The 68718-nt window shown below is 57.4% G+C and overlaps 3 protein-coding genes across 3 annotated transcripts; 2 read left to right on the top strand and 1 right to left on the bottom strand.

Moving 5' to 3' along the window:
• The first annotated feature begins 2381 nt into the window (after positions 1–2381).
• Positions 2382–20982, top strand: EIF4H (eukaryotic translation initiation factor 4H). The gene is made up of 6 exons (XM_056108216.1): positions 2382–2541; positions 17575–17762; positions 18125–18189; positions 18275–18371; positions 20379–20516; positions 20599–20982. Exons 1-6 carry the CDS (start codon positions 2483–2485, stop codon positions 20736–20738), a joined length of 687 nt encoding a protein of 228 aa, XP_055964191.1. The 5' UTR covers positions 2382–2482; the 3' UTR covers positions 20739–20982.
• A 7921-nt stretch (positions 20983–28903) lies between these two features.
• On the top strand, positions 28904–34496 carry LAT2 (linker for activation of T cells family member 2). The gene is made up of 12 exons (XM_056108250.1): positions 28904–29007; positions 29174–29213; positions 31104–31147; positions 32242–32302; positions 32473–32510; positions 32610–32645; positions 32719–32749; positions 33045–33100; positions 33362–33421; positions 33529–33600; positions 33884–33971; positions 34354–34496. Exons 1-11 carry the CDS (start codon positions 28914–28916, stop codon positions 33955–33957), a joined length of 606 nt encoding a protein of 201 aa, XP_055964225.1. The 5' UTR covers positions 28904–28913; the 3' UTR covers positions 33958–33971; positions 34354–34496.
• Positions 34497–35881: 1385 nt separating this feature from the next.
• RFC2 (replication factor C subunit 2) lies at positions 35882–44505 on the bottom strand. The gene is made up of 11 exons (XM_056108219.1): positions 44343–44505; positions 41983–42052; positions 41105–41146; positions 40902–41008; positions 40622–40723; positions 40054–40154; positions 39006–39163; positions 38850–38915; positions 37981–38061; positions 37042–37155; positions 35882–36020 (listed from the first exon to the last, which is right to left on the bottom strand). The coding sequence occupies exons 1-11, from the start codon at positions 44447–44449 to the stop codon at positions 35910–35912; spliced, it is 1059 nt and encodes a 352-aa protein (XP_055964194.1). The 5' UTR covers positions 44450–44505; the 3' UTR covers positions 35882–35909.
• Positions 44506–68718: the final 24213 nt, after the last annotated feature.

Raw genomic sequence — 68718 nt, forward strand, 5'->3', positions numbered from 1 at the left:
CCATCTTTCTTTCCAGAGAGGAGAGGGCGAATGGGGCAACACCCTTTCCCCTCCGGCAGACTTGATGGCCTGGATCAATGCATAGTCCGTTCACTTTTCTGCTCCAAGCTGCTGGGTTCTGCATTAAGTCCTTGTGCTTCTGGGGTCGTGGCCATGCTGGAGAGCCGCTCGTGGGGGGCAACTGGTGACCTCGGTAGGGCGTGAAGGACGGACCAGAACGCCCCCCCTTCCCATGAGGTTTTAGTCGCCCCCACACCCCCGGCTCATACCTGCTGTCCACAAGGCTCCCATGTGGCCGCCATCTTTCTTTCCAGAGGGAGGAGGGCGGAAGGGAGCAACACCCTTTCCCCTCTGGGCAGAAATGATTGCCTGGATTAACGCATAGTCCTTTCACTTTTCTGCTCCAAGCTGCTGGGTTCTGCATTAGGTCGTTGTGCTTCTGGGGCTGTGGCCGTGCTGGAGAGCCGCTCGTGGGGGCAACCGGTGGCCTCGGTAGGGCGTGAAGGGCGGACCGAAACGCCCCCCTTCCCATGAGGTTTTAGTCGCCCCCACACTCCCGGCTCATACCTGCTGTCCACAAGGCTCCCATGTGGCCGCCATCTTTCTTTCCAGAGAGGAGAGGGCGAATGGGGCAACACCCTTTCCCCTCCGGCAGACTTGATGGCCTGGATCAATGCATAGTCCGTTCACTTTTCTGCTCCAAGCTGCTGGGTTCTGCATTAAGCCCTTGTGCTTCTGGGGCTGTGGCCGTGCTGGAGAGCCGCTCGTGGGGGGCAACTGGTGACCTCGGTAGGGCGTGAAGGACGGACCAGAACGCCCCCCTTCCCATGAGGTTTTAGTCGCCCCCACACTCCCGGCTCATACCTGCTGTCCACAAGGCTCCCATGTGGCCGCCATCTTTCTTTCCAGAGAGGAGAGGGCGAATGGGGCAACACCCTTTCCCCTCCGGCAGACTTGATGGCCTGGATCAATGCAGAGTCCGTTCACTTTTCTGCTCCAAGCTGCTGGGTTCTGCATTAAGTCCTTGTGCTTCTGGGGCCGTGGCTGTGCTGGAGAGCCGCTCGTGGGGGGCAACTGGTGACCTCGGTAGGGCGTGAAGGACGGACCAGAACGCCCCCCTTCCCATGAGGTTTTAGTCGCCCCCACACCCCCGGCTCATACCTGCTGTCCACAAGGCCCCCATGTGGCTGCCATCTTTCTTTCCAGAGGGAGGAGGGCGGAAGGGAGCAACACCCTTTCCCCTCTGGGCAGAAATGATTGCCTGGATTAACGCATAGTCCTTTCACTTTTCTGCTCCAAGCTGCTGGGTTCTGCATTAAGCCCTTGTGCTTCTGGGGCTGTGGCCATGCTGGAGAGCCGCTCGTGGGGGGCAACTGGTGACCTCGGTAGGGCGTGAAGGACGGACCAGAACGCCCCCCTTCCCATGATGGGGTTTACTCTTGGGTCTGCACGGGGATGGGTCTTGGAGGGCCTCGGTGGGCCACGTGGTGCCCCGCTCGCTCCCAGGACGGTTCCATCTAGTCCCCTCGAGCCCTGCACTGCGCCCTGGGGCGCCCGGCGTGCGCAATCTCATTCCAGACCCACGCGAAGAATTCGCGCCAGGGCGGGATGCTTCTCCCGCCTAACCTCCCAAGAGCGTGAAGAAACTCAAAAGCTTTTTTTTTTTTTTTCCAAAAATGTCTAAGGGGTTGGAGCGATAGCACAGCGGGGAGGGCGTTCACCTTGCACGTGGGCCACCGGGGTTTGATTCCCAGCATCCCATAGTCCCCCGAGCGCCGCCAGGAGTGATTCCTGAGTGCAGAGCCAGGAATAATAGCCCCTGTGCATCACACTGCCGGGTGTGACCCTAAAAAAGAAAAAAAAAGGGGGGGCTGGAGCGATAGCATGGGGGGAGTGGGGGGAGGACATTCGCCTTGCACGTGGCCGACCAGAGTTCGATTCCCAGCATCCCATAGGGTTCCCCGAGCACCGCCAGGAGTGATTCCTGAGTGCAGAGCCAAGAGTAGACTAGTCCCCGTGCATCGCATTGTCGGTAATTCCTGAGTGCATGAGCCAGAAGGAACCCCTGAGCATCGCCGGGTGGGACCCAAAAGCAAGCAAGAAAAAAAAAAAGTCTGAGGCTGCGGCAGGCTGAGCTGGAGCCGCCCCCGGCCCGACACCCACCCCGGTTCCCTCGCAGCCCCGGCCCCAAAGCCCCCAACCCGAGCGGGCCGGGCCGGGCCGGGGCGGGGCGGGCGGGCGGGGCGCGGCGGGGCCAGCACACAATGGGCGGCCGCGCGGCCCGCGCGCCCCGCGCCCGCACCACGTGGCCGCGCGCGCCGCCGCAGCTGCCCCGGCGGCCAGGCCGGGCGCGCGCACGCGCCGGCGTGCGTGCGTGCGGCTGCGATCAGGCGGCGCGGCGGGCAGCCCCGCGGCGGGCGGGGCGCTAGACCGCGGGGTCCTTCCTCGCTCGCCCTGCTTCCTCTCGGAGCGGACACGGCAAATGGCGGACTTCGATACCTACGACGACCGGGCCTACAGCAGCTTCGGCGGCGGCAGGGGGTGAGGCGGCGGGCGCGGGCCGGCGCGGGCGGGCGCGGGCGCGGGGGGCCGCCGAGGGCGGGGGAGGGACGCCGCCGCCCCCGCCGCCGCCGCCGCCCCCCGGCCCGAGCGCCGCGGCCTGGCCAGGGCGCGCCGGGCTGGGGGGGGTGGGGGGGCGGCGGTTACGGGCCCGCGCCCAGGCCGGACCCCGACCCTGGGCCCCGACCGCGGATCCCAGACCCGGACCCGGACCCGAGGCCCAGATCCGAGACCCCGACCCCAGACCCGAGGCCCAGACTCAGATCCCACACCCGGGACCCGGGACCCAGAGCCAGACCCGAAACCCGAGCCCGAACCCAGACTGCGATCCGGGACCCGGACCCGTGACCCAGACCCGAAACCCGAGGCCCCGACCTCAGACCCCAGACCCCAGACCCGAGGCCCAGACTCAGAATCTGAGACCCCGACCCCAGACCCCAAACCCCAGGCCCAGACCCCAGGCCCAGACTCGGAACCCCAGACCCAGACCCCAGACCCGAGGCCGCGGCTCGGCGGCGGGAGCCCGGGAATGGCCCGATCCACGCGGGAGGAGGGGCGCGGCGCGGCGCGGCGCGGCGCGGCGCGGCGCGGCGCGGCGGGGTGGGGTTGGGGGTGGGCGACCCGCCCCGGCCTTTTTCCCGGGTTTTCCCTCCTTTGTCGGGGCGCCGCGCCGCGCTGACAGGTGCGCCGTGCGCGCGCGCGCCCTCCCCGCGCTCGGCCACCTGGCTGTGACTCGGGGGTCCTCCCGGACCCTCGGGGCGCCGCCTTCCCGCCCGTCGTCGTCGTCGCCGTCCCGTCCCCTCCCGCCCCGCGTGGCCTTCCCCGAGCGCGATGACCTCGCCGGCGTCCCGGGGCTGGCGCCCGAGCCTCGCGGCTGTTTGTCAAGGGCACGCGTGGCCTTTTGTGTGCGCTTCCGGGGGAGGGTTGGGGGGCCCCGAGCGCGCACCCGCACAATGGCACCCCGGGGTGGGCGCCGCGGGGTGGGGCGGGGGGGGGGGAGTCTGGGCCCGGAAGCCCCAGGGATGGAGAAGGGGCCTTACCCGCCCCGTGGCTGGAACAAAGGCCCGCTGGGGTGCAGGCGGGACCCCCCATCCTCGCCGACTCCTGAACGCGGAAGTGGGGAGGGGTGGAGCCAACGGGTGGTTTAAAAATATATATATATATATATTTTATTTGCTAGTAAAAAAACAAAGGGATGGATGTGGGGCGCGATGCTCCTGCCTTTGGGGTAGGTTTTATGCCTCAATTTTGTGCTTGAATGGCGCACTGAAGTCTATAAATGCCGAGGGGAGGGTGGAGGGCGCCTTTTTTCTTTTTTTTTTTTAAACCCTTGGTGCCCGATGATGCTTGGGTGGGTGGAAGGGAGACCATGCGGTGTGCTGGGCTCTCCTTTCCCGACCTGAGGGGGGTTTTTTTGTTTGTTTGTTTGGGTATTTTTGGGTTCTGGGCCACACCCGGCAGTGCTCAGGGCTCATTCCTGGCTCTGCGCTCAGGGATCGGTCCTGGCGGGCACCGGGATCGGGAATCCCACCCGTGTCTATTGCTCCGGCCCCAGAACCTGGGGTGTGCTTCTCCCCCACTCCCCACCCCCTAATACTGTTTCTAACAAATTTTCCGGCCCTGCTGGTGGCTGGGCGCATTGAGACTTGGAGTGAATCACCAGTTCTTGGTGCCGTTCATTCCAAATGCCGTGGTTTGCCCAGACCGACTCCGAAAACAAGTTTGCAGGAAGACGCGCGCCCCTCCTGAGGCCCTGCTCTGTAGTTCAGTCTCTCCCACCCCCTGACCTTCTGGGAATTTCCTATTGAGAGCTTGCTGTAAAGAAAGGTACAGGGGAAGTTCCGGCCTCCAGTTCCTTCAAGGTAGTTGGGAAAATCCGGGGGGTGGGGTGGGATTTGTGTATTGGGGGAGCCCTGTCTGGTCTTGCCCTCAGGAGGCCCTCCTGGGCGACCAAGCTGGTCTCTCCTGAGACCTGCTGGGCTTGCCTGCGTTAGAGCAGATAACTTTGCCTGAATTACCTCACATTTTCCCAAGCGATCAGCCATTCACTGGTTACTAAATTCAGGTGGACTTGAATTACGATCACATTAGTAAATGCCTCTGAAGAGTCTGCCTATGGAAAGTCAATGGGTTGTTTTCTCTCTCTCTCTCTTAAATTTGTTTTTGTTTGTGGACCACACCCAGCCACATGGGATTCCCTGTGTTGGTCGGATGTTGGGGACTGTCCTGACACCTCCCCTCGGCTTCTCACCTCCTTTATTCACTGAACTGTGACGACTCAAAACCCTGGTGATTACAGGTGAAAGGAACAGCAAGTGACATTTTATAGTCAGCTGAAAACTTGGGGTATGGGGTTGTGGGTCAACCCGGTGATCCTCGGGGTTACTCCTGGCTCTGCCTTCAGGAATCACTCCTGGCAGTGCTCAGTAGAACCCATGGGTACCAGGGATTGAGCCCGGGTGTGCTGCGTGCAAGGCACCGTCCGGCTATGCTCTCTGGCCCCTGAGATCTTGGTTTTAATAATGAAACGGGATCCTCGTGCGTGTGATTTGTGATCACTGGTGAAGTTGCCTTGGAGTGGTGGCAGTGGGCTGGCTTTACCAACTGAGGACCAGTTCCCATTGTTGCCCCCCAAACTAGTCGGAACAGAATCCCCCAGCTCAGATTTTGAATGTGCTTGCCTGGCAGATTCCTCAGTTATCTTGGAGGCTCGGTTTCTCCGTTGCCATTGGCAATAAAATGAGGAGTGATACAGTTCTTAGATTTCCTTGGAGGGGGAGGGGGCATACCATGCAGTGCCGAGGCTGGGACCTGGGGTTCCTGCGTGCAAGGCCCGAGCGGGTCCTGATTACCTCTCCAGCTGGAGTGCTTCCCCCCCACCGGCGGGCCGCAGGTAGGTTAGAAGCAGGGATGTGGTTTCATAGTGCCTGGTAGAAACTGCATATTCAGATGTTCTGTATTCTACCCGAAAGCTTGGCATCTCTGCCAAATTCTTACACTTTCTTTAAACCTTAGACGGGGAAGGAGACAGAGAGGCAGTAATGCCATGGCCTGGGAAGGTCCTAACAGGCTGGTTCTGGAATCCTGTTTACTTCTGTGGCAGCCCATGCGCCTGACTTGCTACCGCGGATCTCAGCTTGCCCGAGTGCTCTGGGGGCTTTGAAATCCAGCATCACAGTGCTCAGACCGATTCTGCCATGGTTTGGAGCAAATCTCCTACCTTTTCTCACGTTGGAGACGGAACTGGCAGGGGAGAGAGCTCACGTCAGGACAAGGGGGCGCCCTAGAATCCAGCACCCAGCATTTGGACCACAGCGTGCAGGCCCCTGATTCCCTGCTTCCAGAACCTCTGTGTATGGCCCTGGGGGTGACTGTGGCTGTGCACGGACCCTTCATTGAGCCCACCAGCCTGGTAGTCGCCCCTAGGAACTGCTTGGAAGCCATCCTCCTCCCAGTTAAAAGACAGAAACCCCCTTTTTTTTTTATAGGGTTACTGCAAGTACTGAGGTGCTTGTATGTCTTAAAGTAGTTCCCTTAGGGCTAGTAGGAGAAGCTCTGCTGAGTAATCGGAAGTAAATTACTTGTGGTTTTATTTTTGTTTTAAAGCCAGGTAAGAGCAGTATGATAATTTATTTGTTTTTGGCGTTTTGGGTCTGCTGCTTGTAAGGCAAATGCCCTCTCCACTGTACTAGCACTCGGACCCCTAAAAAACTGAATTTTTGAAGTGTCATGTTTCTACATGAAGTAAACTTGTGTATTCTGGAAAGACCTTGGACCTGTACAAAGTCTTCGAGAGGCAGCATGCAGGAAGGAGGCTAGCAGGCCGGTGTCTCTTCAGACTCCAGCTTCCAGTGTCCACCCTGCTGGACCAAGGAAGCAGAGTTGGGCAGATGCCTGGGCCTGCCTCCTGGGCAGGGACGGATTTCATCATTTGTGTCCCTGGTTAGACCTGTGCCCTTGCGTCACTCAAGAGAAGGGCTGTGATTGTGTATGTTGGCAGTAGCTTACCTGCTGTCATGAATCTTGGTGCTCTCTTGGGGGAATGGGGACACCCCCGTGGTGCCCAGGATGGACCAGGGTCAGCCTGGTACAAGGCAGCACCTTCCCCCTTCCCTGTGTTGTGATTTCTGTTTGCTTTTGGTTTGAGGGCCACACCCCACGGTGCTTGGGGCTTACTCCTGGCTCTGCTTAGGGATCACTTCTGGCAGGGCTTGGATCCTTAGAGTGCCAGGGGCGAACTCAGCCTGACACCTGCAGGGCAAGGATTACTTCCCACCCTGTTTAATCTGTCTGTCTGTGTCTCTGTCTCTCTCTCTCTCTCTGTCTGTCTCCATTTTATTTTGTTTTGGGGGCAACACTTGGCAGAGCTCAGGGCTTACTCCTGGTTCTGCATTCAGGGGTCATTCCTGGTGGTGCTTTTGTGTCCGTATGGAATGCTGGGGATCAAACCTGGGCCGGCCATGTGCATAAGCACGCGCCTTCCTGCTGTTCTATCACACAGCCCCCTTTATGTATTTATTTATGTGTTTATTTATTTATTGGGATTTTTCCCCCCTTTTTGGGTCACACCTGGCCATGCACAAGGGTTACTCCTGGCTCTGCACTCAGGAATTACTCCTGGCAATGCTTGGGGGACCATATGGGATGCTGGGAATCGAACCCGGGTCAGCCGCGTGCAAGGCAAACACCCTACCTGCTATGCTGTCGTTCCAGGCCTGGGAAAAATTTTTTTAATTTAAGGTCTGGGGTCATTCTGGCGGTGTTCAGGGTTGGTGCTGAGTCCTTTGAGCTAGATGGCCCAGACCCATATTCTGTGTTTGAAATGACCCTTTTAATGGAAGGGTATATATTTTTTTAAACAATGTACCAGTACCTGGCCCTTTAGTCCCTTAGACAGCCTTCCTGTCCACACATATGATACAGTAGCGAGTCCTGTTTACTAATGTTACTCCCCAGGGGCTGGCACCAGGGATCTGGGCTTGGATCCCAGTGGGCCCAGACAGCGATGGGTCTCCTGGCCCAGCATTGGTCACGCAGCGCAGGGAGTGACCCCTGAGCTCCTTGACAGACCCCCACTTCCAGTTTGGGGGTAAGGGGGTCTCACTCCTGATGGTGCCAGAGGTTGAGCCCAGTTTTCCTGCCCACAGATCCTGCACACCAGCCCTTTGAATCTCCCTGGGTTCCTCACACCTGATTCCCCCAAAAAAGAATTTTAAATTTCTAAACGTTGGGGGCCACAGAGATAGCACAGTGGGTGAGGTGCTTGCCTTGCACATGGCTGACCCATTCGATGCCCACACCTCCAGTGGTCCCCCAAGCTCATTGATCCCTGAGCTCAGGGCTAGGAGTAAGTTCTGAGTACCCGGGCTGGAGCGATAGCACAGCGGGTAGGGCGTTCGCCTTACAAGCGGCCAACACGGCCGACCTGAGTTCGATTCCTCCGCCCCTCTCGGAGAGCCCGGCAAGCTACCGAGAGTATTCGATATGCCAGACACAGTAACAACAAAGTCTCCAATGGAGACGTTACTGGGCCCGCTCGAGCAAATCGACGATCAACGGGAGGGCCTTTATCTTTATCTTTATCTTTACCTCTGGGTTTGGCCCCCAAATCAGAAAAAAATTAAAATTGCTCATTTTTTTGCTTGTGAGCGTGAGGTGGGTTTCCCCCCCCTTCTTTGCTTTTTGGGTCACACCCAGCAATGATCAGGGGTTATTCCTGGCTTTGCACTCAGAAATGACTCTTGGTGATGCTGGGGGACCGTATGAGATGCCAGGGATCGAACCCAGGTCGGTTGTGAGCAAGGCAAGCGTCATAACCCCTAAACTATCACTCTGGCCCAGAGCCTGATTTTTTTTTTTTTAAACTTGGCAGCAAGTACTTTATTTCCCTTGAAGAGAGGCTCCCTTCACTTTCCAGAGGGCCTGCCTGGGCCCGTGAGATAGTGCAACAGGGGGGAGTACTTGCCTTGCACGTGACCACCCAAAGTTTGATCCCCAGCACCCCGAGAGTCCCAGCAGGAGTCACCCATGCATGCAGAGGCAGGAGTAAGCCCTGAGCACTACCGGGTATGACACAACCCACCCCCCACCCCAATTAAAAATGCCCGTGAACAGAAGCACCGGTTCAGCTTGTGACTGATTGTCACGGGAGCCTTTCCTGGTGACAGTCATTGGCTCTGCCCAAACAGGCTTGCTCCTGGCTCTGTGCTTAGGAATCACTCTCAGCAGGCTCTAGGGACCATATGGGGAGCTGGGGTCCAACCTGGACTGGCCGTGTACTCTAGACCTTGCAACAGGGACTGTGTTCTGGATTGGTGGGAGCTAGTGTTCTCTCCACACGGCATTTATTGCAGGGTTTATGGTTCAAGCCTTGTGCATTTGGGGGATCTGCCTGGTTTCTTGTGAAGGTAAGTTGCCTAGGCCGTGTCGGACTGGCTGCAGGCATTCATTGCCTGTGGGTCCCACCTCCAGCTCTGTTGGTTATCTCCTGCCAAAAGAAGAGATCCGGACCAGAGCCCCAATGAGCCAGGGCTGTTAATGGGTGAGGGGGGCTGCGGGGGGGGGCTGTCTAGAAGTGCTTCCTGGGCTGTCTGAAAACAGAATCATAATTTCCTCTGATCTGTGGTCTACCTAACACTTAACAATGAAGCTGGGACTAGGGAGATTAGTAAAGGTTCAGTGCCAGCCTTGCCCATGGCTGAGCCTGGTTTAACCCTGGGCACCTCGTATGACCTCATCTACAACCCCAAGCATTGCCAAGAGTAATCCCTGACCCTTGCCTCCACCTCTCAGGCTCTGGTGTTGTGTGTATGTTACAATAGATGTCATAAAAGCTGTCATTTTAGTCTTCTGAACACATGGCCCCATGGCACTGATGTCGGTGTGGTTCCAGTTCACTAATCACTGTTGTGTACTGATGTGCGCGCTCTCTCTCTGTCTCTCTCTCACTCTCTCTTACTCTCATGTGCGCGGGCACACACACTACCTGGGACAGGAAATGACTTGTGGAGCTCTGAGGCCGCTGGCCAGGGGTGTAGCTCAGTGACCAGGAACCATCCCCCCCACCCCCCTTCATTCCTTGGACACCACAGAGACAGTATGGCTGTGGCATTAGCCGGTGAGCTAGTGAGTTCGGAAGTACTCCTTGTGTGCACATGCTGCTGGCCCTTGTACCTACCAAATGATAGGTGCCTGCTCTTTTTCTCGCTAGTGTTTCTCGGGGCAGGGGGCACACCTGGCAGTGCTCGCTGGCTCCTGGCAGATCAGCCTGGGCACCTGCAGGGTGAAAGTTGAACCCATGTCCTCAGGCCTGGAGCCTAGATCTTTTTTTGGGGGGGTCACACCCAGTGACGATGCTCAGGGGTTACTCCTGGCTCATGCACTCAGGAATCACTCCTGGCGGTGCTCGGGGGACCATATGGGATGCTGGGAATCGAACCTGGGTCGACCATGTTAGCTGCGTGCAAGGCAAACGCCCTACCCGCTGTGCTATCACTCCAGTCCCAGGAGCCTAGATCTTAATGGTCGCCGCTGGTTGAGGTTATTGAGTGGAAGTGTGTGTGTGTGTGTGTGTGTGTGGCAAAAAATTTTTTTTCCGAAAGAAATTTAGTGGAGAGATTGGAAGGAATACATTTTCAAGAGACAACCTGGACTTCTCCAGGGTGGAAAAGCGCCTTCTCTTGTTGTGTGTGGTGCTGTGTTGGGATGATGGGGGTCACATCTCCTGGCCACAGACCCTACATGCCTTTTTTTCTTTTCTGGGGTGCCTGGGGGTTGCTCCTGGCGGTGCTCTGGGGACTGGGCTCCATCTCCAGTCAGGCGTGAGCAGGACCGGCGCCCTCCCCTCCCCGGTGGACTGTGGCTCCAGCCCCTCACCTTCCTTTGTGATTGCTGTGCTCGCTGGGCTGGCAGACCGCGGGGTTGCTAGGCTCACACTTGTGCACGTGGGGCCCCAGGGCCTGAAACTTGGGCTGTGGCTTTGCCACAGCTCAAGTCCTGGACCGAATAGCAGACTTTGATTGTGCAGTTATCAGTTACTTGTGGGCCCTCTCGTGTTCAGCCGTGTACACATGGCCGACCTTGGTTTGAATCCAGCATTGCATATGGTCCCCTGAGCACTGCTGGTGTGGCTCCAAGGGCCGGGTACATGCTTTCTTGTGGGAGGCCCGGTCCATCCCCAGCGCCTCCTGGTCCTGTGTCGTGTGTGTGTGTGTGTGTGTGTGTGTGTCCCCCGTCTGGCGCACTGGGTGTGACCCCCAAACAAACAGTGTTTTGTTGTCTGAAAATGCAAGCGCTGCCCACTCTGGGCTCTGGCTGGTGAAGGCTGAGCTGTTTCTTACAGTCACGGAACCTACGGTCGCGCGATGGCGCGGGCCTTTTTTACAGCAGAGCTTGTGTGGTGGGACAAGGACTGCGAGCACCGGGCCCCGCAGCCCCTCCGAGTGCACGCCAGCCAGCCCTGCTGCCTTCTCTGCCGCCGTTCTGCGCTGTCCTCAGCCACGCTGGCTGTTTGAGCACGTCCATGGGAGGGGAGCGTCTCCAGAAGCCACTCCCGCTTCCTGCCCACAGGAGCCGTTCTGCAGCCATAGAGCAAACAGGGCTGGAAATGGCAACACAGCGGGTGGTGCGCCTGCCGTGCGTGTGTCCGGCCCAGCTTTGATTCCAGGCATCGTGTAGCATTCTCAGGTGTGCCCCCCCCCCCCCCAAAAAAAAACACCCAGAAAACTAGGGGCACTCCCACACAGTGCTCAGGAAGTGGATTCCGATGGTGGATTCTCAGGTCCCCCCTCCCCCATTCAATAGAAGGTCGTTTGAACCTTTGCCTGTTGCCCTCCAGGGTTAAGGGGTGGCTCCCTAGACGCCCCTGGGTGGGCCGGCTGACGCTGTCCCACAGGCACTTACACAGGAGTGGGCCATTCTTGCGGTCATCTTCTTTGCTTTTGTGTTTGGGGCCACTCCTGGTGATGCTTAGGGACCACATGGGGTGCTAAGGATTGAACCCAGGTCAGCTGTGTGTAAGGCGAACGCCCTCCCAGCAGCCCTAAAACAGTGAACCTGTTGTAGGAAATGTGCGGCAGGCTCAGGCAGAGCTGCCTGGTGTTCGCCATCCTCGTGGAGCCCGCAGCCACCCACCCGCCTCCCCCACTGGTGGGTGCCAGTAAAACACCGTGTCTGCATGGGTGTTTGGGTGTCATGCTGGCAGTGCTCAGGGTGCTCCTAGAGGGCTTGCGTGACGCCTGGATCGCATCTGCATGGGTCAGCCGCGTGCCTCAAAGCAGGGACCTTGTTTGGTGCTTGAGGGGCTGGCTCCTGCAGAGCTTGCTGCAGCTCCTTTTATTGTGATGGGGGGGGCAGGGCGGGCAGGTCTCAGGCTCTTCCCTGCCCTTTGCTGGTAGTTTAGCCCTAGGCCTCCTGCTTGCAAAGAAAGTATTTAACCCATCCTGCTGGGCAGGGCGGGGCCCTGTCCCAGAGTGGCCCCTGGCGGTGCTGGCTGTGGAAGTGCTGGGACTTGAACCCCTCAACTGCCACAGCTTCTCCCTCGCACGCTTCTGCTGAGACAGGAGGCCTGGACCTTCCTGGCACCACAGCCCTCCTGCTAAGGGCCCCCTTGTCCACGGCTCCCTCCTGACTTTGACCCTGGGGACTGCTGTGACCCGAGCTGACCATCTTGTGTGTTTCCCACGGGTCTTGTTTGCTCCCTCCCCCTCAGCGGGGCTGACCCTGTGTCCTCGCCCTCCAGAGTTCACACGCAGCGTCAGGCAGATGGATACCAGTTCCTGGGGCAGGAGCCATAGTACCACGGGGAGGATGCTCGCCTTGATCCCCGCTCCCTTAGGGTCCTCAGAGCCAGGAGTCAGCCCCGAGCACCGCCTTGGCAGTGGGAGTCTGCTGTCCTCCTGTAGCTGACAGACCCGAGGCTTCCTCCCCTGGTGAGCACCAGCTACCGAAATAGCTGCAGGCAGGAAGGAGGGGCCGAGCTGTCCCTGCAAGGCTCTTCATGGCTCAGCTGTGATGGCTTGCACCCCGGAGGGGGAGAACTCTCCAGACCCTGCGCCCCGCCCTCAGGCTCCTGGAGTCCTAGGAGACTCCCAGTGACTAGGAGCCCAGGGAAGGTTGGAAATCAAGCCCTTGAATCCAGTGCATTGGCTCTTTTTGTTTGTTTTGAAAACATGGGCTGTGGCTGAAGTACTATAGCAGTTTAGCTGAGCCCAGGAAGAGGAAAAAAAGCCCTAGGTAAAATCCAAGTCTGAATCAAGTAATTAATTATGCATTAGTTATCAGTTCCTTGCTCATTTTTTTCCTCTCCTTGTTTTTGGGACCCAGGGCCTCCCTCATGCCGGGCAGGCCTGTGTGCTGAGGCCACAGGCTCCTGATTCTGTCCAGGGGGCGGTTCGGGGTGCATTCTGTTTGGTCACTTGAGGGTACATTTATAGGGGGTGCTATGCCCCCCCCGCCCCCGAAAAAAGCCTGTGGCGGGTCAGTTAAGTCTGGGGCCTCTGCTCCAATGTAATTTGTTACTAATAGGTAGCACAGGATATGTTTATGGAACAAGCAAGGAGCAGCTTTGGGGGAATTTAGCATTTTAAGGTGTTGTCCAGAAAGCAAGTAGGTCCCGCCTATTGCCCATCACACCTTCATTTGTTTCTCCTGCATGGGGGGGGGGGGGTGGGCTGTGTGTTAATACTGATTACTTAACTTAAATTTTACTCTTAAAGACATGGGCGGGGGAGGTAGTTGGGAGGCATGGGCACCTGACTTGGGAAGTTCCCTGCAGTCCTGGGGATGGAACTGGGTGCGTTCAGCTGCATGTCGGGCCAGCAGGGCGGCCCAAGCTCCTAGGAAGTGCCTTGGCCTCTTGGCGTTGCTTTGGGTGTTTCAAGAGTGTTTCAGATCTGCAGTTTCTGGGACTGGAGCAATAGCACAGTGGGTAGGGCGTTTGCCTTGCATGCAGCCAACCCAGGTTCGATTCCCAGATTCCCAGCATCTCATGGTCACCCGAGCACCACCAGGAGTAATTCCTGAGTGCATGAGCCAGGAGTGACCCCTATGCATTGCCAGGTGTGACCCAAAAAGAAATTTAAAAAAAGAGCTGCAGGTTCTGATGCACTAGAAATCGTTGTAACTGGAACAGCAGCACCACTTCTGGGGATGACTTCAATCCTGGGTTTTTCTTTTTTTTCTCTTTTTTTTTTGTATTAAATCACCTCTAGATAAATAATTACAAAGTTGCCCGTGTTTGGGTGTCAGTCCTATAGGGCTCCATGCGTCCTGGAGTCCTCCTGGGCTTCCTTTCCTGCCTCATCTCACTGGGTGGGTCGAATGCCGGCTCCGTGCTCCCCTCCGCCCCAGCTCCCCTGTGAGTGAGGAGGTGTGTGTGTGTGTCCGTCCGTCCATCCGTGTCTGTGTCCGTGTCCCTGCATCCTTGCATCCTTGCCACACTCGCTCCTTGGTGCCTGGTCCTGCTGGCCCGCCCTCGAGAAGGCCGCCCTGCCCGCCAGGCACTGCAGTCCCTTCGATCCTTTCCGGAAGCTGGGCCCAGCCTCCCCAGCTGAGTCATCATCCCAGGAGATGTGGCCTCAGGTTGGCGCCCTCTGCTCTCTGGTCCTGAGCAGGGAGGTGGCTCAGGTTAGGTCCATGGGGCTTTGCCACACGGTCTGGACCTGCCACCCTGACTCTCAGCGGGGCCCTGCTCGACCCCGACACTCCTGGTATCGTGGGGCCACGCCGTGCTGTGCCCTGGGACTGTTCCTGACCACTCAGAAGTCCCCCCCCCCAGTGTGCTGGGGGACACATGGCATAAGTAGTGCCAGGGGTTAAAATTGGGGGCCCCTGTCATGCAAGCACAAGCGTTTTTTTTTAATTTTTTTTTTTTTTTTACTGAATCGCCGTGAAATAGTTACAAGCTTTCATGTTTCAGCCATACAGTGATCCAACACCCATCCCTCCACCAGTGCACATTCCCCACCACCAATGCCCCCAGTATATCCCCCCTTTCCAAACCTCCCCCTGCGCCCACGGCAGACAGTTTCCCCCGTATTCTCTCTCTGAGGCGTTATGGTTTTCAGTATAGATACTGAGAGGCCATCACGTTTGGTCCTTTATCTACGTTCAGCACACATCTCCCATCCTGAACGATTCCTCCAACCGTCACTGTCTTAGTGGGCCCTTCTCTATTCCAGCTGCCTTCTCCCCCAGCTCATGAGACAGGCTTCGAACGATGGAGCAGTATTCCTGGCCCTTGGCAAGCACAAACCTCAGCGCTCTCTCTGCGCTCCCACCACCCTAAAATTTTAGTCATCAGATTGTTACAAGACGGCCATCACTTGATTTTCCCTCCCTGGCTGGGGGGGGGGTGGTCCCTCACCGGGCTGTAGGATTGCGGGCAGCTGGGGTCTCCCGCTGGGCCAGACAGCACTGAGAGGTCTTCCAGGTCCATGCTAGTGTCTGGCCGGGGGGTGGGGGGGCATGCAGGCTACTGGAAGGGTCTGCCTCAGTCAGGGGGGATGGGCAGCTTTCTCGGCTCCTTCAAGCAGTAGTAGTTAAAAGAGAGGTTGGGGGGCTGGAGCGATAGCACAGCAGGTAGGGCGTTTGCCTTGCACGCAGCCAACATGGCCAACACAGGTTCGATTCCCAGCACCCCATATGGTCCCCTGAGCACTGCCAGGAACAATTCCTGAGTACATGAGCCAGGAGTAACCCCTGAGCATCGCTGGGTGTGACCCAAAAAGCAAAAAAAAAAAAAGAGGTTGGTTGGTTGTGGTCTTTTGGGGTCACACCTGGCGATACTCAGGTTGCTCCTGGCTCTGCACTCAGGAATGACTCCTGGCGGGGCTCCTGAGACCATATGGGATGCCGAGGATCGAACCAGGGTCTCAAATCTGGGTCGGCCCTGTGCCAGGCTAAATGTCCCGCTGTCTTGTCACTCCAGCCCTTGGGGAGCATTTTTACTGTCAGTTTTAGGCCCACACTCATCCGTGCTCAGGGATGACATCCAGCCGTGTGACAACCTGTGTCACCCTGTGCTCAGCAAGTGCCTACTCGCCCGGCCCTTTATTAGAGGTTTTAAGCTTACTCAGGAGGAGGATCTGCTGGCGGCTGGTTTCTCGGGATGCCTCGCTCAGGAAGCAGTTCTCGAGACCAGTAGCCACGGGCCTGTAGTGTCCGTCAGCTGGCAGTAGGCCGTCAGCTGGCAGTAGTGCTGGGAAGGGGCCTGGCCTTGGGGCCCGTACACGCCTGCAGTGGGATCTCCCGAGGGCCCACCTGCCAGTTCCCAGGCTGCTTCTGACTTGGCACTCAGGTGGGTGCTGCCTCCCTGAACCCCCAGTTCCCGTTTCTAGGCGGGCCCTAGAAGCTGCAGTAACAGCCGCTGCGGGGGGTGGGGGTGGGAACGCAGCTCAGTGTACCTGGAGATCACCGGCAATCTGGGACCTTTCTCCTTCAGAGAATCCCTGGCGTGCTTGGGGCAGGGCAGGCAGCAAATGGGCCTGGGGGTGGCCCTCCACCCGCCTGGCTCCTGCTGTGAGCTTCGCTCCGGGGTCCTGGGCTTTCCTGCCCCCCCACCACCAGGAGAGTCACCCCCCACCCCCACGCTGCCCACCTGGGACGGTTGGATCCATACTGCGTTTCTGGATGAATTCTTCACAGAGTTCTGTTGGCTGTGCTGCTTCTGCCCGACACCGGCATGGCCTTCCGTGAGGGGTGCCCACAGCCCCCCAGTCCCAGAGACTGTCTGCGGCCTTAGAGCTGTGATCAGGGTGCTGAGGGCTGGAGCACTGCTCTGGGAACAGGAGCACCACAGGCCATGGCCCAAGATGAGTGAATGCCTCATGCCCTGGTCTGGGTGGCCCGGGACAGGCAGGTGCTCAGGGCTGAACAGTCGTTGCTGGGCCGAGGACTGAACTCGGACCCTGTAGATGTAAGGCATCCCCAGCCCCCAGAATGTCCCTGGTACAAGAGTAATGAGGAACCAGAGCGCTGTCACAATGGGAGGACACTCACGGCCGACCCAGGTTTGATCCCCAGCACCCCATAGGGTCCCCAGAGCCTGCCAGGAGTTAAGTCCTGAGCATGCTGGGGGCGGGGTGCTCTCCTACCCTCCAAAAAAGTAACTGAGCAGATCTTTGTGTGGGCCCATTCCAGTCTCTTTGAAAGGAGACCCTTTCCCCTGTGTCCTACAAGTTTATTTAGAAAAGGTCACCTCTCCAGTCAGTGCAGTCAGTGGCCAGAGGGTGAGTGTCACAGTGACCACGTGCTGCCCCTCTGTCTGGACCTGTCCTGCAGGTAGGTCCCCTCGGTGAGGCAGGGCTGTGCGTCCAGAGAGCAGGGTGGAGGGTCGTTCGTGTGTGCTTTCCTCCCTGCGGGGCTGGGGGCCATGTGGTACCGGGATGACCACAGTGCTGGCCGTGCAGGGCAGGCGCTGGGCCGTTCTTTCTTGCTCTGTTGCTGCTGAGAGGAAGTTCGGTGCAGCTGCCTGAAGGAACCTTTTTCCACCTTTGTGTTATTCATAGCCTGCAGTCCTGCAGTGGGGATGGTCTGGGATTGTCTGATGCTCTCGTTCCCCAGACACTGTCCTTGGTGGGTCTTGCCGCCTTGGATGAGCTCCTTGATCTGATTGCACGACTCCTGCCTTTATTCCCTGACATTCTTGTGGGGGCTTTCCTCAGGGGGGACCATCCAAACGAGGAGTCAGGATCCAAATGGGGTCACAGCCAGAGCTGCAAGTGCAGCCCCTCTGTGCCCTGTCGGGTCGTGGGCTCCCCTGTGCTCTTGCCATGACCTGGCCAGACCTGGGTGGGAGTTGGCAGGCCCCACCTCAGTGGACGGGCTGTGTGCGGGGCACGGTCCCCAACATTGCCCTGGGATCCTGTCCCCAGGGCCAGAGCTCCGGCCGCTTCTCATCCTGGGGTGCGATCTGGCATGAAGGGGCGCTTGCCCCAGGCTGGGAGGGCTGCTGGGGTTTGCATTCTGGAGCGGTGTGCGGCTGTGGTGGGTCCTGACCGGGTCCGTCTCCCGCAGGTCCCGCGGCAGTGCTGGCGGCCATGGCTCCCGCAGCCAGAAGGAGCTGCCCACGGAGCCCCCGTACACGGCCTACGTGGGGAACCTGCCCTTCAACACGGTCCAGGGCGACATCGACGCCATCTTCAAGGACCTCAGCATCCGCAGCGTGCGGCTCGTCAGAGACAAGGACACAGACAAATTTAAAGGTGCGTGTGGGGACCCGTGAGACCTGGTCACGCAGACCCCAGGAGCACATGGTCAGGGGGGCCCCCGGCGCGCCCCTTTTCATGTGCTCTGACAGCTCCAGTCTGTCCTGGAGTCTCACGGGTGCGGTGACCCAGGACAGGTGTCGATTGATAACTGTTGATTATTAAATGATCGAAACATGCATCCGGAAGCCTGAAAGCCCGGCCGCAGTGTCGGGCCGGGGCGTCCTCCTCAGCCGGATGTGCTCTTTCAGGCCTTCCTAGTCGGGCGCCTTGAATTCTGACCAGCCGGGACAGGAGGAGCCCCGCACCCCATCTCTTCCCCCCAAATGCCTGAGGAAACAGGACTGTTTCTCTTGCAGGATTCTGCTATGTAGAATTTGATGAGGTGGATTCCCTTAAGGAAGCCTTGACGTATGATGGTGCAGTAAGTATGAGCCTCTGGGTCCCCGGGCGTGCTGGTGGCGGCCATCCTCACTGCCCAGGCTCACACTGTCTCTCCTCGCTGTCAGCTGCTAGGTGACCGGTCCCTTCGTGTGGACATTGCAGAAGGCAGAAAACAAGATAAAGGTGGCTTTGGATTCAGGAAAGGTGGACCAGACGACAGAGGTGATTGGTTCTTCTAAAACCACTTAGATCCGCGGGTCCTTCGGGAGAACCGTTTTGTAGGTCTGGAAGGTTCCACCTGCATGGAGTGTCTGAGAACGCAGGTGGTGCTGTGAGCCGGGGTGGGGTGCGGGTGTTTGGGCTGGTGTGGCCGTGCGCTGACGCTCAGGAGTATCTGGTCCAACTCCCCACCCGGGAGCTCGTGTCTGCGGGACGCGGTGCCTCCATTGGACCCTCTGTATTGGGCGGGATTCCCGGGCGGGCACAGTTCCCATGTCAGAATCGCCTCATCATCACTTCCCTCTGCAGTGGCCTTTTGCTGCCCTGGAGCATTCTTTCTTGGGAGTGCTCACCTGGACGGGCCACCATTTTAGGTCCTCCACAAGGAAAGACCTGGTTGGCCTTGGAACCAGCTCCCTCGCTTAGTGCGGGTTAGAGGGCAGGAAGGACGTTTTCTCCCTGGTGGGGGTGGGGGTGCAGGTGTGGCTATGAGCCCCCCTTTCCTCCCTCCCCTTCTCGCCCACAGCCAGGCGGTCTGCAGCTCTGGGCTTGTTTCTTTTTCTTCTTTTTTTTTTTTTTCCCAATCACCCACATATTTAGTGGATGTCCATTGTAGCAGGTAGAAAATCAAAAGCAGCCTTCCTAGGAACCTCAGCTTCCCTCGCTCTTACTCTGCACTGTCTGGCTCTGGGGGGCTGGGCTGGTGTCCCCTCCCACCCAGGGGCCCGACTCAACTTTTCCCCGGCTCTGCCCACGCCGCCTGCCTTCAGGTCCAGGCCGGGCTAGCGTGCTAAGCTGAGGGCCGCGGCAGTGTCCGTGCTGGAACAGCTCGTTTCCAGAGCTGTTTCCGCCAAACAGGTAACTTGGATCTGTTGACAAATGTCAGTGTCTTAAAACCAGTCACAAATGAGCTTATTCATAAAAGAGTCTGGTCCAGGAGCTCTTTGCATGTTTTTCCTGTCCAGGAATTCTGTTTTCATGTTTTTCATGTTTTCATGTTTTCACCCAGCTGGGCCGGGTGGGAGCAGGCGACATCTCCCCTCCCAGCTGCAGGCTCTGGTGGCCGCTGCTTGGGGCTCTGGCCTTCCCGGCCCGCCGGTGCCCCTTGCCTCTGTGCCAGCTGGCGTGCTAGGCACCAGCCTGGGGCTTACCCTGTACCAAAAACACCAGGCAGAGAAGAGGCCACCGCCAGACCGGCCAGGGTCCGCTCCTTCCCTGAGGGATGGCGCGCTCGCGCTTCCTGCCGGACAGCCAGCTCCAGGGACCTGGTGTCCGTGCAGGGAGGGTCGGGCAGCCTGAGACCTGCTCAGCCCTCCCATGTTTTCTTCGCCCCGCGTGGTGGGGCCTCAGGCACACTGGACACGAGCTGTGCCACCAAGCAATCTGCCTGGCGGTCAAGGCTCGCCGACCGAGGCCATGAGCAGCCAGAGACTGGGCCCCCACCCTGTGGCCTCAGTGGCCCTGTGCAGGTGCCTCGTGTGGGAGCTGGGGGATGGCAGTGGTGGCCGAGCAGGCTCTGGGGGCGAGGTAGCGCCCAGGCGGAACACTGGGCAATGGCTGGTCCGGAGTCAGCTCGGAGTGCCAGGGGCCACGGGGCGCGCTGCTCTCAACACCCCCAGGGGCTGGCCAGGCCCCAGTGCTGTCCTCTCACCACCGCCCAGGGCTCGGGGGGGCCACTCCTGACCCTGCTTGCCAGGACCACTTGTCAGACCTCGGGAATCGAACCCGGGTCTGCTGCAGGCACAAGACAGGAGCCCTCCCCACTCCTAAGACATTCAGAAACTCCTCCTGCCCGCTGAGATTCCTGCAGGCCCTCGACTCTTCGGCCCTGTCCCTGGGGTTCTGGGAGTACTGGTCACCCAGCAGACACGCTTGGGGCTTGTGTCCGCTTGTGCCCAGTGCTGGGCAGACAAAAAACCATAAAGGCCCTCAAACAAAACCCTATGGCAGCACGGTGCGTGCGGCCTGAGCCGGTCCCGTCCAGTGAGTCACTGCCGCCTCTTCCTGCAGGCTTCCGGGATGACTTTCTGGGAGGCAGGGGAGGAAGCCGCCCAGGTGACCGACGAACAGGGCCCCCCATGGGCAGTCGCTTCCGAGACGGCCCCCCACTCCGGGGCTCCAACATGGACTTCAGGGAGCCCACAGAAGGTGAGGCTGGCCCTCGGGGCCGGGGGGCTGGGGTCCCGGGTGCGGGGCGGCCCTCCTGGACAGCTTGCGTTTCTGTCCCCAGAGGAGCGAGCGCAGAGACCACGACTCCAGCTTAAACCTCGGACAGTTGCGACGCCCCTCAACCAAGTAGCCAACCCCAACTCGGCCATCTTCGGGGGGGCCAGGCCCAGAGAGGAAGTCGTTCAGAAGGAGCAAGAATGAGCTTGTGGGCGGGAGGGAACGGGGTGCGGGGGCAATCGGAGCAAGACCACGGCCTGGCTGTCCCCGGAGCGGCGGCCCCGCGGCTGCCGGTCCTGCGCCCGACCTTTGCCCTCCCTTCTTACACCGGAAACACGGCTCGTGAGTGCATGTCAGCAGTGAGCAGGTGGTTCCGGCACATCCTCGGCCTCCTGCACCCCAGTACCGGCTGCTCCCTCTCCCCCTCTCTCCTTCTCTCCTCCTCCCCTCCCTTTCCCCTCCCCTCCCTCTCTTCCCTCCTCTCTCTCCGTCTCCTCTCCCTCTCTCCCTCTCTCCCTCCCTCTCTCTGCCCCTCGTCCTTCTGTCCCTCCCTGTCTCCTTTGGGCGCTCTGCGTCTCTGCGGGAGGAGTGGCCGTGGTGCGGCGTGCAGCGCCCCTCCCTGTGCTTTCCTCCTCTGCCCGCCGGAGCCCCCCGGAGCCCCCGGCCGCCCCTCTGTTCTCACCGCGCCTCCTCTGCCTGCACGCGGAGTTCTGCATTGCTGTGGCTTCCCAGAAGGCACCAGGGCCGGGGTCCCAGGCCGGGTCCCTTGGTCCCAGAACAAGGAGAAAGTGTCTGGGGGTCCCTGCAAATGTCTCCCTGCCCCCGTTTCTGTCGTCCTCTCTCCACTGCCCTCGCAGATGGATGGGCCGAGCAGAATCACCCCCCCCACCCCAGACAGGAGGGGGGGCGGGGTGGGGGACACGGCAGCACAGTGCTCAGGCCCTTCGGCTTCTGTGTGGCCACCGGGTGCCCTGGGCACCGCGTCCAGACCCGTCCTGCAGCGCCCCGGGCTGCCCAGTGCTGCGGGGGGCACGGCTGAGTGAGGGTGCAGACCCAGGGTCTCGTCACGCCTCGTCTGTCTGTCCCCGCATGGAGCACTGGCCCTGCGGTCAGGGGGTGGGGAGTCAGTGAGTCGGTGACTCCTGGCTATGTCCCCCCCTGCCAGGGGCTGCTTTTCTGAGCTGACACATGGGGTGAGCCAGGTCAGCGTTCTGGGGCCCCCCCGGAGAGTCGGGGCCCTAGCAGGAGCCCAGCCCGTGGGCGTGAGTGGGGCGGGTGCGCCGCGGCGTGCGTGGCCAGAGCTTTCTCCGGACTGGCCCCTCGGCCTCCCTCCCGCTGTCTCTGTCACAAGTCCCAGCAATGTGCAGAACTCTCCCTCCCTCCCACCTGTCATCTCTGCTTCTGAAATTAAGAACCATTTGTGTAACACCAATACTTAACTTAAGAAAGACGTGCATTGTGTGGTCGCGTCACCCGATGCTTTCAGATGACCTACTTACATCTCTAATGCGGAAAGATAAGAACAAACCAACTCATCACCACTCTGGGCAGCCCGGCTGACTTTTCCATGTAAGAATGGGATTCCAAACACTTAACACATTCAGCTATATGACAGAAAGAAATCTATGGATATGGTATTTTGTGAATGATCTTTTAAATAAAAGAAAACCTTACGTAATATTTAATGCTCGTCTGGGGTTCTTGGGCCACTGGGGACATCGGTGTTGGCTCTCCGGGGTCAGTGTCCTTCTTGAGAGGGGCACTGGGTGGGGGGCATTGTCGTGTGCTGAGACTCAAACCCCAGACCTGAATGCTCTTGGTGCACAACCGCGGCACCTAGAAACGGGTCGATTCTCCCCTTCCCCTCCGTGTCCAAAGTGTCCTTCCCCCTGGGGCTGGAGAGATAGCACAGCAGGTAGAGCGTTTGCCTTGCACGTGGCCGACCCGGGTTCGATTCCCAGCATCCCATATGGTCCACCGAGTACAGCCAGGAGTAACTCCTGAGTGCAGAGCCAGGAGTAACCCCTGAGCATCGCTGGGTGTGACCCAAAACAAAAAAGAAAGTGTCCTTCCCCCTATTGGTGGGGCAGGGACAGGTTGCCTTGTCGGCTTGCGTCCATCACCATCCTTACAGTGGGGGTCTGCACTGGTGGTCACAGTGCTGGCAGGTCCGGTATTGGCGAGGCCTTGAGAGGGTGGTGACTGGTCCTGTCCCAGGGAAGGGGGCCCGCTCCAAGGCTGTCTTCAGCTGCGGGGGAAGAGCTGCAGCTCTTGGGGCCGCGACCAGACTCTACAGCCTAGGCATGTCCAGTGACAGCCTTGTGACGCCTATGCCCTGGGCACAAGGAGCAGCTCTGCGTCCTAGTTGGCTCAGGCCCTTCACGAAGGTCCAGGAGTTGCAGGGAGTCAGGGTGTGGCACCCTTCCCTTTCATCGGAAAGAGCAGCCAGGAGTAGCGAGTGTATTCCTGGGGGACAAGTAACACCATGGATACGGCCCCGTGTGTGGCCCCGGCCCCCACCTGCTCACCCAGATGTTCCCAGCCCTTTAGAATAAAGGTCGAGGGGGCGAGCGACATACAGCAGGGAGCAGGTGGCCCAGCCCTGAGAGATGACTCTGGGGGCCGGGGGGTCTCAGTAGGCCGAGCACGAGCAGCACACGCCAGAGTCCAGGTTTGATTCCTGAGCGACCGGGTGTGGCCTTAGGAAGAGGCAGGTTGGTCGCATGTGAGGCAAATGCCCTACCCGCTGTGCTATTGCTCTAGCCCCAACCTGAGTTGACTTTAAAGAAACAAAATGCTATTTCAGGGCCAGAGCAACAATGCAGTGAGTAGGGCGTTTGCCTTGCACATGACCAACCTGGGTTCGAGCTCTGGCATCCCATATGGTCCCTTGAACACTGCCAGGAGTAATTCCTGAGCTCAGAGCTATGAGTGATCCCTGAACTCACACACACACACACACACACACACACACACTGAGTGATCCCTGAGCTCACACACACACACAGAGCCAGGAGTAATTCCTGAGCTCAGAGCCATGAGTGATCCCTGAGCTCACACGCACACACGCACACACACACACTGAGTGATCCCTGAGCTCACACACACACACACACACACACACACACACAGCCAGGAGTAATTCCTGAGCTCAGAGCCATGAGTGATCCCTGAGCTCACACACACACACGCACACACACACACACACTGAGTGATCCCTGAGCTCACACACACACACTGCCAGGAGTAATTCCTGAGCTCAGAGCCATGAGTGATCTCTGAGCTCACACACACACACACACACACACACACACACACACTGCCAGGAGTAATTCCTGAGCTCAGAGCCATGAGTGATCCCTGAGCTCACACACACACACACACACATACACACACACACCCCATGCACTATTTTAGGGGCTCGAGCAGGGAGGGTCCTTTCCTTTCATGTGCCTCACCCAGGTTTGATCCCCAGCACCTTATATGGTCCCCCAGTCTCCATCAGGAGTGATCCCTGAGTGCAGAGCCCTGAGCACTGCCAGGTGTGGCCCCCAAACAAAAACTAGACTGAGTCATCTCTTGATACAGCGTTGATCATTATTGCCTGCCAAGACTAAGGAAATGGTCTGTGTCAGTTGCACATGGTGATTCCAGAACTACGTTTCAGGGGCCCGGCAGACAAGTCCAAGCAGTGTACCACGGGCTGCGTGTACAAGGCCCCTAGTTTGGTCCCTGACTGCCCGCCAGCATCACCAGGCCAAGTCTCACCAGGAGTTTGCCAAGAGCCCCAGCCCCAGTAAATGAATTTTCTTTTTTTTTTTTTTCCTTTTTGGGTCACACCTGGCGGTGCACAGGAGTTACTCCTGGCTCTGCACTCAGGAGTTACTCCTGGCGGTGCTCAGGGGACCATATGGGATGCTGAGAATTGAACCCGGGTTGGCCGCGTGCAAGGCAAACGCCCTACCCGCTGTGCTATCTCTCCAGCTCCCTAAATGAGTTTAAAAACATAATTATAGGGGGCTGGAGCGATAGTACAGCGGGTAGGGCGTTTGCCTAGCACGTGGCCGACCCGGGTTCTCTTCCCAGCATCCCATATGGTTCCCTGAGCACCGCCAGGAGTAATCCCTGAGTGCATGAGCCAGGAGTAACCCCTGTGCATCGCCAGGTGTGACCCAAAAAGCAAAAAGTAAATAAAAGCATAATTGTAGCACTGGGTCTTTTTAAAACTACCTAGAAGGACAGAGCGATAGTACAGCAGGTCCAGCCCTGCGTGTGCCCCCGGCCCCATCTGGTCATCGGTCACCAGCGAGCTGGTTACCCAGGTGCCCCCACGCCCTTTGGAATAAGGCCAAGAAGGCGAGTGACAGCACAGCAAGGAGGGTGTTTGCTGTGCGCACGGCCAACTGGGGTTCAATCCCTGGTATCCTATACCGCCCCCCCAAATCCCACCAGGAGTGACCCCTCAGCACCACCAGGTATGGCCAAAGGAAAAAGAGACAGGCCCCAGAGGACAGAGACCCTGGGGTCCTGGGAGGACAGGGACCCAGATGCAGGGGTCAGAACCAGGGGGGATGGGGACCCGAGGACAGGGACACGAAGGACAGGGCCCCGGGGGCGGGGACACGGAGTGTGTGACAGATTTGAGGAGACTCCCGTGTCCTGAGTAACTCCCAGGTCGGCCTGCAGGTGGCGCCCGCAGGTCCCAGGTTAGCGGGAAGGCAGCGGTTTGTTCAAACATGATTTTTTTTTTTCCCAGTTTTTATTAGTGAGACATCATGAGGTACAGTTGCAGACTTACAAATTTTTGTGCTTGAGTTTCAATTATACGATGATCAAATACCCATCCCTCCACCAGTGCCCATTTTCCATCACCATGGATCCCAGTATCCCTCCCACTCCCCATCCCCCCATCCCATCCTGCCTCTGTGGCAGGACATTCCCTTTTGCTCTCTCTCTCTTATTGGGTGTTGTGGTTTGCAAAAGAGGCAATGGGTGACAATCACAAACATGATTTTTTGGTTTGTGTTTCTGTTATGGGGCCGCCCCGGCAGGGCTCAGGGGTGACTCCTGGCTCTGCTCTCAGGACTTCTTCCTGGCAGACCCGGGGAAATCGATGGGATGCCGGCGATCATCGGCACGTGCAAGGCAAGTGCTCCGGCCCCCAAAGGTGAATTCTGGGTCCCAGCGGGCGTGCATGGGGAACCCGGCCTCTTGCGTGCTTGGCTGCGGGTGAAACATACCCAGGAGCACTGGGACGTGTTCACCCGGACATGACAGTCTCGCCTCATAGCTGGTTTTCAGTCGCAACTGAACAGTTGATAAATCAACCTGGAGGCATCTAAGACGGGCCCCACTGGAGCTGCAGCGTCTGCGGCCGAAACTCGGGTTCGAGCAGGTCCTGGCTCTGGTCTCTGGGCAGAGTCGAGCTGCACTGGGCCTCTGCGGGATCACTGCATGCCCGCGTGAGGGGCAGAGCGTGGACCCCTGGCGCTGGGTGGGGTCTCCCTCCTGAGTCCCCCCAAACCAGCCCCGGGGAGGCCCGGGTGGGCCCTCAGGGGCCAGGGCAGGCAGGGAAGTCCGGGGTGGGGGGGCACGTGTGGCCCCGGACTTGTGTCTCATGGGGGGCCAGGGGGTGCGCAAGGGCCCTGTGGCGAGCTGGCGCGGTGTCAGGAGGGATGGGCATGCAGTCTGCTATCAGGCCATTCCCTCGCCCCATCTTCCGAGCCGGTGGGAGTGTCCAGCCATCCTGCTCCCAGACAGGTCCAGGACTCGTGTCCTGCGGGCTCACGACCCGGAGTCGCAGCCCGGCACCACCTGCCCCTGGGTCCTCACCGCGGGTTCCCCACGCACGCCCGCTGGGACCCAGAATTCACCTTTGGGGGCCGGAGCGCTTGCCTTGCACGTGGTCGACGATCGCCGGCATCCCATCGAGTCCCCTGGGTCTGCCAGGAGGAAGTCCTGAGTGCAGAGCCAGGAGTGACCCCTGAGCCCTGCCGGGGTGGCCCCATAACAGAAACACTAACAAAAAATTCATGTTTGAACAAAACGCTGCCTTCCCGCCAACCTGGGACCCGCGGGCGCCACCTGCAGGCCGACCTGGGAGTTACTCAGGACACGGGAGTCTCCTCAAATCTGTCACACACTCCGTGTCCCCGGCCCCCCCCCCCCCCCCCCTGGCCCTGTCCTTCGTGTCCCTGTCCTCGGGTTCCCATCCCCCCTGGTTCTGACCCCAGAATCTGGGTCCCTGTCCCCCCAGGTCCCCCGGGTCCCTGCCCCCTGGGCCCACTTTGTACGAGTCTTCCCTGGGGCAGCGCCAACAGTGAGACCCGCCCTGTGGCTCTGTCACTCGGTCCCGTCTCTGCACCCCTCTGTCCTCGCCTATGCTTCCCAGGCTCTCCACATCCCTCTCCCTGCGGGCCCAGCCTCCCCCGCCTCCGCTCGCCTGTCTCTGTCTCTCTCTCTCTGTCTCCGTCTGTGTGTGCCTCTCTGTGTCTCTCTGTATCTAAATCTCTCTGTCTCTCTGGCTCTGTCTGTCTCTGTCTCTTTCTGTCTCTGCCTGTCTCTGTGTCTCTGGTGTCTCTCTCTGACTCACTGTGTCTCCTCTGTCTCGTCTTTCTGTCTGTCTGTCTCTGTCTGCTTCTGTGTCTCTGTCTCTCTGTGTCTCTCTCTCTCTCACTGACTTTCTCTGTTTCTCTGTCTCTCTCCGTCTCTCTCTGTGTCTCAGTTTCTCTCTCTCAGTCTCTGTTTCTGTTCCCCCTGTCCCCGTCACTCTGACCATCTGGCCCGACCGGATGTGGGGTGCTCGGGGCGCCCGAGAGGCAGGAAGTGGCTGTGGGAGTCCAAGTCGAGCAGCCCCGCAGGTGTGAGGGTCAGAATGGGGCCGCAGTGAGGGGACCCCAGCTCTCAGGTAAGCTGCCCCAGACCCCATCCTGGCCCGCTGGAGGGTCCAATGCCCTGAACTCCCCGCCCTGGGCCTGGTACTGGCTGGGGGGGCCCCACCCCAATCCTGTGGCCTCCAGTTCTGTGAAGCCTCCAGGGGCCCGTTCTGGCCAGATACGAGAGGGCGTAACCCCACAGGCCCTCATCCCCCTGCACCCCTCCCTGGGGTGTCAGCTCCCCGCCTGCCTCTGCGGGAGCCCCTGGTGCTTGGGAAGCAGGAGGGGCTGCAGGGTGGGGACGAAGGCCTGTCCTCGCCCTGCATTCGGCTGTGGGCCCCGGGCCCCGGGATGGGGACTGAGTGTCCCCTGGGCCCCGCCGGGTGCCGCTCACTGCTTGCACAAACCCAGAACGGCCGCCGCCGGGACTGAGGCTTCCCCTTCCGCTATCAGGCTGAGCCTGAGGGGCCTGGACGAGAGGGGGGTTCTGCTGGACGGCGAGGTTGGAGGGGCAGCGGGGTAGTGCGGGTCCAGCCCCACGGGGCCAAAGTTTCTCCGGGTTCTAGAAGCACCTTTGGGAAACGGGCAGGAGCATGGCCAGAGGCACCAGGCCTGGCCATGCCACCTGAGGGCCCTCTGGGGACACCCTTTGTTCCTCGGAAGAGGGGCCACGTCACGGCCTGGGGCCCCTGGCCGGCTCCAGGCCCCAGGGGGCCCTTGAGCTTTGGGGACTCACAGACGCCCGCCAAGTCCTGGGCACTGGGTGCCTACCGTGGCCTTGCCATCCCTTCCTTGTCGTCCTTGCCATGGGGTTGTGGAGATTCAGGGGATCTGAGGATCTGAGCACTGGGTGAAGGGCTCTGACCCCGAGTCCCATCCCCCACCTCCTCACCTTCCCCAGTGCGGACAGAAGGAGCCCCCAGGGTGCCCATCAGCCCCTCAGAGGCTCTCGTTCCCTCCCCTCCATGATGGCTACCGTCTCGTGTGTCCCAGACGGTCCCGTCCAGTGGGATCTCCCTGGACTCTTCTCCTAGCATCACTCCCCCCCAGCTCTGCATAGGACACCCCGCTCCCTCAGGCACACCTCCTCCAAGAAGCCTTCCCTGACCTTCCTCCTGTACCCATGTCAGAAGGAATCTGGGACGCAAACTTTGGAGGACTGGAAATCCCACCCAGCTCCCCCAGGATGGAGCAGAGAACCCCAGAGACTGACTGAGGGGCGAGGGGGGGCATCCTGAGTCTCCAAGCTGAGGGAAGGGCACAATCTGGTCTCCAGGAAGTGAGGGCATGCGTCCGGCGGAGTCGGGGGCGTCCAGGAGCAGACCTGGGGCGTCTGCGGGGCCTCCAGCCTCAGTCACCTCAGCTGGGCTCGGATGGGGAAGTGATTCCAGAACCTTCCAACGCTCCCCAAAGTGACGACGGTGCTGGGGTGGGGGGGGCTGGGCCGGGGAGGAGCCTGACGGGTGCCCCATGTTGCAGCCTTGCAGGGTCGAGGCTGCCGGACATGGACGTGGCGGCCGAGCTGCTGGGTCTGGGAGCAGCGCTGCTGGTGTTGCTGGGGGCCGTGGCCAGCCTGTGCGTGGGCTGCTCCCGCAGGGGTAAGGCGCCGTCTTGGGCGGGTGGTGGGAGTGGGGGCGGCATGCAGGGTGAGGGCCCTCTCGCGGCTTCTGTGTGTCTGGGACTCAGCCCTTTTCTGCCTCCTGGGCTGCCGGGGTCCTGAGTCCTGCCCATGGGTGACGCCCGCTAATCCAGCCTGTTTCACAGGGGGAAAGAGGTCGGAGAAAATCCTGGAGCAGAGCAGCCTGTGAGTGTCGGGGACCCGGGGGCTCCTCATCTCCCAGGCTCGCATGGGCAGGGAGCATGGGGGGGGTCTGGCCGCGGGGGGGGCTCCTGGGAGCATCGCCAGAGTTTCCCATGGCCCCCAGGGCCTCCCGGCTGGGGCTTGGTATAAGGGCACACAGCGTCCAGCTCATAGCTGATGCTAGGGACCCCCCAGACAGTGCCCCCAGGGCTCTAGGGGTCCCCCTGGGGATCAGGGGGGCTTGACAGAGGCAATGGTGGGGTTTAAGGAAAGTTGGTGGGAGGGGCATTGGGCGAGCAGTGACCGGGTGGGGATGGGGTGGGCACTGTCCCCAGAAGGCAGCTGTGGTTGAAGGTTTCTCTCCCCAGGGCCTTGAGGGCTGGGCTCGGGCAGAGCTTGGCCAGGGGGCTGGGTTGGGCTGGCCGCAGTGTCCGGCAGACTGTGGCATCCAGAGCGGCCGGCCCGGGAAGCCTTGTGGTCTGGCCGTGGAGCATGACGGGACTTGTCTTCACACCCGTCACCCGGCTGCCCTAGGGCCCACGAGTGACTTTATAAATACCCACATGGGCCCAGAGAAAAGTTCCCCCCACCCCCCCACCCCCGCGCAGGGAGCAGGAGTGTCGCTGGGCAGTGCACACACACACCCCTTTCTCATTTCCTCCCACAACTGAAAACCCGCCCTGAGATTTGAACAAGAACACCCTGGGGGCAGCCAGACCTTTCCCGGGTTGTTGGGGCGCCCGCCCTGTGGCTGCCTGCCCCTCCCCCCCCCCCCATGCCAGGCAGACCTCGGGAATCCCACTCCCCGCCAGACCCTGCCCCTGCCCCCCTGCCCCACCTGCCCTGCCGGACTGAGAATCAGGCTCTGCCAGGGCCCCCCGCCCCCCGCTGCTGTGTGGGGGTCAGGTCAGTGGGGGTGGGGTGGGAGGGGGTTGGGCTCTCCCTCCTCCTCACTTGCGTCCTGGCCTGGCGGCCTGCAGGGTGAGACTCAGTGCACCCAAGGGCCCGTGCCAGCAGCACCTCCTCTGGGCAGCCCTGCCTTCAGAAGCCACTTCCTTCCTATAGCAGGTCACCTTTCAGGGGCACTGACAGGCCGGGCCAGGTACTCACTCTGGTCTGCGGGCGAGCCTGAGAGTTTGTCAGGGTTTTCTCATGTCCTCTCTCCTTCTTAGCGGTGGCTTATGGATGCCTCCTGTCCCAAACTGGCGGCTGGTGCACCAGCCCTCATCTCTACATTCCAGGCAATAAGAAGAGAGAAAGGAAATGGAAAGAAAGGGTGCAGCCTCAGTGGGCAGGGCTCCCTGGAGTAGTTGTCCCGGAAGTTCCAACAACTGAGGATTGTGTCACGGACCAGTTTATCTTAGGCACCGAGGCACCAGGGAGGCTGGGAGGTGGGGTCCTGACCGCAGGGACAACTGCAGGGGATCCCAGCCTCATCAGGGAAGGGGCCTGACTGGTGTGTTCAAGCGCCCCATGGGAGGTGCATGCTTGTGTGCGCGCTCTCTCCTTTCTCCCTCTCTCCCTCTCTCTGCACTCAGGAATCACTCCTGGCGGTGCTCAGGTGACCCTATGGGGTGCCAGGGACCAAAGCCATGCCAGCTGCGCATAGGGCAGGCGCCTCCCGACACTGCTTGGGTCCCGGCACGTGCCCTCCCAGGGCTGCAGGCACCTCTCTCTCTCTCTCTCTCTCTCTCTCTCTGTCTCTCTCTCTCTCTCTCTCTCTCTCTCTCTCTCCTGCTTAAGCCTCATCCCTGAGCGGCTGTCAACAGAGTCTCTCCCAGGCACCATGCAGAGGGCGTGTATGGGTGTATGGGGGGCCTCTCCTCACCCCGACCACCCCTCTGTGCTCCCACTTGCCCCCAGCATCCAGCATGCCCCTCTGCTCCCTTCCAGGCCCGAGGACCAGCAGAGCTTTGTGGTGTCTCAGACCTACTCCGGTGAGTCCCAAGCGGCCGGGACAGGACAGGACAGGGGACGACCCCGCAGACATAGAGCTGCTAGGGACTCCACCGGCTCCCATCATTCCCGGCGCTCCACACCCCTTTGGTTTATAGTATCAGAAAGAAGGCCAGGCCCGAGAGATGTCCAGGGAGTGAGACTCTTGCTTTGCACGTGGCTGGCCCTAGCCTAGTTTGATCCCCAGCTCTGCATGTGGGTCCCTGTGCCCTGCCGAGCGCGATCCCTGAGCAGAGCTGGGAATAGCCCCTGATGCTGTTAGGTGTAAACACACCCACACACACACACACACACACACACACACACACACACACACACACCCCGCATATAAATATTAATAGCATTAAGAGAGGACAAGAAAATATAGAAATAAAAACATTGGTACAGGAGCAATAGACAGTGGGGAGGGCGTTTGCCAACCGGCACTCAAACCCCAGCATTCCACAGGGGCCCCCGAACCCACCAGGATTCCCGAGTACAGGAGGGAGCCCTGAACCCAGTAAGGTTCACAAAGTCTGGTGGGAGGTGATGGGTGGGGTGCAGACGCTGACGGGGTGGGGGTTGCTTGGCTGGATCCTGGTGTTGGTGGATCCCAGCACTGTCAAGAGTCACCCCTGAGCACTGCCGATTGTGGCCCGAAAACAAAAGCCCAGAGAAAGACTGAGACCCTGAGACTCAGCCCCTGAAACTGAGACCCCGAGACTGAGACCCTGAGACTGAGACCCTGAGACTCAGCCCCCAAGACTGAGACCCCGAGACTGAGACCCCGAGACTGAGACCTCGAGACTGAGACCCCTGAGACTCAACCCCCGAAGACTGGGACCCGAGACTGAGACCCCGAGACTCAGCCCCCGAGACTGAGACCCTGAGACTGAGACCCCGAGACTGAGACCTCGAGACTGAGACCCCTGAGACTCAACCCCCGAGACTGGGACCCCAAGACTGAGACCCCGCGACTCAGTCCCCGAGACTGAGACCCCCGACACTGAGCCCCTGAGGTGAGGCGGGGCAGCGGTGGGCCCAGGGGAGGGTGGGGTATGTGTGGAGCCAGGAACAACCCCCGCCTCCTCTGCAGTGATCACGCAGGCCTGTCCAGGGGCCTCGATGGACTCGATCCCTGAGGTGAAGTCAGCCAGGTAGGGGGGTCCCGGTCCCTGGGAGGCCACTGGGGTCCCGCCTGGCTGAGGCCTGTGTTCCTTCTCCCCACACACCCCAAGCTCTGTGGCGCCTCTGGGTTGTCACGCTCAGGCCCCCCTCGAGCCCCTCCCTTGGATCCCTACCCCATCACCCCCCTGCCCACCCACAGGAAGGACAAGTTGCTGCTCTTCTCCCCTGCTGTGGAGGGTGAGTGGGGGCACCTCGGGGACCCAGCAGGAGGGCGGGCACTGGGTGGGGGCCCGTGCCCTGCCCTGTGGAGCCACGAGCCTGGCCTCCCTCTTGCAGAACCCGAGTGCTCCAGGTACCAGAACTCCAGCAAAGGTAGGTGGGCTCGGGGGCAGTGGTGTGGCGTGGAGGGGGCTGCCCCCAGCCTCACAAGCACCACCTCCTACAGGAAGCCGCCTGGGTTCAGACACCGCCTACATGTGAGTCACCCCTGGCTCCCCCCTCCCCCGAGGACACAGGCCGGGACTTTGGGGGAACGAGGCTGGCCCTATGTGGGGGGGGGCCTTTAAGGGGGGGGTCTTCTTGCTCCATGGACACTGGCAGCACTTGGCGCTCCCCTGCTTCAGAGGGGCGCACTGATGCCTGGAGCAGGCGAGGATTTGAGTCCCTCCACTGGGTCAGGCTGCCACCCGCGGTCCTAGAGCTTGGAGGGTGAGGAGGGACCTCGGGAGCAGTCCCTCCTCACTGCCCACCCCAATTGCCCCTTCTCTGCAGAGACCCCCTCCCCAAGCACTGTTACAACTGGGGACGCCACCGGGAGTCCCCAGGAGGTGAGGCAGCGTGGGGGGGGGGGCAGGGGAGGTGCCCTCGGGACTGACCCTCAGGGTTGGGGGCGGTGTGGGCCGGAGGCACCAGGACCCAGACCCCCCAGGCCCTGCAGAAGGCGGGCAGATGTGTCCCTCACACCCCCTGCCTGGTCCCGGCTCCTGTCCTGGTCTGGGGGGCCCCTGCTGGCTCCCGCTAGCCCTGGGGGACTCCTGGGGGGTGGCGGGGGCTGGGGACGCCCATGCCCAGGACTCTGTACCCCGCAGAGGATGACGATGCCGCCTCCTACGAGAACGTGCTCATCTGCAGGCAGGACCCCGATTCCGGTGAGGCCGCTGAAGCCCCCCCCTGCCCTGCGTCTGACCCAGGGGGACCCCCATCCCTTCCTCCCCTTGGGGTCTGCCAACCCCTCCCAGCGTGGCCATGTGTACAGGTGATGAGGCCTCCGAGGATTACCAGAACTCAGCGTCCATCCAGCGCTGGCGCCAGTCCAGGGGGCGCGTGGGTAGGTGGCAGGGGCAGCCCCGGGCATGGCCCCCCCAGGACATGTCTGTCCCAGCCCCGCCTAGCCTTGAGGTGGGGTGCCCGCCTGCCCGCCTGGCCTGGGCTTGGTTGGGGCTCTTGGCTTAGCAGCTCTCAGGGGAGAGCGGCAGGACCGTGGGTAGGGCCGGCCCAAGTCCAAACGGTCCCTGGATCTCGCCTGGGATGACTCCTGGGCAGGACTTGGGGATGGAGCCTGGGGGTTCGTACAGATGGCGCACCCCATCTCAAGGCATCTTTGCACACAGAGCCGGCCCAGAGGGAGGATGAGGATGAGGAGCCAGATTATGTGAACAGGGACATGATGTCTGCAGAGGCCTAAGGGGCTGTGAGCAGGTACGGGGCTGACACAGCGGCCCCCAGCCCAGGAACCCCCTAACAGCCACCAGGTTCCTGGGCCATCTGCGCTGGCCTGAATGGGCAGCCCAGGGGGGTGGGTTCACCGCCCCCCTTCCTCGACGGCCTCAGGAGGTGATGGGGCCCAGGGGTTTGGCAGGGGTAGTTTTAGGTCCCCATGGGAAGCTGTTGGGTGTCTGCTGGGGCACAGGGAGACCCAGTGGACAGGCCACAGGGGACAGACGGGGGGCTGTGGGAGCCTCGGGCCCTTCCAGTTGGGGACGCCCTGCCCAGAGGCCACCACGGGACCCTGAGGAGGGTCCCTGGGTGCCACGCCCACACCCCAGCCTTGCCTCTGGCCAACCACCTGATTCCGCTTCAGGGAGATGTGATGACTGCACCCTTTGGGTCCCCGCGGGAACCATCGTGGGCGCTGGGCTCTTTGGCTTCGGACCTGGCTCCAGTCACTCACGTCGGCGACGCAACAGCCGTGCTGGCCACGCGCTTTACAAGGGAGAGCGTGTTTCTCGTGGTCCACCTTCGGGGCTGCTTTCCCGCAGCGTTCCCTGTTCCTCAGTCAGCCCTTGGGGGCTCCTTGGGGGGTGCCCGGGGGCCACACCCTACCCGGCAGGCACACAACACCCCGTCGGCCGTGAGCGGGCCAGGTGGAGTGGAGGTGCTGCCCCCACAGCCCAGAGGGGCCTCTGGAGTCAGGCACAGCCAGGGACGAGAGTGCCGCTCCCAGGGGCCCGAGACACAGCCTGGCAGGCACTGGCTTTGCACGCGGTGCCCGCGGCCCCGGCTGGCACCGAGCAGGGTGCCCCGAGCAGAGCCAGGGCTAGGCACAGAGCATGATCGCATGCATCCAACCCTCCTGATAAAGAAAAGCCTTTTGGCTGAATTCATCAATAAATTCCATCGTCTCAGAGAAACCCCCGTGTCTGCTGTCCGTGTTCCAGAAAAAGGGGTGAAGGGATCTAGGTTAAGAGGTGTGTGCAGGGAGAGGGCTGGGCAGCTCAGTGGGAGGTGCAAGCCTTACCCCAGGCTGGGTCACTTAGGATGTTCCCTCAGAACCGAACACCTCACAACAGGAAATCAGTGCAAACCCACCACAGGCAGCAGGCTACAGGCAGGAGGGACCCCTGTGGGTGTGAAGACAGGGCTCCCCCCGACCCCTGAAGACCAGGCCTCACAGAGCTGGGGGAGAGGAAGTGGGCCTTTCGCGCAGAATTTTGTCGTTTCTGGGCCACACTTGGCAATGCTCAGAGGTTACTCCTGGCTCTGCACTCAGGAATTACTCCTGGTGGTGCTCAGGGGACCATATGGGATGCTGGGGATGGAACCCAGGTTGGCTGCAGGCAAGGCAAACGCCCTACCCGCTGGGCTATTGATCCCGCCCCAGTTTTGGGCAATTTTTGGTTTTGATTTAACACCTGGCGGTGCTCCTGGCTCTGCACTCGGGGATCACGCCTGCGGGGCTCGGGGGACCATATGGGTGGGTGGGGACTGAACCCGTCTGGCCGTGTGCAAGACGTGCGCCCTCCCCTGCTGTACCCCACGGTTCTATTTTTATGTACAGTGCTGTTTCCTGATTTAAGAAAATGAAGAAGTACCTTGTGAAGAGAAAACAGCATACAGAGGAATTTAGAATTCACTGGGGAATTTTTTCGAGAGCTGCAGGCGGGCACTGCCCTGCATGGGCACCCCCACCCCAGGCCCTGGCCCTGCCCACAGGATGCTCAGGGGACAATATGGGGCCTGGGTGATTGAGCCCAGGTCAGCCACCGTGCCCAAGGCCAGCACCCACCCCACTGTGCTGTTGTCCCAGCCCCTGGCCAGGGCTCAAGAAACCGCAGTGCTGCCGACACGCTGAGGGGACACAGGTTTATTTATTAGCTCACATGCCACAGCTGCCGGCCAGGCCGCCTGGAGCCCCGGCTAGCTGGCCACGGGGGCCATGGTTCTCTGGCACAGCCGGGCGAGCAGCCCCGCCATCTGCAGCAGCGAGTTGACGCCTTCTGTGATCTTCATGTGCGTGTACCCGATTTCCTAGGAGACAAGCCGGGGGCCCGATGAGCTCGTTGCAGGAGAGCTGACTCCCTAGGCGCAGTGCTCAGGGCCGACTCCCAGCTCAGCGCTCAAGGATCACTCTGGGTGGGGCTTGAGCCCTGGGCCAGCCGGGTACAGGGACGGTGCCCTCTATGCTGGAATCTCCTGCCCTGGAATCATGTTTCTATCTGAATTAACGCTGTGCTCAAAATCTGTGCAGGAAATCACAGTCCAGCAGGAGAATGGACGCTAGGCAATAAGGAGAGTACAGCGTGGTCAGTCCAGGCTTGACCCTTGAGCGCAGCCTGAGTGCTGCAGAGTGTGGCCCCAAAACAAACAACAGAATGTAATGAGTTATGGGTTGGCTTTTTTTTCTCCCTGCTTTTAAAGATGTTCAGGGGTTACTCTTGGCTCTGCATTCAGGAATTACCCCTGGCGGTGCTCGGGGGATCACATGGGATGCCAGGAATCGAACCTGGGTCTGCCATGTGCAAGCAAACACCCTACTTGCTATATTACTGCTTTGGCCTATAGTGTGCTTTTTTTTTTTTTTTTTTTTTACTTTTTTTAAAGCTGTTTTAACTATAGGTCCATTTCTTTCTTTCTTTTTTTTTTTTGGTGCCACACCCGGCGATGCACAGGGGTTACTCCTGACTCATGCACTCAGGAATTACTCCTGACGGTGCTCGGGGGATCATATGGGATTCTGGGAACCGAACCCGGGTCGGCCGCGTGCCAGGCAAACACCCCACCTGCTGTGCTATTGCTCCAGCTCTATAGTTCCATTTCATCCTTTAAAAGTATGTCATTTCTGGGGGCCAGAGCGATAGTAAGTGGTAAAGTGCTTGTCTTGGGCCCGCTTTCTGGGAGGGGCAGTTCCGGTGGTACCCGGGGTTGTGACCCACTGCCCAGCCCCCACCAGGCAGAGCCCTTCCACGCTGCTGGGGTGCTCTCCCGCCAGGGGGTTTCGGTCCGTAACGTCCCAGGGGGTCAGGCCCGTCTCCTGGACGCGCTCACCCACCTTGATGAACTCTAGTTTCAGGTACTCGGCCATCTGGAAGGTCTTGCACACGCGGAAGATGTTGCCGATGACATCCTCCGGGGAGTAGCCCAGGTGCCACAGGTGTGCCAGGATCTGGGGGGGCACCCGCGGGTGTGAGCAATGCTGGGACCGAGAGCGTCTCTCTGCCTCTTGCCGCCTCCTGCATCCCCACCTGCTCCCGCCGGGCCGGACACCAGGGGCTGGAGTCGGGGCCTCTGGCCATGACCTCCGACTGGGGGATGCTGACCCAGGAGCAGCTGTGCCCGTATCCGAGGCTTCTCTGGGTTATGCCTCTGGGTCTCTGCCTCAGTCTCCCCACTGTGCACGCCAGGCCCAGCCTGTAACCATGCCGGCTGGGAGATGGGGCAGGGACGGCTGCGTCCACCCTGAGGGTCTGATTCATGCCACCACCACCCAGGTGACATTTGTGAGACGATCCACCGTCTCCCCCCCACCCCACCCCCTGGCCGAATCTCCAAATCTGCTCTTGTGGGTCAGGCTGAAACACTGCTGGTCCCGGGATACCCGCCGCCAGATACCTCAGCAGAGGGGGCGTCTCCCGCAAGGAGACAGGCTGAAGGGAGGGTGGGGGTCACAGGCCTGGCCCGAGCCCGGTCACGAACTGTTATTAATGTATTACTGGGTTCTGAGACATACCTAACAGTGCTCAGCGCTTACTGCTGGCTCTGTGCTCAGGGGTCACTCCTGGTGGGGCTCAGGGACCATACGGGGTGCTGGGGACCCAGCCGGGTTGGCCACAGGCAAGGCAAGTACCCCCCCCCCCTCCGATGTTATCATTATTTGCTGCGGCTGCTGTACTGCTGCTCCCTGCCGGCCACCCACTCTCTGCCCCTGTGGCTGGCTGGGAGCTGGCAGGGCCCTGGGGGCTCCCCGCGAGGGCTTGTGGGTGGGGCCCACCTTGTAGGCCTCGTCGATGTCGGCGTTCACGCAGTGCTGCAGCATCTCCTTCACCAGCAGCGGGTGCGGCTCGTCACAGACCTGCCCCGGACCAGGGAGGCCGTGAGGGGCCAGGGTAGGCGGACCCTGGAGCCCCCTGACCCCACAACAGAGGGGTACGGGGCCAGTGTGATTTGCAAGGCACAGCGGGACCAGAGGGGAAGCAGCCGTGGCAGTGCAGGCCCACCCCCGCCCCACTGGCGGGAACTGCCCCCCCAGGAGGAGGAGGAGGAGAGCCCCTGCCCCGGCTTGTCACCTCCTGGAGACCAAGCCGCCCACCGGCCCGTGGCCCAAAGCCCATCATCCAGCCCCAGGCCAGGTCGATTGTGCCCCGGAGCACCTAGCCAGCCCTGGGCCCATCCCCTGACCCGCCCCCCCCCCCTCCCCCCGCCGTGGTCCCCAGAGTCCTCAGGGCTCTGCTCTGGGGGGGGGGGGGATGGGACGGTGGGCTTTCCCAGAAGTGACTGTCCCTAATGTCCCGGGAACATTCGGGCCAAGGGCGGGACCCCTTGAGCTGGGGAGGAAGACGGGGCTCTGCAGAGCCCCGTAGGGTCAGAGCAATGGACCCCCAAGCAGGGCCATGGACCCTCCACACCAGTGCCAAGACACCACAGCAACAGTGGGAAAGCTTCCTGCTCTGACGGGGAGGGGGGCGGGCCCGACTGGGCAGGCGCATCCACCCCGAGGCTCCCAGGGGCACGCCTAGAGCAGCCCCTGTGGGAGACACGGCAGACTTGGAGGCCCAGTGCGACCAGGGCAGTGACCGCGGCCAGCTGCCCCCCACGGGGACGACCCCCTCCGCCCCCCCGGGCCCCCATTCAGCCCCATACCTTGAACACGTTCTCGCTGTTAATGTAGCCGAAGCCCGAGAAGGTCGACTGCAGGTTGTTCAGAGCCTGTGGGGGAGCCGGGTGCGGGCTGAGCCCCCCTGCCCCCCCGCCCCGAGGCCCGCAGTCCCCACTGTGCCCAGGACCGGCCGGCCGCACCTGCCGCATGTCCCCCTGCGCTGTGAAGACGATGGCCTCCAGGCCGTCATCGGTGTGCGGCACCTGTTCCAGCTCGATGACGCGTAGCAGCCGGGCCAGGACCTGCGCGTCCGTCAGCTTGGAGTAGCGCAGCACGGCGCAGCGGGACTGGATGGGCTCTGGGGGGAGACGGGGTGTGGGGGGCCCAGCCAGCACACCAGGTCCACCCCCGGGACCGGAGGGGAACGGCAGGGACAGATGAGATGGGGACGCGGGAGCAGGGAGCGGGGCCTGCAGGCTGGGGACCCCTCTCCAACCACGCAGGCGAGTATTCCAACTAGCCATGACACTCCCCTTTGTCAGAGAACCAGCAAAGGTCTGCTGGGGGGGGGGGGGGAGGGGGGAATTTCCACGCGTCAGAAGAGGCGGCCAGGCCTTGGGGAGAGCACCAGCCTGGCCCGTGGCCGACCCAGGTGTGATCCCCGGCATCCCACAGGGACCCCTAAGCACCCCAGGAGTGACTCCTGACATAGAGCCAGGCGTAAGCCCTGAGCACTGCTGGGTGTGCCCCCCAGAGAGAGTGAGAGGGCGGGGGCGAGCGGGGATTCCCCAAGTCGGGCCGCCTCGGGCCCAGTACAGAGCACCCCAGGGGCAAGGTCCAGGAGTAGCCCCCAAACAGGAAAGAGAAGACAGACAAGGGTGGTGATGGGTCAGGGAAACGGCTTTAGACGCCAGGCACAGCCGCGGGCAGGCGGCCCAGGGTCAGCTCCCAGACTGCGGGGTCCCCACACGGTTGCGGGGGGCACACAGGCACCTGGGCTGTGATGGGGCAGGTTCCAGGCAGACCTGGGTCCTCTGAGCCCATTCTTCCACTTGCTGTGTGACCCTGGCCTACATCGTGACCTCTCTGAGCTACTGTTTTCTGTCTTGAGGCGGAGCTGATCTGATTTACTCAGAGAATTCCAGAAAGATAAAGGAAAATGCTCATCACATGCTCCTGGTCTACGGGAGTGGGCTGGAAGCCCCTGCCTGGCCGTGGGAAGGAGCCTCTGGGACGCTGAGCCCTCACCTATGATCTTATCCGAGGCGTTGCAGGCGAGTGCGAAGCGTGTGGTCTTGGAGTAGATCTCCATGGTCCTCCTCAGGGCCTGCTGGGCGCCGTCGGTCATGCTGGGGGGGGGGGGGGGGGGGGACATGAGAGGGGCGGGAGCCCAGGGTCGGGTCCTGAAGTTGGCCTCACTAGCCACCCCCCCACCCCCCCAGCACCGCTGGGCCCAGAATCCTGCAGCTGGGCCCGCCTCTCCTGCTGGTGCTTGGGGACCAGAGCCGTCACACAGAGCCCACAAGGAGAGGGGACGCCTGGCCACCCCGGGCGAACAGGGGAAAGGGTTGCTGAGTGTCCATGTGTGGTCAGGAGACCAGGACGGCCACCATGTGGGCGTCACAGCTGTATATGAGAGCGAGTGAGCAGGTGTGTCAGAACGTGCACGCACGTGCCTATGTGTGCATGTGTGTGTGTGTGTGTGTGCAGAAGGGCACTCGCCTATCTGCCCCATCCAGGAGAGTGGGCTGTGTGTGTCTGTACGTGTTTGTGTGTGTGTGTGTGTGTGTTTGTGTGTGCAGGGGTGCAGCCTCACCTGTCCGCCTCGTCCAGGATGATGATCTTGTGCCGCCCTTTGGGGAGAGTGACTTTCTGCTGAGCGAACATTTTGATTTTATTCCTCACCACATCAATGCCCCTAAAAAAGCAAAGTCCTCATCACCATCAAAGACAGACTCAGTCACTGTCCCCGGCTCCCAGGCCTGGCGGGGCGCAGGGGTCACTCCTGGGGGGACGTGGGGATGCTGTGGGGTGCCGGGAGTCCGACCCGCTGCTGTCCCATGGCTCTGGTCCCGGCGCCCAGGCCCGAGCCGCACCTGTCGTTGGACGCGTTGAGCTCCAGAACCGCGTCCTTCAGCGCAGGGCCCAGCAGGGCGCGCGCCAGGCACAGGATGCTGGTGGTCTTGCCGGTCCCCGGGGGGCCCTGGGAGAGAGAGAGCGGCAAGTGCTCTGAGTTCGTCCTCTGTCCACATCACCTCCCTGCCAGCCTCAAGCCCAGGGGCCACAACCCCGCACTTACCGCAATGATGATGTTGGGCACATTTCCTTCCCGTGCGAAGACCTGGGGGAGGGGGGATGGGATGGGCAAACTGGCTTCTCTGGCTTCCCCCCGGGTGGGGGTGGGGTCCGGGCCACACCCAGTGGTGCTAGGGGCTATTCCTCAGCTCTGTGCTCAGCAAAGACCCCCGGCCGTGTCCAGGGACTATATGTGGCAACAAGCGTCTTCACGGGGTCCTAGCTCTCTCTTTTGTTTTGGGGCCACACCTGGCAGTGCTTAGAGGTTACTCCTGGCTTTGGCTCAGGAATCACTCCTGGAGGTGCTTGGGGGACCACATGGGCTTCCAGGAACGGGACCTGGGTCAGTTGTGTGCAAGGCAAACGCCTGTCTTATCTCTGCATTTTGCTTTCCCCGGGCCCCCAGTCCAGCTGACTGCCCTTGGTCAGCCTGGGGGCCACCAGTGGAAAGGCTGACAGCCCACAGCGGCTGTACTTCCTGTACTTCCTGTCGTGCTCACGGCTGGGGCTCAGGCCACCAGCTATAAACAGCTTTGACCTTTCAGAGAACTGTGGAATGGATAAAGATCGGCAGACGTTCTGAAGAGCACAGAACATGTCAGTCGCCTCTCTGAGGGCTGGTTCCTCAGTCCTCCAGATTCATGGCTGGGCGTCCTCCAAAGCCACTGGGGACTTCACAGAAGATCATCTCTTGAGGGTCAGAGCAACAGTACAACAGGGACAGAGTTTAGACTTGCACATGGCTGACCTGAGCTCAATTCCCAGTGTCCTAGAAGGTTCCCTGAGAACCGCCAGGAGTAAGTTCTGGGTGCAGAGCCAGGAGTAAGGCCTTGAGCATCAGCTGGGGTGGCCCCCAAGCAAAAAGCCAACAAAATCACCCACCTCCAGCCTGCTGACCGTGTCTTCATTCCCAACAATTTCGTTCAACTTCATGGGCCTGTACTTTTCAACCCTATTGTGAGAAAATGCAGAACAATGTGTTAACACAAAGCGATTTTTTTGCTGTTGGTTTTTGAGCCCAGCAATGCTAAGCTTACCCAGTGATGCTCTGTGCTCAGGAATTACTCCTGGGAGCATTCAGGGGACCACAGGGGATGCCAGAAATTGAGCCCGGGTGGGCTGCGTTCAAGGCAAATGCCCTCCCCACTGTACTATCACAGAAGCACCAAATGTGGCTATTTTCACGGTACCCATTCTGACTGGGCTGTCAGATGCTGATGTTCCGTTCAAGAAAAGTTCAGCAACAATTCAGGGTCTGAAGTTTAAAGAGGTGCCCGAGTGCCATTTGGATAGTGAAGAGCATGTGAGACCCTGGGGGCAGGAGAGCTGAACCGTAGTGCTGAGGAGGAGGAGGAGGAGGAGGAGGAGGAGGAGGAGGAGGAGGAGGAGGAGGAGGAGGAGGAGGGGAGGGAGAGGAGGGGAGCAGTTGGTTCTGGAATTGTCAGGAGTTATTGATTCAAATTTTCTTTCAAAATATGAAAATAAATGCAAGATTCCGGTGAGTCTTCTATTCTATGGGCACAGATTTTTATTTATTTTTCTTTTTGGGTCGTACCCAGCGATGCTCAGGGGTTACTCCTGGCTCTGCACTCAGGAATTAGTCCTGGCGGTGCTTGGGGGACCATATGGGATGCTGGAAATTGAACCCGGGTCGGCTGCATGCAAGGCAAACCCCCTACCTGCTGTGCTATCTCTCCAGCCCCATGGGCACAAAATTTAATGTAAGAATGAATGTGGGCCGGAGTGATGGTACAGTGGGGAGGGCATTTGCCTTGCAGCGGCCGACCCAGATTCAATTCCCAGCATCCCATATGGTCCCCCAAGCACCGCCAGGACTAATTCCTGAGTGCAGAGCCAGGAGTAACCCCTGAGCATCGCTGGGTGCGACCCAAAAAGCAAAAAATAAAAAAAAAAAGAATGTGCACCTTTGGCACCTTGTAAGCTATTTGATCCAGAAACTCAGCAGTAAATCTTGAAAGAGTTCTACAAGTGGCAGAATTCAGAATTCTCCCAGATCCCCCACAAGGCTGAGTCATCTGGAGCAACCTGGAGGGTGATGGGTGAGCAAAATCGGGGGAGCCCCTCCTTTAAAGGACTCTTAGAGCTTTGCAGGGGGCTTTCTCCCCCTCTGAGAACAGAAGGGGTCAGCCAGCGACCACCTACCACCTGGGCTCCCCTGCACCCCGAGATGCCAGTGGGTCTCTGCTGGAAGCAGAGACGAGAGGCAGACAGGGCACATGTTCTAGGGCGAGGGGCTGCCTGCCCCTACGTGAGGAACGGGGAAGGCAGGTTCTCCCTCCAAAAGGTCCCCGGCTTGAACAGAATGAAACCTGGGCCGGGAAGGTGGGGTAGGGCGAGAATCTGCCTGGAGAACACCAGGGAGTGCCAGCGGCAGAAGCTGGAGCTGGACTCTGGAGGAAGTGCTCTCCTCCTCAGGAGCCCCAGCTCCCCCGCCCATCAAGCAACCACGGGGTGGGCGCAGGGTCCTAATCGGCTCACCAGGCAGGGCACTTCCACCGCCAAACACAATATATCATTGCACTTGCTTATTTCCCAAGCATCGAGTGTTGTGCAGGAAAAAGAGAAGGCAAGTCACCAAGAGAACCCTGGTTAGGTTTGCTTTTGGGGGTCACACCCAATGCTATTCCGGGGGGCTCCTGGTGCTGGGACTAAAGGTGGCCGCACGCAAAGCCTCTCTGAGCTGCTGCCAGCCCGGGTAAACGTCAACTTTGCAGTAGCTACACTTAAGAAAGGCCTAAAGGGGTGGGGGGCGCTGGTCTCGCACTGGCTGGCCGGGCTCCAAGCATCCCATGAGCACCGCCGGGATGCCTGAGCACGGGGCCAGGGGCAAGCACCGGGCACTGCCGGGTGTGGGCCAAAAAAAAAAAAACAAAAAACAAAACAAAAACAAACCACCAGGAAGGGCGGGAAGAGGCCGAGAGGGCGCCCAGGGGTGCCCAGTATATACTTGCGGGCAGGCCACCCGCCGGGACCCTCGGCATCCCGGGGTCGCCGGCGCCCCGCAGGAGTGACCCCTGAGCGCCGCAAACCAGCAGGGGGGCGGCAGGGGGGCGGCGGCGACAGTCCCGGGAGGGGCCAGCGCCACGCTCGGGCCCGCTCGGACGCCCCCAACCGGGTCTGTCCCCGGGGGGCTCCGCGCAGCCTCGGGCACGAGCTCCCGTCCCCCCCGCGCTCTCCCCGCACGCGGCCCGGGTCCCCCCAGGTCCAGCTCGGGCCCTCACCACGGCAGCTCGTAGTGGCCGGCGCCGCCCGAGGTGCTGCTGGGGGCCGGGCCGGGGTCCGGGGACCCGCGCGCGGGCGCGCCGCCGTCACCCTCGGGGGTCTCCATTCTCCGCCGCCGCTTCCCGCCGCGCGAGGCCCCGCCCCGTGACGTAACCGCGCGGGCCCCGCCCCCGCCGCGAGGGACGCCGGGAGCGGGCCGGAGCCCGGGCCCCGCCCCTTCTGCGCCTGCGCGCGGGACCCCGCCGGGCGGCGCGCCGGTTGCTAGGGGCAGCGGTTGCTAGGGGCGACGCGGCGTCCGGGCTGGGGGCGAGGGCGGGATGGGAGTGGACCCGACCGCTGAAGCCCTTCGCTGGGGCGGTGGGCTCCGGGCCGGGAGCTTTTCTCTCCCCGTTTTTGTTTTATTTTTAAATTTATTTATTTATATTTTTAAAATTTATTAAATTTTTTCAAAATTTTTTTAAATTAAAAAATATTTGCTCGAGCAAAATTTGAATTTTAATGTAGGAGTATTGCTAGTTTTTCAGCCACTGATTAGGCTGATTGTCCTCTCCCCGGTTTTGCGGGCAGCGCGGCCACCGCCGGTCGGCGATCAGTCACCCGGCGCTGCGCGGGAGGGTCGCGCCCGTTTTTGCAGGGGTGGAAACGGGGGAGCCCCTGTCCGCGGTGACTCATTCCAGCACACACGGGGACCAGGTTTCCGAGTGGTTTGGACGTTCTCTCGGGATGGCTTTATCGTCGTGGAACGAAGCCTGTCTCCCCGGGCCCTCATGTCATAAGAAATAAATTATGGATAATAATGATAAGCCTGAGAAAGGACCATCATTTGCCCTTACCTCACCCTTACCCTTGCCGTACCCCAGACCTGAGGTGGAGGCTCATTGCTCGGCTCACAGACAAAAGCAGCAGCTTTAGAAGGATTTTATCGCGTGTCCATTATCATTTAGGGCCCGGGGTGGAGTCAGGCTTCATTTCCACCGTGATGTCAGAGCGATTTGTATAAAATCTCTTCCCCCAAGCCCCACCCGGGGGGACCTGGTTTCCCCATCAGTACTTAGCCCTCATCCTAGCAGTGAACCTCTGGACCAATTATCTGTATTGCAAGAGGTGCCCCTGGCCCCTGAACCCTGGACCCTCCCCGCTAAAGGTCTCTTACTACACCTAACCACACTGCATTGTAAATTTGGAATAAAAATGGACTGACTTTGGGTCCCAGTGCGCTAGCACAAGAGACAGTTCTTACCTAATATGTGCCAACCCCATGTAAATATCCCATTCCCATAAGAATATGGCATTTTCTTGGGGGGCAGAGAGATTGTACATCATTTAGGGTGCTTGCCTTGTGTCGCATCCCATGCGGCTAAGTCTCCCAGGTGAAGGAAGAAGGGCAACGAGGTAAGGAGAGCTGACGAGCAATGCTCATGCAGCGTCTATTTTTTCCTTTTTTGGTCACACCCGGTGATGCTCAGGGCTTACTCCTGGCTCTGCACTCAGGAATTACCTCTGGCAGTGCTTGGGGGACCATATGGGATGCTGGGAATCAAACCTGGGTTGGCCACATGCAAGGCGAATGCCCTACCCGCTGTGCTATTGCTCCAGCCCCCTCATGCAGCTTCTTTATTGAACAAGCAACAGACTTTTATAGGTCTCTAGAAGGAAGCATATATTGGAAAAATATCCAGGAATGTTCAGGATACATAAGTTTAGAATGTACTGGGCTTCTAGACATCAATGATGTTTTTCTACAATTACATTGTTTCACGCCCATAGCACAGTAGGTAGGGCGTTTGCATTGCACGCGGCAGACCCGGGTTTTATTCCTCCGCCCCTCTGAGAGAGCCCAGCAAGCTACCGCGAGTATCCTGCCCTCATGGCAGAGCCTGGCAAGCTCCTCTTGGTGTATTGGATATGCCAAAAACAGTAACAACAAGTCTCACAATGAAGATGTTACTGGTGCTGGATCCAGCAAATCAACCAGGGAGGACAGTGCTACATTGTTCAATGATATTTTCCTTGGTTATAAATTAACACACCTTAGCAACATGTTCTGCCATAAGAATGGGGAAAGGGCCCGCCAGAAAAACAAGAAAGTCAACCCTTATATTGTATAACCCCAAGACAATGGTTTCTAATAAACCAGCCTTTAGACAAGACGTCCCCAGGACAAGAACTTTCTTAATATTAACCAGCACAGGCTCCCAACAACCGTGAACACATTAACCCAGATTTGATCCCATATGGCCCCTCAAGTTCCACCAGGAGTGATCCCTGATTGCAGAGCCAGGAATAAGCCCTGAGCACCGCCGAGTGTGACTCAAAAACCAAAATAATGATAATGGAGGGTCAGGGAGAAAGACAGGAGGTGAGGTACTGGTCTTGCATGTGGCCATGGCGCCTGTGAATGTGGATCGAATCCTCGGTACCACAGATAGCTCCCTGAGCCCTGCCAGATCCACTCCTGAGCACAGAGTTAGGAATGACCTGTAAGAAGCATCGGGTGAGAACCCAAAGCTAGAAGCAAACTAGGGGACTGAGAAAGCACAGAACTTTTTTTTTTGGGCTTTTTGGGTCACACCCAGCGATGCACAGGGGTTACTCCTGGCTCTGTACTCAGGAATCACTCCTGGCGGTGCTCAGGGACCATATGGGATGCTGGGAATCGAACCTGGGTTGGCCGCGTGCAAGACAAACGCCTTACCCGCTGTGCTATCACTCCAGCCCTGAGAAAGCACAGAACTTAAGGCTCATACCTCGCATGTAGCCAACTTGGTTAGCTCCCCAACTCCATATGTGAACCCCAGCACGCCAGGAGTGGCCTTGAGCATGGCGGGTGCAGCCCCCAAGCTCCAAAGTAAATGAAGTTAGCTAAACCTGACTTGAACAGTGACCTGGGGAGAGAGTTCAAAGGATGCTTTGCAGGCAGGAGCCCTGGGTTTGATCCCCAGCATCAGTGAATATGCTGCACACCCCCTCACAAAATAAAACATCCCTGATTCTGACGTATACACTGGAGGTGAGAATAAGGACCCGGTTCTGTCTGGGCTCGCTTCTTTTTTAGTGGCCGTGATTCCAGGACAGTTGCGGTGTTTTCGTTCCGTCAGCAGTGAGAATCGAACTATATCACAGGAAGACTGGCTCCTCTAGACAATGTCACTGTCACTGTCACTCCTGTTGTTCATCGGTTTGCTCGAGTGGACCAGTAACGTCTCCATTGTGACACTTGTTACTGTGTTTGGCATATTGAATACGTCACGGGGAGCTTGCCAGGTTTTGCCGTGCGGGCGAGATACTCTCGGTAGCTTGCCGGGCTCTCTGAGAGGGGCGGAGGAATCGAACCAGGGTCGGCCAGATTGGTTGCATGCAAGGCAAACGCCCTATTCGTTGTGCTATAGACAATGTCACTGAAATAAATATGGATCAACTATATATAGATTATATGTATATAATAACTCTACATATAGATAAGGGGAGGTCACCCAAACACTCCTCAGGGGTCCAGGGGCCACTCCCAATGATCCGGACCATTGGTGCCAGATGCTGACACAGTACTGCTCAAACCCCCAGTACTTGACCGTCAGGTGCTGCTGGGAGTGGTGCTCTCATGTTGTGACAGGTTTGAACTCAGCCAGGCAGATGGCTTGCTTGTGTCTCTAACCATTGGGCAATCTTCCTGGCCCCCAGAATCTATATGTTACCTTTTCTTTTGAGTTTTCTTTTTCCAGAAAACCCTGCTCATTATAAAGTTTGGGGAAGGGTGGCACAGCTCATACTCTCTCTCTCTCTCACTCTCTCTCTCTCTCTCTCTCTCTGGAGACCTTCAGACTGGAGGGTCGAAGCCAAGATCCCCTTGGAGTATGCTCAGCTGTGGTTTGAGGGATCAAACTCAAAGTGTCATGCTTGTCCTAGGCCCTTCCTGAGCCTCTGAGAATAGTCAGGGCCCTTCAATCAGGGTTTGCACTCCTGGCCCAGAGCTCACCAGGCAAGTACTTTAAGGCCCAGAGCCCTTTGCATGCATTTTTCTGTACGTGCTCCTGAGGTACATAGTACCTGCACCCTTCCTTCCTTCCTTCCTTCCTTCCTTCCTTCCTTCCTTCTTTCCTTCCTTCCTTCCTTCCTTCCTTTCTTCCTCCCTCCCTCTGTCTCTCCCTCCCTCCTACCTTCCTTCCTCTCTCCCTCCCTACTTCCTTCCTCCCTCCCTCCCTCCCTCCTCCCTTCCTTCCTTTTTTTCTTCCTTTTTTCCTTCCTTCCTTCCTTCCTTCTTTCCTTCCTTCCTTCCTTCCTTCCTTCCTTCCTTCCTTCCTTCCCTGTTTCCTACTTTTTGGTTTTTGGGCCACACCTGGCAGTGCTCAGGGGTTACTCCTGGCTCTGCCTTTAGGAATAATTCGTGATGGGGCTTAGGGGACCATACAGGATGCCAGGAATTAACCCAGGGTCAGCTTCGGGAAAGACAAATGCCCTCCCCACTGTATCTATTACTCTAGTTACAAACTAATCTATGTATTTTGTATTTAAGTTTTTGTTTTTGTTTGGGGGCCCCGCCTAGCCAGTGCTCTAGGCTTACTTCTAGCTCTGCATTCAGGGATCACTCATGATGGGCTTGGGGGAGCATGCGTGGTCCTGGGGATGGAAACTGGGTTAGCCACATGCAAAGCAAGCTCACTGTCCACTCAGCTATCCCTTCAGACACCCCCATAGGCCTACTTCCATTTGGGGGGAGGGACAAACCAGAGGTGCTCAGGGATCACTCCCAGGGACCATGTGGGATGCGGGGAATTGAACCTGAGTCTGCCACACACAAGGCCAGCACCCTCCCCCGAACGGTCGCCCAGACCTGTCCCTTGCTTTCTCTTGCCTTCTCCCTCGTGCACAGCTGTGCAGTCCATGTCCACGTGGCTCACTCAGGGTCACAGGCACTTTTTCCATGTGTGTGCGCTGAGACGGGAACACGTGTTCCCTCATTCGCACCAAGTCCTTGCCAGCTGGGCAGGAATCTCCGATGACTCAAATGCCAGAGCAGTTTGTTTTCATGAGGGCAGTTCTTCAAGGCTCTGTGCTCAGAGCCACGCGGTGTTTGGAAGAAAAGCAACAGAGCTTGGCCCACTCCCTTCCGTTCCCCTCCAAGGCCCCAGAGCCGTCCCCTACGTTTCAACAGTCACTTTTCCAAAATCACTCTTATTTCTCTAGAGGAAAACTTACAAACTTTTTTTTTTGGCTTCTTGAGTCACACCCAGTGATGCTTCGGGGGTTACTCCTGGCTCTGCACTCAGGAATTACTCCTGGCAGTGCTCGGGGGACCATATGAGGTGCTGGGAATTGAACCCGGGTCAGCCACGTGCCAGGCAAACTCCCTACCTGCTGTGCTATCGCTTCAGCCCCTATAAACTTCTTTCTTTTTTTTTTTTTGCTCTTTTTGGGTCACACCCAGCAATGCCCAGGAGTTACTCCTGGCTGATGCACTCAGGAATTACTCCTGGCAGTGCTTGGGGGACCACATGGGATGCCGGGGATCGAACCTGGGTCGGCCGCGTGCAAGGCAAACGCCCTACCCGCTGTACTATCTCTCCAGTCCCTATAAACTTCTTTTGAAACATAAACTTTGTCTTGAAATGGCTCTGTGGTTTTCCCATGGAATTTCCCCCCCATGGTAAGATTTATATTTTACACACACATGCACATGCACACACACACACACACTTGTCCACACATGCACTCACACACACAACATGCATTCACACACGTACAACATGCATGCACGTACATACACACACATGCATGCACACACGTGCACATACACGTGCGCGCGCGCACACACACACACACACACACCTCCCACCACATAGTTTAGAAACGGGACATTTGTAGTCGCTGCACACAGACAGCAGCAACCAATTCCTTCCCCTTGGCTGACACAGGCGCAGCCCCACCCCGTGCCAGGCCCGTTGGTGTCCTGGGGCGCCGCCTTCCCTGATGCTCTTGCAGCTCCGGAATGCCCGGAGGAGGCAACCCGTGGGTGTTCTGCCTCGTCAGGACATTTTTCTGCTCTCCACGCAGAACCTGCTGTGACTTTGGGGGCTGTGTCCACTACCTGCTGAGGCCACCAGCCCTGGTCACTCGGCTGGGCCACTCAGAGTCCTCTTGGGGGCCCGGAGCTATTGGGAGTCAGAGCAGGCTTGGTGTTGCCTTTCTTCTTCAAACACGTGTGGAGCCCCAGGAGCCGGACCCGCCTCAGCCGGGCTCCCTGACTTCCAGCCGTAGGAAGAGGAAAAGAAAGGGAGGGAGATAAAATGAAAAAGGGAGAAAAAATGGGGGTTGGAGCGATAGCACAGCGGGTAGGGCGTTTGCCTTGCACGCGGCCGACCCGGGTTCGATTCCCAGCATCCCCTATGGTCCCCCGAGCACCGCCAGGAGTGATTCCTGAGTGCAGAGCCAGGAGTAACTCCTGAGCATCGCCGGGTGTGACCCAAAAAGCTGAAGAAAAAAGGAAAAAAAAGACCTGGGCCAGAGTGATAGTACAATAAGGAGGGCGTTTGCCCCTTGTACACAGATGACCTGGGTTCGATCCCTGGCACCCCATATAGTCCTCTGAGCATCGCCAGGAGTAATTTCTGAGTCTAGAACCAGGAGTAACCCCTGAGCATAGCCAGGTATGACCCAAAAGAGAAAAAAAAAGGGGGAACGCTTGCCCGCACCAGCCCAGTGGTGTTCAGGGCACCATGTGTAGCGCTAGCGATCAAACGGCGCTAGGCCGCAACGCATGGCACGTGTCCTCTGTACTATCTCTGGCCCTTTGGGAGCGGCTGGGAGGAAGGGGGGCTGTGAACCTGAGGCTCCATTTCCTCATCATACTTTGCTGCGGGTTATTTATTCAGCAGCTCTAGGGACTGAACCCAGGACCGCGCAACATGCTGGGTTAGTGTCTACCGCAGAGCTATGCTCTAAGCCCCCAAACAAACTTCTTTTCGCTTGTCTTTTAGGCCACACCTGGCAGTTCTGGAGGGTCTTCTGGCTCTTTGCTCAGGAGTCCTTCCAGTAGTTCTCAGGGACCGAACCCGGGCTTCCTACACGCTTAAACTATCTACTATGTCCCAAATTCTTTTTTTTTTTTTTTTTTTTTTGCTTTTTGGGCCACACCTGGCAATGCACAGGGGTTACTCCTGGCTCTGCACTCAGGAATTACCCCTGACAGTGCTCAGGGGACCATATAGGATGCTGAGAATCAAACCCGGGTCTGCCGCATGCAAGGCAAACACCCTGACCGCTGTGCTATCGCTCCAGCCTCCAAATTCTTTTTGTGATTGTTGTTGTTTAGCTTTTTGGGCCACACACAGCAGTGCTCAGGGGCTACTTGTGGCTCTGTGCTCAAGAATCAATCCTGGCAGTGCTCAGGGATCCCTCCTGGGGAGGCTCAGAAAACTTGTGGTGCCAGGATTCAACCAGGGTCGGCAGCAAGCCAGCCAAGAGCCTTCACCATCACCCTAGCTCTCTGGCCGCTCCCAGGAACCCCGCCCCCCCGCCCCATTCAACAAGGGTCATTAGAAGAACTTTTTTTTGCTGTTTTTGGGTCACACCCAGCGATGCTCAGGGGTTACTCCTGGCTCATGCACTCAGGAATGGTGGTGCTCGGGGGACCAGATGGGATGTTGTGAATAGAACCCGGGTCGGCCGCGTGCAAGGCAAATGCCCTTCCTGCTGTGCTATTGCACCAGCTCCAACATTAGAAAAACTTTCTAGAGGTCCAGTCTTATCTCCATGCCAGCCTTGAGACTTTCATGTTTTGGGGGGGGGGTGTATTCAAAAAAACAAATACAGGGCTGGAGCGATAGCACAGCGGGTAGGGCATTTGCCTTGCACGCAGCTGACCCGAGCTTGATTCCCAGTGTCCCATATGGTCCCCCGAGCACTGCCAGGAGTAATTTCTGAGTGCAGAGCCAGAGGTAACCCCTGAGCATCGCTGGGTGTGACCCCAAAAGCAATAAATAAATAAATAAATAAATAAATAAAGACAAAACTCTGTGGCGCTCTCTTGCCACCGGCATTCAGTGGTCTCTTGCCGCTACCCCCACCCCAGGGCAGCCCATGGGAGCAGGCAGAAGAAAGGAGGAAACGAGGGCCAGGCTTGTGGGTGTCAGGTCCAGTTTATTCCAGTCTCATCTAATTCTCCCCGGCTCTCCTTCCCCCGTTCCCCTTCATCCCTCCTCTTCGGATGCTGCTCCTTCGTTCTCCTCTTGGATTCCCCTTCATTCTCTCCATCCTCTCTGCCCCTCTCACAGCCTTAGTTATCTTCCCAATCATGAGGGGGTTGGGGCAGCAACTACACCTAAGTGTGGTCATACACTCAGTGATGTAAGGTCCCTCCCTCCCGGGAGGCTCCTTCCAGGACAAACTCTCGTTCAGCGAGAAGATCCGCCTAAGGGTGAAATACCATCGATGGGTGCGTTTCTCCTTTCCTTAGTCCAACAACCATTTAAACATTCATCTTAATTCTACTTCTTAATAATATTATTCATTTTGTATGGACACAGTAAGGGCTACATTAAGCTTGTAGGGCGGCTCTCCTGGGGGCATCTCGCTACAGATCTCAGACTTCAGAGCTCAGGCCAGATTAGTCTTTCCTAACCCTAGCAGGGTCCTAATCTAGTTGTTACTTTTTGGATCATGACAGCATTTGTCCATGACCATGCTCTTAACTTATAGTTAAGTATTATGGTGCTTGGCCTGGCCCATTTTGATGCCAGGGTAGCTCACAACTTGCCCTGGGTCCATCAGTTCCTTGTCAGGACCCTGCTTTTGGGTGCTAGGAACTAAAGGCAACTGAGGCTTAAGTCGAGGAGTGAATTATTATTTAGAGTCAATTAACTCCCAAGTTACAAAAGCATAATATTAACTGTCTTCCTGTGTCTATACAAAAAGGACATTGCTCTGAAGGAAACTATGCAAAAGGATACAAGGGAAGGAGAAAAGTAATATTTACAAAATCAGAGATTTCTGAGGAATTTGACTTTACAAGTGATAGGTACTGCTTGGGCTGGAGCGATAGCACAGCGGGTAGGGCGTTTGCCTTGCACGCAGCCAACATGGCCGACCCAAGTTCGATACCTCCGCACCCCCTCTCGGAGAGCCCGGCAAGCTACCGAGAGTATCTTGCCCGCACGGCAAAGCCTGGCAAGCTCCCTGTGACGTATTCGATATGCCAAACACAGTAACAAGTCTCACAATGTTACTGGGTCCGCTTGAGCAAATCAATGAACAACGGGGTGACAGTGATAGTGACAGTGATAGGTACTGCTTAGGGGGAAATGGTTATTGACTGGTTGGGGACGAGAGCACAGAGAAGAGGTTACAGAGAAAGGCAGAGGAATGCGCATGCCTCGGGAGCACTGTGCTGGGTGTAACCCAAGAAACCTAAGCTCCCTGTGGCCAGGGAGATAGGACATAACACTATTATCCTACAGGGGTGCAGTTCTCCCCAGCAGTGACAGGAACCCAACACGGGGACCTGACAGTTGAGTGCAATAATACCCAAGGGGAGGAAGAGTGACGTGCAGTGCTGGGGACGGTGACGGCCCGAAATCACATCATAGCCTCTGCTCCATCTCCGCAGCCCTCCAGCATGGACTTCTGCATCAAGCCCTGCAGCACTCTCCCCACAGATGTCCACACAGCCTGCTTCCTTGCCCATCTGCTCCCCATCTTTGACTCACTGAGGTTTTCTCCCTCCAACCCCCGCCCAACCCACTCTCCCCAGCGTTCCTTGCCCAGAACATGGAACTGCAGCTGATCAATATGTTCGGTGGATGTTTCGTGGAAGGCACTTGGTCTGTTAGAAGACGTTGCCATTAGAATAGAAGAATGTAAGTTTCCCCCAGGACAGAAGTTTTCATGAAGGTCTAAGTTTTCTATCCCCAAACACAAAAACATCCATTCAAAAAGATTTATGAGGGGCTGGAGCGATAGCACAGCGGGTAAGGCGTTTGCCTTGCACGTGGTTAACGCAGGTTCAATTTCCAGCATCCCATATGGTCCCCAGAGTGATTCCTGAGTGCAAAGTCAGGAGTAAGCCCTGTGCATCATTGAGTGTCACCCCACTGTCACTGTCACTGTCCTCCCGTTGTTCATCAATTTGCTCGAGCAGGCCCAGTAACGTCTCCATTGGAGACTTTGTTGTTACTGTGTTTGGCATATCGAATACATCACAGGGAGCTTGCCAGGCTCTGCTGTGTGGGAGAGATACTCTCGGTAGCTTGCTGGGTTCTCCGAGAGGGGCGGAGGAATCGAACTCGGGTCGGCCATGTTGTCTGCGTGCAAGGCAAACGCCCTACCGCTGTGCTATTGCTCCAGCCCTGTGTGACCCCAAAAAAGCAAAAAAAAAAAAAAGACAAAAAGATATATGAGGGGCTGGAGTGACAGCACAGCAGGTAGAGTGTTTGCCTTGCATGCGGCTGACCCAGGTTCAATTCCCCCAGCATCCCATATGGTTCCCTGAGCACCGCCAGGAGTAATTCCTGAGCGCAGAGTCAGGAGTAACCCCTGTGCAATGCTGGGTGTGATCCGAAAAGAAAAGAAAAAGATACATGAGGTCCTAAAGCTATAGCACAGTGGGGAAGGTGTTTGCCTTACTCGCAGTTGACCTGGGTTCAATCCTCAGAATCCCATATGATCCCCAGAGCACCTCCAGGAGTGGTTTCTAAGGACAGAGCGAGCGACTAAGTCTTGAGCACTGCTGGATGTGACCCAAAACCAGACAAAAAGAAGCAAAGTTATGTGAATAACTTTCATTGAAATGCTACTTAGCCCTCGGCAGACAAACCCTGGTTTGCCACACCTCGATGGCGGGCAGGAGAGATGCCCTCTTCGCTGCAGGTCAGACAAATGACTGATCCAGGATATTCGAGCAGTACCGAAGAAATGAAGTCACTCAGTTTTCCGTCTTAGTACTTTTCTGTGGCGCTCATACATAATCATGATGAAGCTGGTATTTTAAGAACGTGAAATGCTTAAGAACTTGGCATTCTAGTGTCTGACAGGAACTTCACGATTCTAAATTTAAAATGTGGAATTAATTAAGGGATGCTGGTGATTTGAGGTGGACATCTTACTAAATCTAAAAGACTGTTGGTTAGGCTAGCAGAGAGAACTGGGGGTTCAACTATTGCAAATTTCGGTGATGAGACTAGCTATATTTAAGTATTTAGAAAGTTTGTCAGATAACTGAGAGACTTAAAAAGGAAATCAAATATATTAATTTTGTACATGAAGAGTAAAAGGTTCAAGATAATTTAACTGGACTGTATCTAAAAACAAGTGTTTTATTTTGTTTGTTTGTTTTGTTTCTGGGCCATACCTGGTGATGCTCAGGAATTACTCCTGGCTCTGTACTCATGAATTATGCTTCACGGAACATATAGGATGCTGGGGATCAAACCTGGGTCTGTTTTGTGCAAGGTCAGTGACCTACTCTCTGTACCATCACTCTAGGCCCTAAAAAGAGCTGTTTATCTTTTTACTGTATCACCAGTTATGCAACATTGTATAGAGATACATTGTTTATCTCCTATGCCTTCCATATTTTCCAAAGTTATACTTTTTTTTTTTTGCTTGTTGGGTCACACCCGGCGATGCACAGGGGTTACTCCTGGCATCCAGAATCCTAGGAATTCTGGCGGGGCTCAGGGGACCATATGGGAAGCTGGGAATCGAACCCAGGTTGGCCGTGTGAAAGGCAAACGCCCTACCCGCTGTGCTATCGTTCCAGCCCCCCAAAGTTATACTTTTAATCATTGTACTTATGTTTTATATGTTTATTTATTACATGCATGGATGTATATGTTTTCTGTTGTTTAATTTTTAGTGATATATTTTTAAAAAGGTGTTTAAAGTATAATATTTGGGCCAGAGAGGTAGTTTAAATAGTAACACTCCTGGGGCTGGAGGGATATGGCACAGCTGGTAGGGCGTTTGCCTTGCATGCAGCCCACCTGGGTTCAATTCCCAGCATCCCATATGGTCCCCCGAGCACTGACAGGAGTAATTCCTGAGCGTAGAGCCAGGAGTAAGCCCTGTGCATCACCAAAAAGCAAAAATAAATAAATAAATAAATAAATAAATAAATAAAATAGTAACACTCCTGAACAAATGTGTCCGAGGGGACCCTCACAGACCAGCCAGAGTCACCCCACAGCCCCGTGGCATAGCAGGAAAGTCACTCAGTAAGGCTTCCCCTCCTAGTCACGTATTCCCACCCTGTTCCCCGGTGAACCCTGAGCCCTCCTAGATTCTTCAGCACCTCCCCAGTCTCCCTCTCTGCACCCAGGGGCCTCATAGGGCTTCCTCTGTCCTACCTTGGGTAGGTAACTTTGGCTGTTATGTTTTTCTGGCTGTGCTCAGGGCTGATTCCTGGTTCTGGGCTCAGGGATCACTCCTGGTGAGGCTCAGGGAACCATATGGGACGCCGGAGCTTGAACCGGGGCCATCTGGGTCCCAGGCCGGTGCCCTTCCCACTGCACTATCGCTCATCACTCCTCACCTCCTTCCCTTCTTCAGAAGCAGGGCGCACACTTGCCCCTTATGCCCACACTTTCTCCCTGCGGGGGACATGGGGGATGTGTGATGGGTATCAGGGTGACTGCAGGACCCTAGGGCATGTGGCTCGCTGGGATCTTAAAGCAGCTGGACGGTTTGCTCTGATTTTGCTCTGTTTGTTTATTTAGCGAGCTCTCCCTACTTCCTGTTCTCAGGGAGCTGGTCTGTGGCTGCCACTGGCCTCAAGGTCTCACCAGGATCGGGCCAGAGTTCCCAGCTCCTTCCCGTTCTTGTTACTGATCTATGAGTCAGGCCGCTGTCAGGCTGGGGGCTGGAGGTGCCTACGGAGGGATTAGTCCTCACTCTTTGCCTGTGGCTGTTCCCAGCAGTGCTCAGGAGACCGGACATGCCAGAAATTGAATCTGGGCCTTCTGAGTGTAAAGCTTCTGTTCAACCCTTGGCCCTAAATTTTTTATTTAGGGCTCTGGCCCTAGGCTGGAGCAGTAACACAGGGGTAGGGCATTTGCCTTGCGCGCAGCCAGCCAGGCTGAGCCGGGTTTGATTCTTCCACCCCTCTAGGAGAGCCCAGCAAGATACCGAGAGTATCTCGCCCACACAGCAAAGCCTGTCAAGGTACCCCTTGACGTATTCAATATGCCAAACACAGTAACAACAAGTCTCAAAATGGAGACGTTACTGGGCCCGCTCGAGCAAATTGATAAACAACAGGAGGACAGTGACAATGATGGGCTCTTGCCCTAAAATTGTTACTTATTTTAAATTTTATTTTGTTTTTGAATCACACCCAGAGGTTCTCAGTGATTACTCCTGGCTCTGCACTCAGGGATCACTCCTGGAGGTGCTCGGGGGACCATATGGGATGCTGGGGATTGAACCTGAGTCAGCCGCGTGTAAGGAAAGCACCTTATTGGCTTACTTTCCTCCAGGACTGAATTTTTTTTTTCTTTTTGGGTCACACCCAGCAATGCACAGGGGTTACTCCTAGCTCATGCACTCAGGAATTACTCCTGGTAGAATGCTCAAAGGACCATATGGGATGCTGGGAATAGAACCCGGGTCGGCCACATGCAAGGCAAATGCCTTACCCGCTGTGCTATTGATCCAGCCCCTCAACAACATGTAGGCGAAAGAGGAGAATGTGTAATTTTATTCATCGATCTGGTATACAAACACATCAGACAAACATGTTACAGGTAACGCACCTCATAGGTAATTATAGAATTGATACAGAATTACTGTTTTAATTTTCATTCTCTTTTTCCATGTTCTCTCTGACTTATGTGCTAATTTTCTGTTCTGGACAAATCATTTTTAAGATTGCTACCCACTGACAGATGGCTCTCAAAAAAGGATTTGTTTCATAGCCACCTCGGGCCATACTCAGGGCTTGCTCCTGGCTCTGCACTCAAAAATCACTGCTCAGGGGGACCACATGGGATGCCAGGGATTGAGTCTGAGTTGGCTGCATGCAAAGTGAGCACACTACCCACTGTCCTATCTCCCTGGCTCTAGAAATGCTTCAAAAGTACATATTCTGGGGCTGGAGCAATAGCACAGCGGGTAGGGCATTTGCCTTGCACGCGGTCGACCCAGGTTCGATTCCCAGGATCCCATTTGGTCCCCTGAGCATCAGCAGGAGTAATTCCTGAGTACAGAGCCAGGAGTAACCCCTGAGCATTGCTGGGTGTGACCCAAAAAGAAAAAAAAATAAAGAAGAAGTACATATTCTGTGCTGTCTTTTTGTTTTGTTCTGTTTGGGGGCCACACCTAGAAGCGTGCTTGCCCAACTCCTGGCTCTGCACTCAGGGATCATTCCTGGCAGGCTTGGGGGTCATACAGGGTACTAAGGATCGAACCTGGGTCAGCCACATAGAAGGCCAGCTCCTTCCACCCTGTACTATTGCTCCAGCCTCTAGAAGGGACATATTCTTTTTTTTTTTTTTTGCTTTTTGGGTCACATCTGGCAATGCACAGGGGTTACTCCTGGCTTTGCACTCAGGAATTACTCCTGGTGATGCTCAGGGGACCATATGGGATGCTGGGAATCGAACCCGGGTTGGCCGCGTGCAAGGCAAATTATTGCTCCAGCCCCAGGGACATATTCTTCGACTGAGAATTTGCTTCTAGAAACTTCTCTCAGAAGCAATTCTTGCACCGGGGCTTACACTCCGGGACAGTCAGTCCAAGTCCAGCCGCTCGGAGTGGGGGAAAGAAGGAGAAGGTAGAAACGTCTTTCGAGAGTGATGGGAGCAATTTATCCTGGTATTATTCTGGCAATGAATTATGGTTGAGCCATACGAGGCAAACCATGAAAGTGCAGCCTTGTACAAGGGAAAGAAGTTTCCGTCCTCCATACCCCAAAGAGTCACAGATGAAACATAAAATCTGATGTATTTATTTGGGGGAGCCCACCCCTGAGAGTGATACTACTGGCTTACTACTGGCTCTGCCCAGGGGTCACTTCTGGTGATGCTTGGGGGACCACATGGGATGCTGGGGATCGAATCCAGGTCAGTTGCATCAAGGCAAGTGCCCTCCACACTGTGCCACCTCTCCTGAAATATGATGTATTTGAAAGGAAATTGGAAGGCTGGAGCAATAGCACAGCAGGAAGGGTGTTTGCCTTGTAAGCGGCCGACCCCGGTTCGATTCCCAGCATTCCATATGGTCCACCGAGCCCAGCCAGGAGTAATTCCTGAGTGCAGAGCCAGGAATAAGTCCTGTGAATCGCTGGGTGTAGCCCAAAAAGAAAAAAAATTGGGCTGGAGAGATAGTAGAGGCTTAGGGTACTGCTGTCATAGTTCTAACCCCAGCATCCGAACAATGCCAGATGTGGCCAAAAAACAAAGAAATTAACAATAAAATAAGGAGAACCCCAGTCTCGGAGATGGAGGATAGCACAGGGGTTGGGGGTACCTTCTTGGCACTTCTGGTGCCCAGCAAGTAGCTGGGAGTGGTCACAGGACCCCGGTGGGCTGTGGTGGGTACCAGGCTGGTGGAGGCAGTGATGGAAACCAGTGTGGTCGGGCTTATAAATCACAGCACCTCCATTGAAAAGCAAATCGGGGGCGGGGGGGGGGGACTGGAGCAACAGCACAGCAGGTAGGGCGTTTGCCTTGCACATGGCCAACCCGGGTTCGATTCCCAGCATCCCATATGGTCCCCTGAGCACCGCCAGGGGTAATTCCTGAGCGCAGAGCCAGGAGTACCCCTGAGCATCGCTGGGTGTAATCCAAAAAGAAAGAAAGGAAAGAAGAGATTACAAGGTCTCCGAGAGAACCCCATCCTATAATCTGCTCCCTGTACCTGCGCTGCTCACGGGCAGAGCTGTACGTCTGGGGCAGCTAAGAGTTTCATTCTGAGCACTGAGCATGGAGCAGGCTATAGGTCCTCCCAGCAGGAGGGGTGCAGGACCCGGAGGGGGTGCAGAGTGAAGTCCTGTGCGTACTCCTCTCCCATTTGTCTTGGCTGCGGGTCATTCAGAGCTGCCAGAGTCGTACTCTGAGCTCCTTAGTGAACCCTTTATCTCCCGGAGTGGGCGCTGGGGGCAGTACAGGAGGCAGGACACTTCCCTTGCACACAGCTCACCGGGTTCGATCCTTGGCATCCCATAGGGTCCCCCGAGCACCGCCAGGAGTGATTCCTGAGTGCAGAGCCAGGAGTAACCCCTGTGCATCGCCGGGTGTGACCCAAAAGCCAATAAATAAATAAATAAATAAATATAAAAGCCACAGGCAGAAGGCTGGAGGGACAGCACAGCGGGTAGGGCGCTTGCCTTGCACACAACCGATCCGGGTTCGATTCCCAGCATCCCATATGGTCCCCCGAGCACCGCCAGGACTAATTCCTGAATACATGAGCCAGGAGTAACCCCTGTGCATCGCCGGGTGTGACCCAAAAAGAAAAAAGAAAAAAAAAGAGCCACAGTAGGCGCCGTCACCCTAGGGGCCACCTCAATAATAGGAGGGAAGCAGTAGCCAAGAGGGCAGTTAGGGGACTTTGCACTGCCTTTTTTTTTCTTTTTGGGTCACACCCGGTGATGCTCAGGGGTTACTCTTGGCTCTGCACTCAGGAATTACCCCTGGCAGAACTCAGGGGACCATATGGAATGGTGGGAATTGAACCCGGGTTGGCCACGTGCAAGGCAAACGCCTTACCCGCTGTGCTATTGCTCCAGCCCCTGCCTTTTCTTTTATTTTCTGGAAAGGGGGCATACACATGGGCATCTCTGTTTCAGAAAAATCCTACAGCTTCCTGTGAGATGAATTAAGAGGTAAAAGGCCCTCCCGTTGATCATCGATTTGCTCGAGCGGGCCCAGTAACGTCTCCATTGGAGACTTTGTTGTTACTGTGTCTGGCATATCGAATACGTCACGGGGAGCTTGCCAGGCTCTGCCGTGCGGGCGAGATCCTCTCGGTAGCTTGCCGGGCTCTCCGAGAGGGGCGGAGGAATCGAACTCGGGTCGGCCATGTTGGCTGCGTGCAAGGCAAATGCCCTACCGCTGTGCTATCGGTCCATTTTTATTTTGGGCCCCACCTGGAGGCACTCAGGGCTTACTCCTGGCTCTGCATATAGGGATCACTCCTGCTGCTGGCTTGGGGGACCCTGTGAAGTCCCGGGAAGAGAACCGGGTCAGTCATGTGCAAGACAAGTGTCTTGCCCGTGGTACTATGTCTCTGACACAGGAGCTAATCATTTTTTGTTTGTTTGTTTTATTTGGGGGGTTGTGTTTTAGGAAGGCCACATCCAGAGTGGTACTTGAGGGACCACACATGGTGCTGGGGAGAGAGGCTGAGTCATAACTGGCAAGGAATTTAAAAATAGATCCCAGGGGCTGAAATGATAGTACAGTGGGGTGGGCATTTGCCTTGCATGTGGCCGACCCGGGTTCGATCCCCAGAATCCCATATGGTCCCTCAAGCACTGCCAGGAGTAATTTCTTAGTCCAGATCCAGGAGGGAACCCCTGAGCATCGCTGGGTGTGACCCCTCCCCCACAAAAAAAGAAAAAAAAATAGGTCCCAACATTTGTCATTAACTTATCAATGCTGTTATATAGTTATTGATAAGTTGAATGACATATGGATTTTTGTATCACTCTGTTTGATTATATATAGATTATCTTGTGCTCTCATGAGGAGAGACAGAGAGAGAGATAGAGAGAGAGAGAGAGAGAGAGAGAGAGCATTAAATCCTTATTATCTCTCCAGCCCTGGGCCACACCCTGCAGTGCTCAGGACTCACTCCTGATTCTGCACTCAGGAATCACTCCTGGCAGGGCTGAGGAGAGTGTATGGGGTGCCGGGGATTAAGCACATCTAAGGCCATCACCTTACCCACCGTATGGGCCCTGGGCCTGCTGGACAGATGTTACTTTCAGCAGCCACCTCCATGAGGCTCCCCCACCACCTCAATACCAGCTCCCTGCAAATGGTGTCCTGTGAGTTCCCAGGGTCACACCTGGCCAGCTGGAGCCCTGTTCGATGTTTCTCCTAATCCCGGAAAAGGCCAGGTCCTGGGTGTCCCTAATAGGATCTGTTGGGCCAGAGTATTAGTCACTCTGGAAAGTGCCTGGAGAGGTTCAGGACTGAATAGAGTCAACTCTAAGCCCACGCGGGACAGACCTCACATGTCACCATCCCTAGGAGGGCCAGAGCTATAGGACAGTGGGGAGGGTTTGTATACACCTGACCGGGGTTTGATCCCCGGCAACCCATAGGGTTCCCTGAACACCACCAGGAGTGAGTTTTTTTTCTTTTTTTGCTTTTTGGGTCACACCTGGTAATGCACAAGGGTTACTCCTGGCTTTGCACTCAAGAATTACTCCTGGTGATGCTCAGGGGACCATATGGGATGCTGGGTATTGAACCCGGGTTGGCCTTGTGCAAGGCAAATGCCCTACCTGCTGTGCTATCGCTCCAGCCCCTGGGAGTGATTCTTAAGTGCAGAGCAAGGAATAACTCCTGAGCTTCTCCAGGTGTGGCCCAAAACCAGAGAGGAGAAGAGGAGAGGAGAGGAGAGGAGAGGAGAGGAGAGGAGAGGAGAGGAGAGGAGAAGAGAGGAGAGGAGAGTAGAGGAGGGGAGAGGAGAGGAGAGGAGGGGAGGGGAGGAGAGGGGAGGAGAGGGGGGGAGGGGAGGGGAGGGAAGGGGAGGGGAAGGGAGGGGGAGGGGGAAGGGGAGGGAAGGAGGGGAGGGGAAGGAGGAGGGGAGGGGAGGGAGGAGGGGAGGGGAGGGGAGGGGGGAGGAGGGAGGAGGGGAGGAGAGACAGAAGTAAAAGAAGAGAAGACGTGGAGGTCAGGGAGCTCACAGCCTCATGGACCGAGAGCCCCGACTGTCTTTCTTGCCCAGTAATTATTGCTTAGAACTAGAAATCATCAGAAGAAGAACCTCCTTCCTCGATCCTCACCTAACTTTCTTATCTAGCCGGGCTGGACTTTCACACATACCGATATACCGAAGGTTGTTGTCTATGGGGACAAACATCCTTATCGTAGTCTTAACTCAAGTGATGGTCCTCCTCCCGGAGGCAGAGCAGAGGGAGACAGACACAGGAGCCCCGCTCCCGGCAGCTTTCCACACGGGTGCCCTGCATTTGGGATATTAGAGTCGCGCTCCCTGTTCATTCTGCCCTTCTTCTTCATCTCTCTTAACCTTTGTTCCCAACAGAGGTCAGGGTGGGACAACTCTTGAATGTGGCCAACCCAGGTTCAATCCCCAGCACCCCAAACGGTCCTCCTAGCCCGCCAGGGATCCCTGAGCACAGAGTCAGGAGTAAGTCCTGAGCACTGCTGGGTGTGGCTCCCTCAGGAAAAAAAAGTGCTAGGATGGGGGTGGGCACAATCCAAGAAAGAAAAAGATCAGTGCCTAGTGCCAGCTGTGCCCCTGTGCTGCGAGAGGGGTTCCATTGCTGTGCTGGTGGCAGGGTCCCACAGTCCTACCTCCAACCACCTGGCATAGATTCGCCAAGTATTTGTTTGGTTATTTATTTATTTGTTTGTTTGTTTGTTTTGGGAGTCACATCCAGCGATGCTCAATGGTTACTCCTGGCTCTGCACTCAGGAATCACTTCTCTCTCTCTCTCTCTCTTTTCTTTTTGGGTCACACCTGGCGATGCACAGGGGTTACTCCTGCCTCATGCACTCAGGAATTACTCCTGGCGGTGCTCAGGGGATCATATGGGATGCTGGGAATCGAACCTGGGTCGGCCATATGCCAGGCAAACACCCTATCCGCTGTGTTATTGCTTGAGCCCCAGGAATCACTTCTCGAGGTGCTTGGGGGACCCTACGGGATGGGGGGGTGTGATCAGGGGATGGAACCTGGGTTGACCGCATGCAAGGCAAGTGCCCTCCCCACTCCCTGCTGTTACAAGCATTGATTTGAGAGTCTGGGTTGAGAGAGCAGGGGCGCGGGGGGGGGGGGGGGGGGGGGGGGGGAGGTTGGGGGAGGGGGGGGTGGACAAGGAAGGGATTCAGCTCAGTCCCAGAGATGTTACTACAGTGGGAGGTGTCCTGAGTGTTCAGGGGCGGGGCTGAGCACTTTGCATGCAAGACCCCCAGGGTCTATCCTCAGCACTGCATGGAGTCCTCCCCCCAACCCCAGGTGACTCAGAGCTGAGTGTGGTCCAAAAGCCAAAAATAAATTACAATGCAAATAGGGGAACTTCTTCCAGGCTGTTCTCCAGGAGCTGGGGCTGGTGTGGGGGTGACTTGGAGCCGAGGTCTGCAGGGGAAACTTTCAGTTTTGGAGGTCAGGTCTCCTGGGGGAGACCGAGAGATGGGGTCGCATTGGCAAACAGAAGGAGCTGAGCCGTCAGCGGGGGCCTTCAAGATCCGGGGCCCCACCAGCACTGCCTGAGCAAAGGGGAAGGTCTGGTTTGAGGGGGGAGGGCTAGGGGGACAGCAGGGTCTCCCTAAAACCGAATCCCTGCCCAAAAATCTACCTAAGTCTTCAGCAGAGGGAGGGCGTTCCTGCCCAATTATGGGAATTGGGGTGCACCAGAAGGATCAGCAGCGTTCACCACGGACTCAAGGGGGAACTGGAGTCTCAAACCCCAGCCTCCAATGGGGGTTCTTTCCGGCACACGCCCCCCATCCCGGCCAACGCAGGTGACAGATGTGGGCGGGTCCCTAAGCATCGTCCCCGGAGGTCCGGCTCTGGACCGCCCCTGCTCAAATACCATCTCTCAGCACCTCCCGCAAATATTTACATCCTGTTTGTGCCGAGGCCTCCCAGGGCCTCGATTGTCATGAATAAAATATGAGCTTGCAGGCCGAGCCAAGGAGGGAGAAACCCCCGCCAGCTGGTAGGGACCAGAGGCAGTTTAGGATCTCGGTTGCTGTCGCCGCCCGCACGCTATTTTGCCAGAAATTTGAACGAGCCGGTCAAGGTGACCGGCAGCTGGAAATTTGGTCTTTCGGGTGTTCTCTGTGGGTTTCTGGAACGAGGGGGAAGCTGCGAGTCCCAGAGGGACGCTCCAGGGCTTTGGTTGCTGGGTCCTCCTCGGGAGGGCGGGAACCCAGGCGCAGGGGCGGAGCCCCAGGGCCCGCATGCTGCCCTTCTGCCCTTTCTGGGGTGGGGGGAGATTGTTAGTTTGGGGGCCACATCGGGTGATGCTCAGGGTTTACTCCTGGCGATGCTCAGAGGACCATATGGGATGCTGGGGATCAACGCGGGCACCTAGTGCAAGGCCAGTGCCCTCCCCACTGCATTGTTGCTCTGCTGCTATCTATCTATCTATCTATCTATCTATCTATCTATCTATCTATCTATATTATATTATATATATCACAGCGGGTAGGTAGGGCATTGGCCTTGCACGCAACCGACCCAGGTTTGATTCCTCCATCCTTCTGGGAGAGCCGGGCAAGCTACCAAGAGTATCCCGCCCGCACAGCAGAGCCTGGCAAGCTCCCCATGGTGTATTTGATATGCCAAAAACAATAACAAGTTTCACAATGGAGACATTACTGGTGCCTGCTTGAGCAAATAGATGAACAATGGGAGGACAGTGCTACAGTGCATATATGCATCTGGCATGTGCAAAGCAAGAGCCTTCCGACTGTTCAACTCTCCAGCACTCCCCTACTTTTTTTTTTTTCTGCCTTTTGGGTCACACCCAGAAATGCTCAGGGATTACCCCTGGCTCATGCACTCAGGAATTACTCCTGGCGTTGCTCAGGGGACCATATGGGATGTTGGGAATCAAACCCGGGTTGGCCGAGTGCAAGGCAAACACCCCACCCGCTATACTATTCTCCAGCCCCCCCCTACATTTAAAAAAAATGGTATTTTTCTTTTTTTTCTTCCTTTTTGGTCACACGTGGCAATGCTGGTCGGGGAATGGGGCCATATGGAATGCTGGGGCTGGAACCTGGGTTGGCCGTGTGCAAGGCAAATACCCTAACCACTGTACTATCACTCCGGCCCCCTAGATGGTGATTTTCAGAATAGTTATTTTACAGAATATTTAAAGCAGATAGTACAGAGAATCCCTGTGCCATGGTTTCCTGCGACGGACATTGCGTGGTGGATTTATTGTACCAAAAAAGCGAATCACGAATCACGACCATCCTGTTATTCGTCGATCGCCTCGAGCAGGCCCCAGTAACGTCTCCTTCATCCTAGCCCTGAGATTTTTAAGAAAGTGCTATATTCAAGGCTGTTTAGGAGAATGAGACCCATCATTGTTACTGGTATTTGGCATATTGGGTATGCCACGGGGAGTTTGCCAGACTCTGCCATGTAAAAAAAGCAATATTGTTATTTTATTTTATATTTATATTTATTTTATATAAAATATATAAATATATATAAATATTAATATTTATTTGAAATTGATCATGTCACTTATTTATTACTTTCAGGTTTACTTTTGTTTTGTTTTGGGGCCACACCCGGCAGTGCTCAGGGGTTATTCCTGGCTCCCAGCTCAGGCGTCACCCCGGTGGCCAGGGCTCTGGGGACCATATGGGATGCCAGGGATCGAAGCGGGGTCAGTCATGTGCAAAGCAACTGTCCTCCCTCTTCTCCCCGCTGTACTATTGCCTCTGCCCACTCCAGCCCTTTTTAATTTAATTTTATTTTTACTCTCTTTTTTTTTTTTTTTTTTGCATTTTGGGTCACATCTGGGTCATACCCAGTGGTGGTCGGGTGTTTCTCCTGAAATTACTTCAGGGGACCCTCTGGGATGCCAGGGACGGAATCCGGGCATGCCAGGCAAACACTCTCCCCACTGTGCTATCTTCTAACCTTTTTTTTTTGTTTTTTTGCTTTTTGGGTCACGCCCAGCAGCATTGCACAGTGGTTACTCCTGACTCATGTGCTCAGGAATTACTCCTGGTGTTGCTTGGGGGACCATATGGGATGCTGGGAATCGAATGCAGATCGGTCGCGTGCAAGGCAAATGCCTTACCCGCTGTGCTATCACTCCAGCCCCTTCCAGCCCTTTATTAAATTTTCAGTGCGAGGTCGAGTCTCACACATGCCTGACAAGTTCTCTGCGGCTGTGCTACAATGCAGACCCCGTCATGGTTTATTGGGGTGGGATGGAGTGACACCTCGGCTTGGTATTGAGATGGAGGCTTCCCCCTGGGGGGGCGTTCCGTGATAAAGCCTACGGTTCTCGCCCTGGAGTCAGCTCCTAGGGGCCCCTGGCCTCGTTCATCAGTTTTAAGTAACTTGACATACAACGCAGATGCTAATGTCGTGCACCTACGGGTACTGTTGTGCAAACAGAATCATTTCGCTGTGCTCTACCCCACACTGGTCTTTGTATTTGGCGGGGAGCACACCCAGCAGTGCCTGGGGCTGACTCCTGACTCCGCATTCAGGAATCACTCCTGCCGGTGCTTGGGGGACCCTATGGGATGCCAGATATCAAAGCAAGCCGCGTGCAAGGCCAGCGCCCTCCCCGTGTACTATCGCTCCGGCCCTTTTCGCTGACATTTTATTTAAGTCTCTATAGGTCTGTGTGAAGAAATCCATCCTCTCCTCCTCTCCCTTCCCCTCCCCTCCCCCCTTTCCTTCCCTTTCCTCCTCTTTCCTCCCCTCCTCTTCCCTCTTCTTTCTTTTCTTTTTTTCTCTTTTTTTTGGGGGGCCACAATGAGCAGTATTTGGGGGCTGCTCTTAACTCTGTGAGCAGGGGTCTCTCCTGGTGACACCCAACCTGAGTCAGTCACATGCAAGGCAAGCACCTCAGCCCGGTGCTCTCTCTCCCTACTGGCTCCTACCCCCACTTTTTTTTTTTAAATGTAGAAGTATTACATGTAGGAGCCTCTACAGCGGGTAGGGCATTTGCCTTGCACTCGGCCAACCCGGGTTCGATTCCCAGCATCCCATATGGTCCCCTGAGCACCGCCAGGGGTGATTCCTGAGTGCAGAGCCAGGAGTAACCCTTGAGCATCGCCAGGTGTGACCCCAAAAGTCAAAAAAATATGTAGAAGTAGCTCTGCACTGTAGCACTGTCCTCCCATTGTTCATCGATTTGCTCGAGTGGGCACCAGTAACGTCTTCATTGTGAGACTTATTGAATATGCCAGGGGAGCTTGCCAGGCTCTGCCATGCGGGTGGGATACTCTCCGTAGCTTGCCAGGCTCTCTGAGAGGGGTGGAGGAATCAAACCCAGGTCGGCCACGTGCAAGGCAAACGCCCTACCCGCTGTACCATTGTTTATTCAGCCACTGAGTAAACTGACTGAAGCAGGCATAAACTCCACATTACTTTTTTCTTATTTTAATTAAATTTATTTATTTTGAATACCCATCCCTCCACCAGTAACCATTTCCCACCACCACGGATCCCAGTAACCCTCCCACCCCCCATTCCATCCCCATCCCA

This window comes from Sorex fumeus, unplaced genomic scaffold (genome assembly GCF_029834395.1).
Source record: "Sorex fumeus unplaced genomic scaffold, SorFum_2.1 ptg000199l, whole genome shotgun sequence".
Taxonomy (NCBI): domain Eukaryota; kingdom Metazoa; phylum Chordata; class Mammalia; order Eulipotyphla; family Soricidae; genus Sorex; species Sorex fumeus.

Bases quoted from the DNA above. Each gene is read 5' to 3' on its own strand.
- RFC2 (XM_056108219.1), bottom strand. From the start codon at position 44,449: ATGGAGACCCCCGAGGGTGACGGCGGCGCGCCCGCGCGCGGGTCCCCG. The intron at 38,062-38,849 runs GTATGGGGCTGA...GGTCCGGGGCAG, and splicing joins ACAGCGAGAACGTGTTCAAG to GTCTGTGACGAGCCGCACCC. The intron at 36,021-37,041 runs GTGGGTGAGCGC...CTTGTCTCCTAG, and splicing joins TGAAACTAGAGTTCATCAAG to GAAATCGGGTACACGCACAT.
- LAT2 (XM_056108250.1), top strand. From the start codon at position 28,914: ATGGACGTGGCGGCCGAGCTGCTGGGTCTGGGAGCAGCGCTGCTGGTG. The intron at 29,214-31,103 runs GTGAGTGTCGGG...GCTCCCTTCCAG, and splicing joins ATCCTGGAGCAGAGCAGCCT to GCCCGAGGACCAGCAGAGCT. The intron at 32,750-33,044 runs GTGAGTCACCCC...CCTTCTCTGCAG, and splicing joins GGTTCAGACACCGCCTACAT to AGACCCCCTCCCCAAGCACT.
- EIF4H (XM_056108216.1), top strand. From the start codon at position 2,483: ATGGCGGACTTCGATACCTACGACGACCGGGCCTACAGCAGCTTCGGC. The intron at 17,763-18,124 runs GTGCGTGTGGGG...TTTCTCTTGCAG, and splicing joins GGACACAGACAAATTTAAAG to GATTCTGCTATGTAGAATTT. The intron at 18,190-18,274 runs GTAAGTATGAGC...CCTCGCTGTCAG, and splicing joins CCTTGACGTATGATGGTGCA to CTGCTAGGTGACCGGTCCCT.